Source organism: Salmo trutta, chromosome 4 (assembly GCF_901001165.1).
Source record: "Salmo trutta chromosome 4, fSalTru1.1, whole genome shotgun sequence".
Classification (NCBI taxonomy): domain Eukaryota; kingdom Metazoa; phylum Chordata; class Actinopteri; order Salmoniformes; family Salmonidae; genus Salmo; species Salmo trutta.
Window position 1 is genome coordinate 11813177 of NC_042960.1, and position 54550 is coordinate 11867726.

At 43.9% G+C, this 54550-nt stretch overlaps 4 protein-coding genes and 1 long non-coding RNA gene across 6 annotated transcripts in view; 1 reads left to right on the forward strand and 4 right to left on the reverse strand.

The window, feature by feature from the left end:
* Window positions 1–5629, reverse strand: part of LOC115191281 (zinc finger protein 184-like) — a 6297-nt gene extending 668 nt beyond the window's left edge. The window contains exons 1-4 of one of the 2 annotated variants that reach the window (XM_029749164.1): window positions 5001–5629; window positions 4439–4569; window positions 3108–4245; window positions 1–1312 (exon numbers count right to left, since the gene is read on the reverse strand). The exon at window positions 1–1312 is cut by the window's left edge and continues 668 nt beyond it. In XM_029749164.1, coding sequence (XP_029605024.1) covers window positions 1272–1312; window positions 3108–4245; window positions 4439–4569; window positions 5001–5268 — 1578 coding nt within the window. In that variant the 5' untranslated portion in view covers window positions 5269–5629 and the 3' untranslated portion in view covers window positions 1–1271. Of the gene's footprint in view, window positions 1313–2528; window positions 4246–4438; window positions 4570–5000 lie in introns of those variants that run through there. The other variant, XM_029749160.1, reaches the window with a different exon arrangement.
* Window positions 5215–8666, forward strand: LOC115191393 (uncharacterized). The gene is made up of 3 exons (XR_003877651.1): window positions 5215–5351; window positions 6931–7061; window positions 7719–8666. It is a non-coding gene; the product is annotated as an uncharacterized LOC115191393 (long non-coding RNA).
* A 5474-nt stretch (window positions 8667–14140) lies between these two features.
* Window positions 14141–16554, reverse strand: LOC115191376 (zinc finger protein 544-like). Its single transcript, XM_029749254.1, has 2 exons — window positions 16529–16554; window positions 14141–16338 (listed from the first exon to the last, which is right to left on the reverse strand). Exon 2 carries the CDS (start codon window positions 15967–15969, stop codon window positions 15265–15267), a length of 705 nt encoding a protein of 234 aa, XP_029605114.1. The 5' UTR covers window positions 15970–16338; window positions 16529–16554; the 3' UTR covers window positions 14141–15264.
* Window positions 16555–19767: 3213 nt separating this feature from the next.
* Window positions 19768–30305, reverse strand: LOC115191589 (zinc finger and BTB domain-containing protein 18-like). Its single transcript, XM_029749376.1, has 4 exons — window positions 29852–30305; window positions 27851–27966; window positions 26005–27021; window positions 19768–19806 (listed from the first exon to the last, which is right to left on the reverse strand). Exons 1-4 carry the CDS (start codon window positions 30108–30110, stop codon window positions 19768–19770), a joined length of 1431 nt encoding a protein of 476 aa, XP_029605236.1. The 5' UTR covers window positions 30111–30305.
* A 12640-nt stretch (window positions 30306–42945) lies between these two features.
* LOC115191345 (oocyte zinc finger protein XlCOF8.4-like) lies at window positions 42946–49582 on the reverse strand. Its single transcript, XM_029749223.1, has 2 exons — window positions 49066–49582; window positions 42946–44349 (listed from the first exon to the last, which is right to left on the reverse strand). Exons 1-2 carry the CDS (start codon window positions 49166–49168, stop codon window positions 43418–43420), a joined length of 1035 nt encoding a protein of 344 aa, XP_029605083.1. The 5' UTR covers window positions 49169–49582; the 3' UTR covers window positions 42946–43417.
* Window positions 49583–54550: the final 4968 nt, after the last annotated feature.

Consider the following 54550-nt stretch of genomic DNA (forward strand, 5'->3'; position numbering starts at 1 on the left):
AAGAAACTACATTTTCAACCATAGCCAGGATTATATATTGTGCCTATGCTAGTGTCTGACCCCAAATCGCTGTCCCTACCTGCACTAGCGTTGATGTACTAGAACGTTTAAAAATCGAAGTAAATTGGTAAATAAGGTGTCCAGTAGAGGTCGGTGTATGACAGAAACATTGTATTGAAGAAATTCCGTGGGATCAAGAATTTTGCAAATCATGGTTCGAAAAAGCACACTAGCTCAGTGTTTGAAACGAACAACTTTACAAAAGATGGTGGTTACATGGCATGGTTTAGGATGTTAAATAAAAAACCTGAGCAGCCTATGCTTCTCTAAACAAAGAATGTAAAAGTTAGAAATACAATGTAGCCAGTGTTTCAAAAAAGACCCCACACATTTATACAGGAATGTAATCCCGTGTTGTAAGAACACGACTGATTTGCGCTGCTCTACAGGCTGAGCCACCTGTCAGGTGAGAAAAGCAGAAGAATATCTAGAATAAGCCTATGTACTGTCCAGCAGAGGTCGCTGTTTTGGAAGCTACTGACTTGGATCAAACGAAGCTTTTTACCTCATTTATCACGAGGTAACTGCTCGTCAACTTTGCCTTGGGTTTTAATTCAACCTTTTCCACTCACTTTTACATATTCACAACAAACTTTGGATACATAATTTGATAATTATCAATAAAAACTACTATAGTTGTTTCATTTACAATCACTGTTCTGAGAAAGAAAAAGTCTCAAAATTCAATACTGTGTTATGGTTTCAGGATAGATTAATCCGCCATTTGGCTGTACGCCCTGAACTATCGTTCACCTGCTAAAACTGAATTATCTACACAAAATTCTAAGATTCTTGAAAGCTCCCAGCAGAGCTGGAATGAGATCAGCACTCTCATGCCTTCTTCAGAGCAACTGGAAACTCAAAAATCTCCGACTTAAGTGCGTTCAAAATAACTGGGAACTCTGGGGGAAAGTATGAGCTCCGACTGGAAATCCAAGTCGAGAACTTGGGCCTCTTTCTACAGCTCCGACCTGAAGATCACTGACGTCCTGATTAGACTGTGTTTTTTCCCCCCCTTCTCTGAGTTCCCAGTGGTCTTGAAAGCACCATCAGTTCCGATTTCCGACACTTGTCAGATAGTACTGCTCACGTGGTATTGCTACTTTGACGCAAGCATTGAAACGTTGTCGAATCAGTAGTGCTTTGAAAACTGCATCGGAGCTTCTGTATTAATCATCTCGTCACTACCTTCAGGGATCCCCAGACCCTCCTCACACCCCTTTTCCTTCACCAGCAGCAACTCTAGACCCTCCTGGAAGAGACAGGTGACACAAATTACACAGACATACACTACCCTAAGGTACATACACGGATAATAAACACACTTTCAACATGGAGTATTAACCCATCCTCACTACATTTGAGTCCTATACTGTAGTTACAGAATGACTTCATTGTTGTTAAACCCATCATGGTGGACAAAAAAATGTTGTGGGTAAAAATAACTTATAAATCAAGTCATCAGACAAACCTGACTAAAATATTTTGACATGTACAGTAGGTGTTTTAGTGTGTGGGTATGTGTAGGTATATTTAGTAAGTGTACATTATATCGGTTATAAAGCACTGTCGTGTGTAGGCAGAATAGGGCGAGATCCGAAGTGATATATACTAAAGAGTCTCAATGAAAGTCTTAGAATTAAAAGTCCCATTTTGTGTTTATTAAACATAAACAAGTGTTAAATACACCATATGAAAACCACACATACACACGCATCTCTGTGTGTTTAGCAGACATCTCAGCTTGGATGTCGGCCCACCACCTCAAGCTCAACAAGACATAACTGCTCTTTCTCCCGGGGAAGGTCTGCCCACTCCAAGACTTCTCCATCATGGTTGACATCTCCACTGTGTCCCCCTACCAGAGTGCAAAGACCCTTGGCGTGACCTTGGACAACACCCTGTCATTCTCTGCAAACATCAAAGCAGTGACTTTCCTGCAGGCTCTACAACAGTAGAGTACGACCCTTCCTCACACAAGAAGTGGCGCAGGTCCTAATCCAGGCTCTTGTCATCTCCAGTCTAGACTACTGCAACTCTCTATTGGATGGGCTCCCTGCTTGTGCCATCAAACCCCTGCAACTTATCCAGATTGCCCCCGCCCGCCTGGTGTTCAACCTTCCCAAAGTGTTCAACTGCTCCTTGGCACACTCTACTGGCTTCCAGTCGAAGCTCACATCCACTACAAGACCATGGTGCTTGCCTACAGAGCAGCAAGGGGAACTGCCCCTCCCTACCTTCAGGCTATGGTCAAACCCTACACCCCAACTCAAGCATTCTGTTCTGCCTCCTCTGGTCTCTTGGCCATCCCACCAGTGGGGATCAGCCCCCACTCAGCCCAGTCAAAGCACTTCTCTGTCCTGGTGGAACCAGCTTCCCACTGATGTTAAGACAGAAGAGCCCCCCCCCCCTCCCACTTGCTAAGTCTGTTATATGTCACATTTTGAAAAAGTACACTGAATGCACGATTGCGTTGACTCCCACCATTCGTTCATTTTGAAACAGCGCATCAATTTATTGGATTATCAGCTGTTATCAAACACGAGTCGGAAAAGATTAGTGAATTCTACTAGATCAAATGCCAAAATGAATATGCAGTTTAAGTATGAAGTACACTAGTATGGGTATTCGGACACGGCCACTGCCTGCATGCAATATTCTACACAGGAATATTCAACACTGAAATCTGTTACATTCTGATTTAGAATAACAAGAGTATCTTTGTCTTCAATGCAAGGTTTGATCTAAACATCAGAAGCTATCGAGTGGAATGGTTACTTTCTATGTTATATAGTGAAATGTTTTTTCTGCTGGTGTATCCTGAGGTAGCTCCTATGAGAACCTCTTCCCGCAGTGCTTACAGGCAAACGGCCTTTCTCCCATGTTAAGCTTCAGGCGCATCTTCAGCTGGTTCTGGTGGGGAAAAGTATTTCCAAACTAGTGGCAGCTATATATTTTCTTCCCTGTGTGGACCCTCTGGTGCCTCTTCAGGCTGGACGAGTGGGAGAAGCTCATGTGACACTGGGGACAGCTGAAGGGTTTCTCACCTGAGTGGACCCTCTGGTGGCTCTTCAGGTTCCAAGCCTGGGAGAAGCACATGTGACACTGGGTACAGCTGAAGGGTTTCACCCCTATGTGGACCCTCTGGTGGATCTTCAGGTTGCCAGACTGTGTGAAGCGCATGTGACACTGGGTACAGCTGAAGGGTTTCTCCCCTGTGTGGACCCTCTGGTGTCTCTTCAGAGTGCCAGCCTGGGTGAAGCGCATGTGACACTGGGTACAGTTGAATAATTTCTCCCCTGTATGGACCCTCTGGTGGATCTCCACCTTCTGAGGGCAGCTGAAGCCTTTGTTACAGAACATGCAGAGGAACCGTTTCTCTTTACTGTTGCCTGATGTTGCTTCCTCTCCCCGAGTCTTGGACCTTACATCCTTTGAATTCAATACCTGATCAAAAAGGACGCAGCCGTGTGAATTGGAAGGTGCCATCGATGTGGACTCTGGGTCTGAATCCCTGAACGCGTGTAAAGGGGAGTGGGTTGCGATATTTGGATTTGGCTCTAAGCTTTCCCTGTAGTCTAAGAAGTCACTAGTGTTGCCCTGCGGCTGGCCTCCTAAGTGAGTATCGTCGGCATTCCATGTCAGAGGGTCACCCTCCTCCTTCACAGTCACCTCATCTACAACCAGACCCTCCCCTTTCTTATCTAAGGACCCTTCAGAGTATACACTACTGCTGTACTGGTTCCAGTCCCCTCTCATTGGATTAATCTGTGTATCTAAGCCCACAGGCATGTCACCAGGTATCATCTCTGTCTCTGTAGTGTATGAATAGGACGGATCATTGCTATTCTGTAATGTGTCACTTGAGTCCTGATGGGACAGAACCTTCCTCGGGCTCCCATAAAGTAAATACTCAGAGTGGCGACCAGGAGAACAGCCCAGTCGCTCCAGCACTGTTAAAGTCGTAGTGTCCGTCTCTGACTTGAGGACAGCATTCAGCGTTCCACTGACGTCCGTGATGCTGTGTCGGGTCCTGGGCAGCGCTGGTGTGGTGGTGGGGTCCTCCATGGCTACAGGGGGTGCCACCCCAGACGCTGCTCCAGTCTGGATGTCTCTGCTGTGCCGTGGGTCCTCCTCTCCTTCAGACCTCTCCAGCTTGACCCCAGGACCTGCAGCCTCTGCAGACTGACACAAGAGGGGAGGTTATTAGTGGTACATGAGTTGAATTGGATAACAATGTCATAGGGAAGTCTCACAAGCTCCCCTATGGCAGATACATCAGGATGTACATGTAAGCAAGTGAATAGCTGAGGGGAGCCTTTCTGAAATAAACAGGCCACATTTGATCTACTGTAATTTGTTACACTATGACACTAACCTCTTTCACGATAACATGCTGGGTTGAGGTTCCACTCCCCTCATCTATAGCTATGGGTTGGTCATCTCTCCACGCGTTGTGTTCCGCTGGCTTCACAAAGCTCCTGTGGCCTTCAGTGAGATGTCCTTCACCTAAAAGAGTGATTGGGGGAAAAGGGATGGTGAAATTAGGTACTGTCAATGCGCAACTCTATATTCTACACAATTGACGCCGTCTACATTTGGCAAGGAGGATCTAAGGTAACACTTCTTATTGACATACTATTTATTGGTGGATTGATTATGTTCCTTGTGTCACATTAGTTTAGTTGAGCATGACAATAGGAAATTCAGCAAATCAAGAATCTGCTTAGAATATGGTATTGTGTCTTTGTGCAAGAAGAATTTGTTCTTAATTGACCTGCCTGGTAAAATACATAAAAATGTACAAGATAGTTAAGTAATCAGGTGAAGTATTGCATACTATCCAAACACTGACCAAGACCCAATTATGGGTAACATGTGCAGAGGGGAACGGGGCGACATGCATCACAGCCTCGGCCTTCTGCAAAATCAAAATGTACCTCTTGCCATTCCTCTGTATCGGTCGAGGATCTTGACACTACTGGGACGACTAGCTAGGGCGCGCTCTCGTATTGTCCTCTCTGCGCGCTCCCGTGCCACTTTCAGTTCTGTCCGCAATGCCCTGTTTTCTTTCTGGCTTTGAGTTATTTCCAAACAAAACACTGCATAGTCGTCGTCTACGAGTTTACAGATCTCTGCCACGGCTGCATTCGCTAGCACCTCCATGATGGAGGCTATTTGAGTGTGAAAAACCATACGTTTAGCCATTGTTAGCAGCTACTAGCTAGCTTTACTTAAATAACATCTATCAACCAAATCCAGTCTCCAACGCGAATTAAATACTACCTGGGGTAAGTATGTGATTCTTTGCAGATAAATTAGTCATATGTTGAGTTCCAGGGTGTTAATAAACGTCTAAATAACAACATTAAAAACACTAACGTACAAAATTGTTCTTGATTTAATGTTCACTTCCGTTAACACTGAAGAAAAAGGATCTAATTGGTCGGCGTCATAGCTCAAATGGTGTGGTTAAATGAAAAAAAGGTATGCGCGCTGTTCTTTGAAATACGGTACTTACTGATCAGTATCTATCTTTCAAGCTTAGAGCCGACTTGTTTAGAAAGAATAGTGTGTTAGCAAGAATACAGTAGAAAATATTACAATGACTTCATTCCATCTAGATCACCTCAGTAAGGTAAATATTCAACTGTCCTTGTTCTAGCCTAGGTTTACTGTCTCTCTAAAAACAGGTATTTACACAAGCCTGTTTCAAATGATAAGTTAATGAGGGGTATATGGTTAATTACCCTCTTAGCCCTAGTGTTTGATGGGTACCTTTTGTGGTGAATGCCCATCCTGACCCTGTCTGTATTCGTGGGGTAACCATGAGGTTGCTAAGGAAGGCTAGACCCAGGTCCAGGCCCTTCTACCAACCCAGTCCCCAGGCATTAAACAAGACCCTGAAGGAGAAGACAGACTTGCTGATAGGCTACCACCAGGGGTCTCCCACCACTATGTGAAGGCTGAAGCCCAGGGTGACCTGCTCTGTTCATCACAGATACTGTGGTGATTGTATCACAGAGAGAAACCCTCCTATCTCTATCAGCCCCAGGCCCTGCTTCATCCCTGCACTGAGACTGTGAAGAGGAGGGTCTGGGCTGCAGACTGGATCCCTGACTGGAGTCTCTGTCTCTATGATGACCACCAGGACTGAAGTTATTCGGTCCACCTGTCCACTGGTTGTGTTCTGTGTGGTGGTGGAGTCTCTGTCCCTCGTGGTTCGTTCCCGGTTTCTACTCTGGAAGAAACAGCGACGGCTCCTGATCCAGGGTCCTGATCTGGGGCCATGGTTTGTGACAAGCTGCTTCAGAGGTCCAGTCTCTCCTACCAGCAACACTGGATATCAGCAGGTCCTCATGGACTGCAGACAGTAAACACAAATTGTACAGAAGAACATATAAAGCTTTATATAATAAACTCTTTGCTGTACAAACAGAAACATGATATTATTAAATGTTAACCACAGTCAAGCCCATCTCTAACACTGTGATTCAGGTACCTAACAATATGGAGCCATTGGAGTCAATTATTTAAAAAATGTCCTTATGTGAATTAAGTATAATGTTTTGTTTTGACTGAGATAAGGGAAACTCCGTCCCTGCAATGATACAAAAATAACCAAGTCAGTCAGCACAGAGTGTGGGAAATGTAGGGGCCATCAGTCTACACAGCCAGCTATGTTTGTGGAAAACATTTCATCACAGGTAATGTATTATATGGAGCAATACACCTTTAATGGTAGTCCATAACTCCCTTGTGTTTAACAGCCAATCAGTATCACTCTTGAGGTTTAAGGTCAAGGGGATATGTAAATGAGCGGTCTTGCAGTTTGAAGTGTGCACAGTGTTAATCATTACCATGCTTCAGTCTATGTAATTGCAGATGACATGATAATTGCAGCAGCCACCAAAGAAGAGCATGACTGCATTCTACAGCAAGTGATGGGTATAGCTATCCGTCTGAATGTGAAGTTCAATGCTGACAAGATACAATACATGGTGAGGGAAGTACATGGGACACATCAGCGCAGACAGGGTTAAAGCAGGCAACTCCAAGGTGACAGCAGTCACACAGATGCCCCCACCAGAAGACAGAGTTTTCTGGGTATGACATGTTTCCTAACCCAGTATAACCAAGATGAAGCCACGCTCACTGCACCACTCAGAATGCTCCTCAGGAAGGACATGGCACGGCAGTGGCACCCAGAACAACAAGCAGCACTGGAGAGTGTTAATCGTTACTATTCTTCAGATATAAAGCTAAAAGTAATAGTACCTCAGTCCCCATTGTCACGTTAATTTTACAGTGCCACCTAGAGCACGAGTGGTAAGACGTTTAACTTTAGTATAGTCCATTTGTTACTCCACTCACTACTTGTATCTGTTTGTTTTGCGTTGTTGGTCTTTGCTAGTTTAATGGTCCAGTCGGTAGGTAGCTAGGATTCACTCACTCACAGGGCTGGTATCACCGTCATGAAAAGGGGCATGAGGGAATTCCTACAATATTTCTAAGTAGTGAGAACGCTCTGGAGCAGACAATGTTGAAAAGTAATTTTTAGACATGTACATTTCTTAAATGTAGTTTTGCAATTCACATAAACAAGCGAACAAGATTTGCATTTGTACCTGGGTAACCACAGGTTGTTTTCCCTACAGGCGGGCATTCTATCTAATACTGACTGGAACTACACACTATACATGGGCCGAATGGCCTCTCTCCTGTTTGGATCTTCAGGTGCACCTTCAGCTGGTGCTGGTGGGAGAACTTCTTCTCACACTGGGAGCAGCTGCAGGATTTCTCCCCTATGTAAGAAATCCTATGGCGCCTCTTTAGGTTGAACGAGTAGGAGAAACTGGCCGGGAACAGGTGGCAGCCGAACACTTACTTGTCTATTAATGTTCTGTGGGGACCCCAGGAAGAGTAACTGCTGATTTTGCAACAGCTAATGGGGATCCTAATAAAATACCAAATACCACAGCTGGTTGTTGAAGTTGTTCAAAGAGAAAGCCTTATGTTGCAGAAACTTGGTTCAGGATCTCTGGAGGTATTTCAACATTCCCTGGCCTTTCAATCAAATGTAAAATGTTATGTTATATAACAATCCTAAATTGTAGCCTATACATTGACAATGTACATGTTTTCATTTATAAATCTACATCATGCATGTTTTTGTTTACATTTACAAAGCTCATATCTCCCTCTGATTGTATGATTATCTTTTGTGTTAATGATTTAAAGTAAATATTTCTCATGACATTTCACAAATGTCCCATTTCGAATCAATGATCAAACACTGGATGAATTGGATAAATAGCTAGGTTTAGCCTAAAACATTGGAAACAATATATAAATGTTTAATGACCAGTCTTTTATCAACATTTGGTTGTTCTTGTATTTCCACAAGTGCATTTCTTAGAAAAACAACAATGATTGGGTTTAGATCTTCTGTTAAATTGGTGTTTCCATTATTTTGTGAAAGTGGCTACTGTACGCAAGTTCAATGGTAGAAATGAAGGCTATGCTTCTTGCTGGACATATGGTTGATGTGGTCAGTTGGTTTTGAGATCTGATTTGGCCTATTAAATTACTGAACACATTGGTCAATTGCATTTGATTGGTGAGTGAAAAGTACAGTTTCCACCAATGGTTCTCACACATACTGTATAGACAGTATGTAGGCCTAATAGTACACAACAATAATACATCACTAATAGTTACTTTCCAGGTAATGACCCGCAGCTAATCAGTGGCTTCCTCCTCATTAATCAAGCACACATGCATACGTGTGACTCAAATCATTAGTATTGTAACATTAGTAAGGCTAAGTTATTCATTATTTATATCCGTCTACTTCAGTGGTCACCAACCAGTCGATCTCCAAGGCTTTAATAGTCGATCGCCAAACATTTCTGTAAAAAAAACTACAACGATAGCCTTGTGTTCCTATTTTTTTTTTTATTAGTCTCAGGCTGTTGGTGGTAGGTGAAGACAATTCAGCTGCCCTGCGCACGGGTAGGCAAATTGTTGCCATTTCATGTGACTGAAGGTACAAACGCTGCCTTCCCGGTGGGCCTGGAGAGGAAATCAAGTGCACAATTTTTTATTTATTTTTTATTTCACCTTTATTTTTAACCAGGTAGGCTAGTTGAGAAGAAGTTCTCATTCACAACTGCAACCTGGCCAAGATAAAGCAAAGCAGTGCAACACAAACAACACAGAGTAACACATGGAATAAACAAACATACGGTCAATAATACAATAGAAAAAGTCTATATACATACAGTGTGTGCAAATGAGGTAGGATAAGGGAGGTAAGGCAATAAATAGGCCATAGTGGCGAAATAATTACAATAAAGCAATTAAACACTGGAGTGATAGATGTGCAGAAGATGAGTGTGCAAGTAGAGATACTGGGGTGCAAAGGAGCAAAATAAATAACAGTATGGGGATGAGGTAGTTGGATGGGCTATTTACAGATGGGCTATGTACAGGTGCAGTGATCTGTGAGCTGCTCTGACAGCTGGTGCTTAAAGTTAGTGAGGGAGACATGAGTCTCCAGCTTCAGTGATTTTTGCAGTTCGTTCCAGTCATTGGCAGCAGAGAACTGGAAGGAAAGGCGGCCAAAGAAGGAATTGGCTTTGGACAGTGCTATGCCTCCGCTTGTCAATCAGATTGATCAGATGACCAAGTCTGCAGTATCGTAGGAGGCATAAAAGAAAGCTACGGCAAAATTGATGCTGTGAGATTTCAAAATGTTTAAAACCATGACTAGAGAGAGACTGTCAACGAATACAGCAAAGACCTGCTGTTTTTATGAGTGAGTCACATGCTAATGGCAAAGCCCTGTCTATGGTCATCTCGTCACGCAGACAGCTTTGGCTCTTACAGTGAGGGAAAAAGTATTTGATCCCCTGCTGATTTTGTACATTTGCCCACTGACAAAGAAATGATCAGTCTATAATTTTAATGGTAGGTTTATTTGAACAGTGAGAGACAGAATAACAACAAAAAAATCCAGAAAAACGCATGTCACAAATGTTATAAAATGATTTGCATTTTAATCAGGGAAATAAGTATTTGACCCTTCTGCAAAACATGACTTAGTACTTGGTGGCAAAACCCTTGTTGGCAATCACAGAGGTCAGACATTTATTGTAGTTGGCCACCAGGTTTGCACACATCTCAGGAGGGATTTTGTCCCACTCCTCTTTGCAGATCTTCTCCAAGTCATTAAGGTTTCGAGGCTGACGTTTGGCAACTCAAACCTTCAGCTCCCTCCACAGATTTTCTATGGGATTAAGGTCTGGAGACTGGCTAGGCCACTCCACGACCTTAATGTGCTTCTTCTTGAGCCACTCCTTTGTTGCCTTGGCCGTGTGTTTTGGGTCCTTGTCATGCTGGAATACCCATCCACGACCCATTTTCAATGCCCTGGCTGAGAGAAGGAGGTTCTCACCCAAGATTTGACAGTACATTGCCCCGTCCATCGTCCCTTTGATGCGATGAAGTTGTCCTGTCCCCTTAGCAGAAAAACACCCCCAAAGCATAATGTTTCCACCTCCATGTTTGACGGTGGGGATGGTGTTCTTGGGGTCATAGGCAGCATTCCTCCTCCTCCAAACATGGCGAGTTGAGTTGATGCCAAAGAGCTCCATTTTGGTCTCATCTGACCACAACACTTTCACCCAGTTGTCTTCTGAATCATTCAGATGTTCATTGGCAAACTTCAGACGGGCATGTATATGTGCTTTCTTGAGCAGGGGGACCTTGCAGGCGCTGCAGGATTTCAGTCCTTCACGGTGTAGTGTGTTACCAATTGTTTTCTTGGTGACTATGGTCCCAGCTGCCTTAAGATCATTGACAAGATACTCCCGTGTAGTTCTGGGCTGATTCCTCACCGTTCTCATGATAATTGCAACTCCACGAGGGGAGATCTTGCATGGAGCCCCAGGCCGAGGGAGATTGACAGTTCTTTTGTGTTTCTTCCATTTGCGAATAATCGCACCAACTGTTGTCACCTTCTCACCAAGCTGCTTGGCGATGGTCTTGTAGCCCATTCCAGCCTTGTGTAGGTCTACAATCTTGTCCCTGACATCCTTGGAGAGCTCTTTGCTCTTGGCCATGGTGGAGAGTTTGGAATCTGATTGATTGATTGCGTCTGTGGACAGGTGTCTTTTATACAGGTAACAAACTGAGATTAGGAGCACTCCCTTTAAGAGTGTGCTCCTAATCTCAGCTCATTACCCGTATAAAAGACACCTGGAAGCCAGAAATCTTTCTGATTGAGAGGGGGCCAAATACTTATTTCCCTCGTTAAAATGCAAATCAATTTATAACATTTTTGACATGTGTTTTTCTGGATTTTTTTGTTGTTATTCTGTCTCTCACTGTTCAAATAAACCTACCATTAAAATTATAGACTGATCATTTTTTTTGTCAGTGGGCAAACGTACACAATCAGAAGGGGATCAAATACTTTTTTCCCTCACTGTACAGACAAAGATGTCGGCCTCCGTGAAGAAACCCTTTATGGAGCTGGGGGTTTTTTTGGGGGGGGGGGGGGGGGGGTCCTGGTGTGGACACCATTTTGGACCAAATGGCGAAGCTGCGGAAAGACAAAGAGACCCTGCAGTCTTTCATGGGTCCCCCCTGCCCCGCGTTACCCTACCCAGAGACCATTGCAGTCTAGACCTCAGATCTCCCCTGCCTTGTAAGGCCGCTAGGGCCCTCCCCCAAACCAGCCACACCCTGATCAGCCACGTCAACAGGCTCTGGGTCAGCAGTGGCGCCACCACCAGCACAGGCAGCGGCATAACAAGCACCATCCCTCTGCTCCGAAGAAGGACGTCCCCCTTGGCCCCAGCATCAGCCGCTTCTCCCATGCCCATCGGGCAAAGTGGGAGCTTGTGGAGTCCCCCTTGGTGCTGGATATAGTACTAGAGGGGTACAAACTGCAGTTCCGTTGCCGGCCACCACCTTTCAGAGAAGTTTGGTCAACTACAATAGCCAACCCCCTGAAAAGAGAAGCTCTCCAACTGTAGATTGCATTCTTTACCAGCAGGGAGGCAATCAGATAAATCAAAGCATCAGAACACCACAGTGGGTTCTATGGAGTATATTTCCTAATCCCCAGGAGGGATGCCGGCTTTCACTCCATCCTGGACTTGATGCCTCTCAACTGGTGCTTGAAAACCCTGCCCTTCAAGATGTTATCAGCCCAGGCCAGTGGTTACCACTGTCAACCTAAAAGATGCCTACTTCCACGTACCGATCCACCCGGCTCTCAGGACGTTCCTGCACTTTGCATTCAACGGCATAACGTACAAGTACCAAGTGTTACCTTTCGGCTTCTCCCTGGCACCAAGAACATTCACAAAATGCATGGATGCCACTCTAGCACCGCTAACATCACAAGGGATGATCATTCTAAATTACGTAGACGATTGGCTAATCTGTGCTCAGTCACAAAAACAGGCAGCAGCAGTCACAACATCTCTCCTGAAGCACATCTCAGAGCTAGTCCTCAGGTTGAACACGCAAAAAAAGCCACCTGGTCCCCATACAAACTGTGACCATCGTGGGCATGAGGATCGACTCGTCTCTAATGAGGGCTCACCTCACTGAAGTGTGAGTCCAGAAAATAGAAGATCAGCTCAATCCTTTTGTCCAAGACCAGAAGGTGACTGTTCGTCAGTGTCAGAGACTGATGGATCTCCTCTCCGCAACCTCTCTTTTTACCCCACTGGGCCTTCTACACTTGAGAACCCTGCAGAGGTGGTGCAATGCTCAAGGTTTACGTCCCAACAGAGGTCTGCGCTCTCATGCTGCGTTCACATGCTCGTTGGAATTAGGAAACTCGGAAAATGACACGGCACGCGTATAACTACAACCAGTTGGCAAGTCAGAAATGTCAGAGTTTCCTAGTTCTGACTAGCACCTCAACGCGGCACCAATTCCGACGCCTGTCATATGGTAGTGTGACGTCCGAAGCTTCGAATGTCATCATCATGTGGTATTGCCACTTTGATACAAGCATCGATACGTTGTGTCGAATCAGTAGTGCTTTGAAAACTGCATCGGAGTGTCAGAGCTCAGTATCAATCATTCCATCACTACCCTCAGGGTTCCCCAGACCCTCCTCACACCCCTCTTCCTTCACCAGCAGCACCTCTGGACCCTCCTCCTCCTGGAAGAGACAGGTGATACAGATTACACAGACATACACTACCCTAAGGTACGTACGTACATACACACACACGCGCGCACACATAATAAACACACTTTCAACATGGAGCATTATTAACCCATCCTCACTACATTTGAGTCCTATACTGTAGTTACCGAATTACTTCATTGTTGTTAAACCCATCATGGTGGACATAAATATGTTGTGTGTAAAAATAAGTCAAAAGTCATCATCACACAAACCTGACTAAACTATTTTGACGTGTACGGTAGGTGTTTGTTGGTATGTGTAGGTATACAGTGCATTCGGAAAGTATTCAGACCCCTTGACTTTTTCCATATTTTGTTATGTTACAGCCTTATTCTGAAATGTATTAAATACTTTTTTCCCTCATCAGTCTACACACAATACACCGTAATGGCCAAGCAAAAACAGGTTTAGAAATGTTTGCAAATGTATTAAAAATAAAAAACTGAAATACCTTAATTACATAAGTATTCAGACCCTTTGCAATGAGACTTGAAATTGAGCTCAGGCGCATCCTGCCAAAAGTGCTTCAACAAACTACTGAGTAAAGTGTCTGAATACTTATGTAAATGTGTTATTTCCTGTTTTTAATTTTTTATACTTTTGCAAAAATTTCTAAAAACCTGTTTTTGCTTTGTCATCATGGGGTTTTGTGTGTAGATTGAGGGGGGAAAAAAACAATTTCATCCATTTTAGAATAAGGCTGTAACGTAACAAAATATGAAAAAAGTCAGAGGTCTGAATACTTTCCAAATGCACTGTATTTCGTGTGTACAGTATATAGGTATAAAGCGCTGTCATGTGTATGCAGAATAGGATGAGATCAGAAGTGATGTATACTAAAGAGTCTCAATGAAAGTCTTAGAATGAAAAGTCCCATTTTATGTTTATTAAACATAAACGAGAGTTAAATATACCATATATGTAAACCACACATACACACGCATCTGTGTGTGTCTGGCAGAAATCTCAACTTGGATATTGGCTCAACAAGATGTTGCTGCTCTTCCTGCCGTGGAAAGCCTGCCCGCTCCAAGACCTCTCCATCACGGTTGACATCTCCACTGTGTCCCCCTCCCAGAGTGCAAAGAACCTTGGGGTGACCCTGGACAACACCGTGTCATTTTCAGCAAAAATCAAAGCAGTGACTCACTCCAGCCGTAGAGTACGACCCTTCCTCAGACAGGAAGCTGCGCAGATCCTAATCCAGGCGCTTGTCATCTCCATTCTAGACCAAAATCTGCATGAACTTGACAAACTGCATTATTTTTCTAATTGAAAAGTGTCTTGGGAAAAAAATGAAGTAGTTGAATGGAAGTAATGAAACAGGCATTTGTGAACATCATATAGCCAACACAGTACAAACATGATATGTAACAGACTTTTTAGGCTTATATCACAGATGGGCCGTGTCCGAATACCCATAGTAGCGTACTAAATAGTATGCCAAAAAATACAATTCTATAATATATGAAATGTTGAAAATAGTACACCAAATGCATCATCTATTGTGTGATTACGTAGACTCCCGCCATTCGTTCTTTTTGGTACAGAGCATTAATTTATCTGATGATCAGCTGTTGTCAAACACGTGAGTGGGAAAAGGTGAGTGAATTCTACTAGATCCAATGCCGAAATTAGTATGCAGTTTAAGTATGTCGTACGCTAGTATGGGTATTCGGACAAGGCCACTGTCTCAATACAATATTCTACACAGGAATATTCAACACTGAAATCTGTTACTCTTGTTATTCCAAATGAAAATGTATCTTTGTCTTTAATGCAAGGTTTGATCTAAATGACAGAAGCTATCAAGGGGAATGGTTACTTTCTATGTTATAGAGTCAAATGTTTTTTCTGCTTATGTATCCTGAGGTAGCTCCTCTGAGAAACCTCTTCCCGCAGTGCGTACAGGCAAACGACCTTTCTCACGTGTGAAACTTCAAGTGCATCATCAGCTGGTTCTGGTGGGAGAACGTCTTCCCACACTAGGGGCAGCTGAATTGTTTCTTCCCTGTGTGGATCCTCTGGTGCCTCTTCAGGCTGGATGAGTGGGAGAAGCGCATGTGACACTGGGTACAGCTGTAAGGTTTCTCCCCTGTGTGGACCCTCTGGTGGATCTTCAGGTTCCAAGCCAGGGAGAAGCGCATGTGACACTGGGTACAGCTGAAGGGTTTCACCCCTATGTGGACCCTCTGGTGGATCTCCACCTTCTGAGGGCAGTTGAAGCCTTTGTTACAGAACATGCAGAAGAACCGTTTCTCCTTATTACCGCTTGATGTTGCTCCCCCTCCCTGGGCTCTAGCCCTGTCGTTTGAGTTTAATACCTGATCGAATAGGGCACGGTTGTGTGAATCGGAAGGTGCCATCGACGTGGACGCTGGGTCGCGATCCTTGAGCGTGTGTAAAGGGGAGTGGGTTGCGATATTTGGATTTGGCTCTAAGCTTTCCCTGTAGTCTAAGAAGTCACTCTTGTTTTCCTGAGAGTGTCCTTCTCCTAAGTGAGTCTCGTCTGCATTCCATGTCAGAAGAGCATCACCCTCCACTTTCACAGTCACCTCATCTATGACCAGACCCTCCCCTTTCTTATCTAGGCACCCTTCAGAATATACACTACTACTGTACCGGTTCCAGTCCCCTCTCATTGGATTAGTCTGTGTATCTAAGCCCACAGGCATGTCACCAGGTATCATCTCTGTGTCTGTAGCGTATGAACAGGACGGATCATTGCCAGTCTCTAACGCATCACCTGAGTCCTGATGGAATAGAACCGTCCTCGGGCTCCCGTACACTAAATACTCTGAGCGGGGAGCAGGAGGACAGCTCAGTCGCTCCAGCACCGTTAAAGACTCAGTGTCTGTCTCTGACTTGAGGACGGTGTTCAGCGTTCCACTGACCTCCGTGATGCTGCATTGGGCCCTGGGCAGTGCTGGGGTGAGGGTGGGGTCCTCCGTGGCTACAGCAGGCACTCCAGTCTGGATGTCTTTGCTGTGCGGTGGGTCCTCCTTTCCTTCATACCTTTCCAGCTTGAACCCAGGACCTGCAGCCTCTGCATCTGCAGACTGACACAAGAAGAGAGGAGATTATTACCGGTACATGAGTAGAATTGGATAACAATGTCATAGGGAAGTCTCACAAGCTCACCTGCGGCAGATAAATCAGAATGTACATGTAAGCAAATGAATAGCTGAGGGTAGCCTTTGAAATAAATGGCCACATTTGATTTATTGTAATTTTTTATGTTACACTAACCGCTTTCACGATAACATGCTGGGTTGAGGTTCCACTCCCCTCATCTATAGCTATTGGTTGGTCATCTCTCCACACGTTGTGTCCTACTGGCTTCACAAAGCTCCTGTGGCCTCCAGTGAGATGTCCTTCACCTAAGACAGTGATTGGGGGAAAAGAGGTAGTTAAATTGGGTACTGTCCATGCTTAATGCTATATTCTACACTATTGACAATATCTACAATTGGCAAGGAGGATCTAAGGTAACACTTATCATAACATCTTGATATACTATTTATTGATGGATTGATTATGTTCCATGCATCAGATTATTTAAATTTAGTATGACAATAGGAAATTCAGTGAATCAAGAATCTGATTAGAATATAGTATTGTGTTTTTGTGCAAGAAGAATTTGATCTTAATTGACCTGCCCGGTAAAATAAAATAATTATGCAAGATGGGGAAGTATTGCATACTATCCAAAAACTGACCAAGAACCAATTCTGGGTAACACATCTGAACACAAGCACAGAGGGGAACGGGGCGACAGGCCCCACAGCCTCGGCCTTCTGCAAAATCAAAATGTACCTCTTGCCATGCCTCTGTATCGGTCGAGGATTTTGACACTACTGGGACGACTAGCTAGGGCGCGCTCTCGAGTTGTCCTCTCTGCGCGCTCCCGTGCCACCTTCAGTTCAAGTAGCTGTAGTTTCCTCTGCAATGCCCTGTTTTCTTTCTGGCTTTGAGTTATTTCCAAACGAAACACTGCATAGTCGTCGTCGACGAGTTTACAGATCTCTGCCACGGCTGCATTCGCTAGCACCTCCATAATGGAGGCTATTTGAGTGTGAAAAACCATACATTTAGCCATTGTTAGCAGCTAACTAGCATTACTATCTACCAACCAAGTTCTGTCTCTAACGCGAATTAAATACTACCTGGGTGTAAGTATGTGAGGCTATGCAGTTAAATTAGTCATATTCTGAGTTCCAGGGTGTTAATAAACGTCTAAATAACAACAATAGAAACACTAAGGTACGAAATTGTTCTTAGTCAATGTTCACTTCCGTTTACACTGAAGAGAACGGATCTAATTGGTTGGCGTCATGGCTCAAAATGGCGTCTTTAAATCAAAGGTATGCGCGCTGTTTGAATTACGTTACTGCTTATTACATGACACATCAAATCTCATATTCATGATCAGTATCTTTCAAGCTGAGAGCAGACCTGTTTAGAAAGAACAGTGTGTTAACAAGAATAGAGTAGAAAATAATATAATTACTTTATTCCATCTACATCACCTCAGTAAGGTAAATATTAACACCCAACATCAGCGGTATTTATAAAGCCACTGAACAAGCTGATTGGCACGTGTGTTTTTCTGTTGCTCATTAGAAAAACACAATTTCAGTCTTAGAGGTGTGTTTCCTCACCGATTCCGCATTTGGTTAATAATTAGCCCCCATGAAACACTGTAGACGCAGGATCCTATTTCACGTCCTCAAAATCCCCAATATGAATCTAACTAACATAAAAAAAATCTTTAATTCATTTTGACGTTCATGCCGAGGGTGTTTTAGTTGCACAATTTTACATCTAACTAAGGAGCTGATGGGCAGGACTGTCTATGCTATTGGATAGAGCGCAGCCACTGCAGATGTTCACCCCATGTTAGTGAGCAAATGGACATTGTCAAATCAAAACCCAACCTTCATTCAGAAAGTATTCACACCCCTTGACTTTTTACACATTATGATGTGTTACAAAGTGGGATTAAAATGGATTTAATTATCATTATTTGTCAACGATCTACACAAAATACTCGGTCAAAGTGGAATAAAAATGCTAGTGTTTTATTATAAATGGAAAATAAACAATAATATATCTTGATTAGATAAGTATTCAACCCCCTGAGTCAATACATTGTAGAATCACCTTTGGCAGCGTTTACAGCTGTGAGTTTTTGGGTAAGTCTCTAAGAACTTTGCACACCTGGATTGTACAATATTTGCTCATTATTGTTTTTTAAATTCTTCAAGCTCTGTCAAGTTGGTTGTTGATCATTGCTATATAGCCATTGTCAAGTATTTTCAAGCTGATTTAAATCAAAACTGTAACTTGGCCACTCAGGAATATTTCATGTCGTCTTGGTAAGCAACTCCAGTGTGTTTAGGCATTTGTCCTGCAGAAAGGTGAATTAGAACAGTTGAAAATTCCTTATATGAGAACAGTTGCCAATTCCTTATATAATTGTGTTTTATGCTTATTGCACATTTATAAAACAGACTAGACAGGTACTATAACGGTCTCCCGCTAAAATATTGTTAGCGGTACCCCAATGCCGCGCGCCACAAACTCAACATTCATTTCCCAGAATCAATGTTCATTGATACTCTCGTTTTAGTAGTGTCTGCTCTGTGCGCAATTAGTGTAGTTGAGACATAAAAAGGGTGTCGTATTGAAAAGTTAACTTCTCCTCTATTACAGTAAAATAATGTCTCAATGTGTTTTGGTGTTCATATGACCGATTCTGGTCGACCAAACAAATGCAAATAGGGAGTTGAAATCGCTTGTCAGAGAGAAAGATGTGATCTCTCAACTTTGTTAAGTGAAAGGCAGGGAAGAAGTTTGGTGTGCGTGTAAACCAAAGAGGAACAGGCGAAGCGAGAGATTTCACTCTTGCTAAAATCTGTCCAAAATAAGGCCAATGTGTTTCTATGGGCTTATTTTGGGGTTTATCGACTGCCTAGCGGCCTTTGGGACGACTCCCATTATTAGGACGGAGACGTGCATCTCGTCATTATATACAAATCTCTGGTGTAGGCTAAATGGGACGGTGCACACAGCACAGAGGAGCGAAGGCGACGAGACCAAACATACAACATGAGAACAAGCGTACATAAATGCTCATAAAAACTTCGAATTAAGTCGATATATTGCTCAGCTCTAAACAGGAGCCTTAACAGCTTCTACCCGCAAACCATAAGACTGCTAAACAAGTCTGTTAAATAGCTAATCGAATGGCTAACGTTACCCGCTGCTGCTACTGTTTATTAATTAGGCTCTTGCCTAATCAATTTAACCCTACCTATATGTACATAGGCACATTGACACGGTACGCCCTGTATATAGCTATGTTATTTTTAATCGTTATTGTTATTCACTGTGTAGTATACCTCGTGTCACTATTTCAATGTTTCATTACATTTTTTAAAATCTTTACCACTACATTGTTGAACAAGGACCCGTAAGTAAGCATTTCACCCCTCTTCCTTCACCAGCAGCACCACCTCTTCCTCCTGGAAGAGTGATACAGATTGCACAGAGATACACTCTCTCAGGCATGTACAGTCGTTGCCGAAAGGTTTGAGAATGACACAAATATTACTTTTCACAAAGTCTGCTGCCTCAGTTTGAATGATGGCAATTTGCATATACTCCAAAGTCCCTCTTTGCCATGCAAATGAACTGAATCCCCCAAAAACATTTCTACTGCATTTCAGCCCTGCCACAAAAGGACCAGCTGACATCATGTCAGTGATTCTCTCGTTAACACAGGTGTGAGTGTTGACGAGGACAAGGCTGGAGATCACTCTGTCATGCTGATTGAGTTTGAATAACAGACTGGAAGCTTCAAAAGGAGGGTGGTGCTTGGAATCATTGTTCTTCCTCTGTCAACCATGGTTACCTGCAAGGAAACATGTGCCATCATCATTGCTTTGCACAAAAAGGGCTTCACAGGCAAGGATATTCCTGCCAGTAAGATTGCACCTAAATCAACCATTTATCGGATCATCAAGAACTTCAAGGAGAGCAGTTCAATTGTTGTGAAGAAGGCTTCAGGGCGCCAAAGAATGTCCAGCAAGCGCCAGGACCATCTCCTAAAGTTGATTCAGCTGCGGGATCGGGGCACCACCAGTACAGCGCTTGCTCAGGAATAGCAGCAGGCAGGTGTGAGTGCATCTGCACGCACAGTGAGGCAAAGACTTTTGGAGGATGGCCTGGTGTCAAGAATGGCAGCAAAGAAGCCACTTCTCTCCAGGAAAAACATCAGGGACAGACTGATATTCTGCAAAAGGTAAAGGGATTGGACTACTGAGGACTGGGGTAAAGTCATTTTCTCTGATGAATCCCCTTTCTGATTGTTTGGGGCATCCGGAAAAAAGCTTGTCCGGAGAAGACAAGGTGAGCGCTACCATCAGTCCTGTGTCATGCCAACAGTAAAGCATCCTGAGACCATTCATGTGTGGGGTTGCTTCTCAGCCAAGGGAGTGGGCTCACTCACAATTTTGCCTAAGAACACAGCCATGAATAAAGAATGGTATCTTCCGAGAGTAACTTCTCCCAACCATCCAGGGACAGTTTGGTGACGAACAATGCCTTTTCCAGCATGATGGAGCACCTTGCCATAAGGCAAAAGTGATAACTAAGTGGCTCGTGAACAAAACATCGATATTTTGGGTCCATGGCCAGGAAACTCCCCAGACCTTAATCCCATTGAGAACTTGTGGTCAATCCTCAAGAGGTAGGTGGACAAACAAAAACCCACAAATTCTGACAAACTCCAAGCATTGATCATGCAAGAATGGGCTGCCATCAGTCAGGATGTGGCCCAGAAGTTAATTGACAGCATGCCAGGGCGGATTGCAGAGGTCTTGAAAAAGAAGGGTCAACACTGCAAATATTGACTCTTTGCATCAACTTCATGTAATTGTCAATAAAAGCCTTTGACAGTTATGAAATGCTTGTAATTATACTTCAGTATTCCATAGTAACATCTGACAGAAATATCTAAAGACACTGAAGCATCAAACTTTGTGGAAATTAATATTTGTGTCATTCTCAAAACTTTTGGCCACGAGTGTACACATGCATAACACAGATAACAAACACATTTTAAACATGGAGTGTATACCATTTGTGTGGGTATGTGTAAGTATATTCAGTAGGCCAGGGATGGGCAATTGGCAACTCTGATCTTGTAGATTATTTAGGGTAAGGAAAGTTTTTATGAAATCACAAAAAAACTGGTTTGGAGGGCCTTTACACACAAAATATTAATGAATCAAAAATGCAGTGGTTGGATTCATCCTGAAAGTTGCCATATTCAAGTTAAATCAATGAGATATTGGAAGGTGAGAAAATTGTACAATAGGGGTTTGTTACGGATACAGGTATCCTGAGTGTGTATTTCTTTTCTCTCCTTCTCCCCTCACAGGTGACAATCATCATTCCCCAATCAGTCATCAATCAGAAAACACCTGCTCCTTTTCCATTACCCTATCACATCCCTTTCCCTTGGTTTAAAACCCCCAGGTCAGTTGTTATCTCTGGAGCTCGATCTCTCTGTGTTTCAATCTCGCTGTCATTCAATCTCTCTCTCTCTCTCTCTCTCTCTGTCTGGTCTGTCTGTCTGTCTGTCTGTCTGTCTGTCTGTCTGTCTGTCTGTCTGTCTGTCTGTCTGTCTGTCTGTCTGTCTGTCTGTCTGTCTGTCTGTCTGTCTGTCTGTCTGTCTGTCTGTCTGTCTGTCTGTCTGTGTTTTGTCTGTGTTTTGCACTTACATGTCACATTTGTCCGGTACCTGTGAGTATTGTTTTGTTAAAGTGTTGACTGTTTGTTTTATGGTGGGAAAAGGGGGTAACAAGACAAGTCGCCCATGGGCCTACATTACACGTAGGCAAACTGTGTCTAAATACACTAGTTAGAACTGGGCGGACCACCCACTGTATTTTTGGTTAGTTAGCTGGCGGTTGTTGAAGCAGGTAGACTAACTTAGGGGTGTTTTTGGATTTGTTTCTTTCCTTGGGTCCAGCTCAGCCACTTTTCCCACACCCCATTACTGTGTGTTTAAACAGTAAACCATTAGTGTTTGACGGTAAATTTAAGTTGTCTGTGGTTATTAGTTCTCACTGTTTCTTTTCACTATTATGATTTGCATGAGTTATGTTACGGGTCTCGTTTCCATCCTCCCTAGACTGCAGGGCCAAAGGGATTCGTAACAGGGTTCAACAATATTCCTATAAATACGTTATCCCTCACTAATCATGGAATTGTAGCCTAATGACTGGTCCAGTAATCATGAACCGTGCACCAGGCTCCAGGTTTAAACTGCTACGTGTGGTCTGAGTTCCATAAAGATTCAAATAGGCTACATGTCCCAAATTATTGCACAATGTTAGCCTAATATGATCCACTATTGCTAGTGACTCTCTGGAACAACTTACAAGGATGTGACAGAGGAAAGAAATGTAAATAGAATGGCAATGGAACAATGTGAAATGTAGACTACAAATTGAAAGAAACTAACACTAAAGTGACAGTTATAAATTAATGTGGGTATTACTGACAGAGGCTCCCGATAATATTTAACATGCTATAAACTGTTAAAATTAGAAAAGCCCGGGCATATAATTAAAACATTCTATAGAGCTTAAATCAACTTGGTAGGTTCGGCGCTACAGAAGCTTATAGCTTGGGTCTCATTTTCATCCCCCCAAACTATGAGGACATAGGCCTTCAATTAACATTTTGAATAAGGACACAGGTATTTTGAGGTAGGCTGTGTTTTCATGAACCCTAGGCACTCGTGAAAAATAATTGATTGGAGAGCCTTACCACATGAAAAGTGCTTTAATTACCTTAATCAGCCAACATTTTTTTTTACATTATCAACAGTTACTAATGATCCTCAGCAATATGCACACGGCCGTGACGGTGTTTACTGAGGAAGCAAATGAAGGTAAACGAAACGATGTAATGACTATGTAGGCTATACCAATTGAAGGGAACTAACAGTAAATTGGCAGTTGAATATATGTGGTTATTAGGCCTACTGACGGTCGATACTGATAGTGGCTAATATTTAACATGATAGAAATAGGAAACAGAAGGTCAAGGAGGCAGACATTAGAGAGTGCCCATCTCTGAAAGTTAAAAAGCTGGACAATTTAAATTCTGCATAATGGAACATTTCATAAACTTTTCTGCGGTAAAGTTGATATGTAGAAATGTTTCAGTACCGCCATATGACTGGTTTCACATTTGTCTCCAGCGATTATTAGGTCAAATAGATCTAGATGCTATTATCATACTTAAGGGAATTACACCCATTTACACAAGCTTAACTCGGGTCAGAATTCCCCCTATTATGCATTAGCTAGATTGATAAATATAATATGCTGCTAGTTAGCTGTGTAATTGATTAATCTGACAGTTAATGTAGTTAGGTAACAGTTCATGTAATGTCTTAAACATTTTCAGTATACCCAATGATGTCTATAGCCCTATACAATCACTGCACATGGCAGATGTGCACATCCTGCGCACCGTTCGGTATAAGCTATATCTCAAAGCCATAGCCTACCAGACACTTTGGTTAAAAAACAGTGCTTCAGCGGTCCATATGGAGAGTTGAGAAATAAATGTAATAACTACAGAAAGCTGAGACCATCCTCTCTCCAACAGTCACAACAGTAGGCCTATTTGCTTTCAAAACAGTCATTTTCCTGCAATTTGAAATGTTGCAATCACAATGCATTTTACTCTCCTCTCCCACTCACTCACTCGGAGCCCAGAGAGAGTGTGGTTTGGAGGATGGATGAGACGTTTCGGATAATAAACTTAGCAAAAAAAGAAACATCCTCTCATTGTCAACTGCGTTTATTTTCAGCAAACTTAACATGTGTAAATATTTGTATGAACATTACAAGATTCAACAACTGAGACATAAACTGAACAAGTTCCACAGACATGTGACTAACAGAAATTGAATAATGTGTCCCTGAACAAAGGGGGGAGGGTCAAAATCAAAAGTAACAGTCAGTATCTGGTGTGGCCACCAGCTGCATTAATTACTGCAGTGCTCCTCCTCTTCATGGACTGCACCAGATTTGCCCGTTCTTGCTGTGAGATGTTACCCCACTCTTCCACCAAGGCACCTGCAAGTTTCCGGACATTTCAGGGGGGAATGGCCCTAGCCCTCACCCTCCGATCCAACAAGTCCCAGATGTGCTCAATGGGATTGAGATCCGGGCTCTTCGCTGGCCATGACAGAACACTGACATTCCTGTCTTGCAGGAAATCACGCACAGAACGAGCAGTATGGCTGGTGGCATTGTCATGCTGGAGGGTCATGTCAGGATGAGCCTGCAGGAAGGGTACCACATGAGGGAGGAGGATGTCTTCCCTGTAACGCACAGCGTTGAGATTTCCTGCAATGACAACAAGCTCAGTCCGATGATGCTGTGACACACTGCCCCAGACCATGATGGACCCTCCACCTCCAAGTCGATCACCCTCCAGAGTACAGGCCTCGGTGTAACGCTCATTCCTTCGACGATAAACGCGAATCCGACCATCACTCCTGGTGAAACAAAACCGTGATTCGTCAGTGAAGAGCACTTTTTGCTAGTCCTGTCTGGTCCAACGACTGTGGGTTTGTGCCCATAGGCTAAGTTGTTGCTGGTGATGTCTGGTGAGGACCTGCCTTACAACAGGCCTACAAGCCATCAGTCCAGCCTCTCTCGGCCTATTGCAGACAGTCTGAGCACTAATGGAGGGATTGTGCGTTCCTGGTGTAACTCGGGCAGTTGTTGTTGCCATCCTGTACCTGTCCTGCAGGTGTGATGTTCGGATGTACGGATCCTGTGCAGGTGTTGTTACATGTGGTCTGCCACTTCGAGGATGATCAACTGTCCGTCCAGTCTCCGTGTAGCGCTGTCTTAGGTGTCTCGCAGTACGGACATTGCAATTTATTGCCCTGGCCACATCTGCAGTCCTCATGCCTCCTTGCAGCATGCCTAAAGCACGTTCACGCAGATGAGCAGGGACCCTGGGCATCTTTCTTTTGGTGTTTTTCATAGTCAGTAGAAAGGCCTCTTTAGTGTCTTAAGTTTTCATAACTGTGACCTTAATTGCCTACCGTCTGTAAGCTGTTAGTGTCTTAATGACCGTTCCATAGGTGCATGTTCATTAATTGTTTATGGTTCATTGAACAAGCATGGGAAATAGTGTTTAAACCCTTTACAATGAAGATCTGTGAAGTTATTTGGATTTTTACGAATTATCTTTGAAAGACAGGGTCCTGAAAAATGGACGTTTCTTTTTTTGCTGAGTTTAGCAGTGAGTTTATTTAAATACAAAAATGTGGAACTTGAAATTGAATGCCATGGTCAATACACCTGCATTTTCAGAATGCAACACTTTATCATTTTAACTAGAGCGCTGAGTATCAGGCTATTAGTGAATTGATGCTGTTAGCAAGTTTGGCAGGCTTCTAACGCCCATCAGCGCCATTCATTTAGAGCGCAGTTTTGGAGTAGCCTAGTTACCGTGAGTCACGTAGAATTAAACTGAGGTCATGACTCGTTACTGCTAGTCTGAGGGTAATACTGGGCCCTCTCTCCCGTGTGGACCTTCAGGTGCATCTTCAGCTGGTGCTGGTGGGAGAACCTCTTCTCACACTGGGGACAGCTGTAGGGTTTCTCCCCTGTGTGGACCCTCTGGTGCCTCTTCAGGTTGCAAGTCTGGGCAAAGCGCATGTGACACTGGCTACAGCTGTAGGGTTTCTCCCCTGTGTGGACCCTCTGGTGGATCTTCAGGTTCCAAGCCTGGGAGAAGCGCATTTGACACTGGCTACAGCTGAAGGGTTTCACCCCTATGTGGACCCTCTGGTGGATCTCCACCTTCTGGGGGCAGTTGAAGCCTTTGTTACAGAACATGCAGAAGAACCGTTTCTCTTTACTACCGCCAGATGTGGCTCCCACTTCCCGAGCCTGGACTCTAGTCTTGTCGTTTGAGTTCAATACCTGATCAAAAAGGATACGGCCGTGAGAATCGGAAGGTGCCATCGACGTGGACACTGGGTCGCGATCCCTGAGCGTGTGTAAAGGGGAGTGGGCTGCGATATTTGGATTTGGCTCTAAGCTTTCCCTGTAGTCTAAGAAGTCACTAGTGTTGCCCTGCGACTGTCCTCCTAAGTGAGTCTCGTCTTCATTCCATGTCAGAGGAGCGTCGCCCTCCTTTGTCACAGTCACCTCATCTACGACCAGACCCTCCCCTTTCTTATCTAGGAACCCTTCAGAGTATACACTACTGTTGTACTGGTTCCAGTCCCCTCTTATTGGATTAGCCTGTGCATCTAATACCACAGGCATGTCACCAGGTATCATCTCTGTGTCTGTAGCGTATGAACAGGACGGATCATTGCCAGTCTGTAACGCATCACCTGAGTCCCGATGGGACAGAACTGTCCTCTGGCTCGGGTTACCGTAAATTAAATACTCAGAGCGGGGAGTAGGAGGACAGCCTAGTCTCCCCAGCCTCATTAAAGTCTCTGTCTCAGACTTGAGGATGGCGTTCGGCGTTCTACTGATGTCCCTGGGCTGCGCTGGGGTGGTGGTGGGGTCCCTCGTGACTACATCTCCAGTCTGGATGTCGCTGCTGTGTCGTGAATCCTCCTCTCCTTCAGACCTCTCCTGCTTGACTCCAGGACCTGCAGCCTCTATATCTGCAGACTGACACAAGAGGAAAGAGGTTATTATCGGTACATGAGCTGAATTAGATAAAAATGTCATAGGTAAGTCTCACAAGCTCTCCTATGGGCAGGGACATGCAGAGACCCCCCAAAATTCCTCAGTAGCGAAAATAAATAACGAGCATAGGCCTATTTATTTCTGCAACAACTCACTCACTCATCATCACAAATTGTAAGCAAGCTAGTTACAGTGACTCCTGAAGACATGATTGGCATTGGGAAAAGAAGTTGGGCTATAGGCTGATCATTGGTGTTGATGATTGATGTAAATCTTTCTTTTACTGATTGTGGTTTACCTCTGTATTTTTGCCTCTCTCTGCTGCTTGTATCAGCCAACCAGACCAAATATTGACGATGATGTAGGCTAAATCATGTGTTATCAAGTGTTAATAAAATGTTATGCTGCTGTGGCAGCACTGTTGCTATTTAGTAGCAATCTCCGTACAGGGCAGACTGGGAAATAGGCATAACCGGGCGTGCGCAAGCTCCGTACAGGGCAGATCAACAGGAGCAACCAACAGGGTGGGGGGTGGCAAGCTTGACAACAACTTGCGATCAGTGCGTACTGAACAACAATGACAAAAAAGTATACAAACAAAAAAAGTTTTGGAGGAAATTATACCACCACCCAAAAGGAGACTTTGGAGACTGGAAGGGCTCTGCACAGGTGGAGCCCTATCTGTGTACGTGCCTGCTTATGGCAGATATATGAGGATGTACATGTAAGCAAGTGAATAGCTGAGGGGAGCCATTCTGAAATAAACGGCCACATTTGATTTACATTTTCAATTCAACACTATTACACAAACCTCTATCACAATAATGTGCTGGGTTGAGGTTCCACTCCCCTCATCAACAGTGATTGGTAGGTCATCTCTCACTGGCTTCACAAAACTCCTGTGGCCTCCAGTGAGATGTCCTTCACCTGAGAGTGTGATTGGGGCAAAGGAAGTGGTTTGGTTAGCTACTTTCAATCCTCAACACTATATAGCTGATGTACAGGGGCGGAAATCCCGGGGGGGACACGACCCCCCCCATCCTGGGAAAAATATGATTTGTCCCCCCCAATATATCACTGAAACATAACTATGTAATTTAAATAATATTAATAATACGCAATGAAAGCAATTGTGCTGATTATAGACACTTAATAGCGTGTTTTTAAGTTTCAAAAGATTGTGACCCCCCCACCCTTTGCCTCACAATGGTTTGATCCACTGCCAGTTCCTTAGTTGGCAAGGTAACAGAGGGGTCGTGTCTACTGTCTGAAAGGCACTCAATGAACGGAACTGACGTGAGGTTAATCCAGTCAATCGCGCACACACACTAGCTGAATATGCAGAGCTAGCGCGCAAATATTAACAATTAAGCTAGCTATTCCATTTATGTGGCCTCGTCAAAGATGGAATCTTTGCTATCGTCAATTTATTCCAAGATCAGCATGCAGATGATGTAAGTTAGTGCTTCAAAGTCCCTGTGATAAGGTTAGAGATAAACTGGAGTCCAAACTGTACAGAACTACACTCTATTCTACCATTGTCTTAAATATATTTAGGGTCTCGTTGCTAAATTGCTAAATTGTCGCAAGGGAACTTTTATTTATTTATTTTATTTCACCCTTTATTTAACCCGGGTAGCAAAGATTATAGCAAACACCACTGAAACGGAATTGGTGCTCACTAGCTTTGCAAATTCAGCTATTGTTGGAAGCCAGCCAATATGAAACAAACTATTAAAATTACAAAAGGTTGCAGCATATGTTGTGTAAATGGTGAACTCATACAGCTGTCAACTCTTGTCATTTTAATCCGTTTCACATTTGCTAGCTACCTTTTAGATCGAAGCCCAAATAGAATGATAAAAGATAAGATGATAGAAGCCCATCTCCTACTGTAAATAACCTACACACTGTGTGTGTGTGTAGCCAGCCAGCCAGGTAGAAAAATGGCAGAAAAATAAAAGACGGACATCAGAGTATTTTTCAGTACACCAAAACGCAAAGTAAGAACCCTAATAGCCTAATATCTCAAAGACTAGTTGATAAAATGTTCATAAGAAAGAAATGAAATTCTAATGGAAATGTTTCACAATGATGTCATTAGGCAGAGCAGGCAACAGATGGCACACAGACAGCAGAGTTGGGGACAGATATGCAGGGACAGACTGGCAGAGACAGGGAGTCTCAGGTAAGTTTGTTGAGTCTTTGTTTGGCAACATTATGAAAGGTTCTCAATTTTTTTTTACTTGTAAAATAGGAACATAATTGGAAAATGCCATGGATACCCCCACTCTCAACTTAAACTGGTGACTGAACTAAGATTTGTTAAAGGCAATGATATTGCTGTTGTGATTAGTTGTGTAGTTTTGGGTACCGGTAGTTAGGCGTACGGCAAACACCTTATTTCTTTGGTTCCTCAATATACATTTACCATATTACAATGTAGGCTATGTGTTACAGCACTACTATTGGTGTCCCCCTCAGGAATTGCTCTTGAGAAAATTTCATGTAATTGTCCACTCCAAAGTTGATATCAGATTTTCGCCCCTGCTGATGTAATGTAACACTTCTCATAAGTTCTTGATATAGGCCTACTCTTTATTGATAAATGTTATTGTGTTCCATGCACCATATTGTTTTCATTGAGTAAATAATAGGAAAAACAGTCAATGAAGAACCTGGTTAGATAAGTAATCAGGGGACTGGGGGAATTATTGCATACTTTCCAAAAACCAATTCTGGGTAACACGTCTGAACACATGTGCATAAGGGAACCGGGTGCCCCTCAGCATCGGCCTGTTGCAAAATGTACCTCTTGCCATTCCTCTGTATCGGTTGACAAGCTTGACACTACTGGGACGACTGGCGAGGACACGCTCCCGTGCTACCTTCAGTTCCTGTAGCTGTAATTTCCTCCGCAATGCCCTATTTTCTTTCTGGCTTTGAGTTATTTCCAAACGAAACACTGCATAGTCGTCGTCTACGAGTTTACAGATCTCTGCCACGGCTGCATTCGCTAGCACCTCCATGATGGAGGCTATTTGAGTGTGGAAAACCATACAGTTAGCCATAGCTAACCTTAGCAGCTAGCTAGCGTCACCTATATACTATCTATCAACCAAGTCCTGTCTCCAACGCAAATTAAAGACTACATGGGGTAAGTATGTGATGCTGAGCAGTTAAATGTATCATATTTTGAATTCCATGGTGTTAATAAACGTCTAAAGAACAACGCTAACTTGGAAATAGTTATTGGTCATGGTTTACTTCCGTTTACACTGAAGAGAAAGGACGTTATTGGTAGGCGTCATAGCTCAAAGGGTGTGGCTAAATGAAAAGGATGTGCGTGCTGTTTGAATTACGGTACTATTTTTTTTACATGACACATCAAATCTCCTATTCATCATCAGTATATTTCAAGCTCAGAACAGACTTGAAAAAATGGCTAGCTGGAACTCGTCTGAGCGGTCCGCTATGAATGCCCTCACCTGATAGTACTAAAGTTGTATTGATTTAATTTTATGAATGAAGAAAATTAAGAAAAAAATATAGGCAGGTGCATCACAACTCCCATTGAAGATCTATTACTGTATGTAGGCTATATGTATTTCTACCTTACCTTGCTTCCCCATCTTTAGTCCACTCAGCAGATCAATGCTCTCTGGTCCATCCTCTACTGTCTCCTCTTTGACCAGCAACAGATCAGGTTTCCCATCCTCCATGTCTACTGACTGTAAGAGGTACAGAGTGAGAGGATGTTGGATCAAGAAATATGATATGAGCACCCTGCTATGGAGCATCTTCTGATTGGGCAATGAGGGATTGCTATGAGTACTATGCAGACATGTTAGTTGATTTGATACTTTGCAAACATGTTAGTTGATTTGATACTTTGCAAACATGTTAGTTGATTTGATTACTTGTCACTCTTTAATGGTTTGATAATTCAAAGGCATGCACAGACTTAAGACACATTTAATCAAGACCTGGGCTTATCCACAAAGAATCTCAGAGAAGAAGTGCTGATCGATGATCAGGTTTCCATCTGTCTGCATAGTCTTATTTATTTATTATTATCTAATAGGCACTCCTGCTCAGAGTTGTTTCTCTAATGCCTCTTATTTATGAAGCATGTGACAAATTACATTTGATTTGATTTTGAGTTCACAGTGGGCTCACCTCAGTGAGACTGTGTGTAGTCCTGTGCTGCTCAGCTGGTTCCTCTGTGGGTTCAGGAGGAGGTGTAGTCTGGTGGTCCTCCATGACCATGGTCCCCTCAGGATTCCCCAGACCCTCTTCACACCCCTCCTCCTTCACCAGCAGCACCTCTGGACCCTCCTCCTCCTGGAAGAGAGAGGTGATACAGATTACATAGAACACTACTCCCTCAGGTACGTACACACAGATAATAAACACACTTTCAACATGGAGTGTTTACCCATCCCCACTACATTTGAGTACTATACTGTTACAGAGTGACTTCATTCTTGTTAAACCCATCATGGTGGACATAAATAGGATGTTGTGGGTAAATATGAATCAGCTGTGATAAGTCAAAAGTCATCAGACAAACCTGACTATTTATGTGTACAGTAGGTGTTTGTTAATGTGTGGATATGTGTAGGTATATTTAGTAAGTATATAATGGTTATAAAGCGCTGTTTGGTGTATGCAGAATAGGGTGAGATCAGATAATGTATACTAAAGAGTCTCAATTAAAGTCTTAGAATGAAAAGTCCCATTTTGTGTTTATTAAACATAATCAAGTGTTAAATACACCGCATGAAAACCCCACACGTCTCAACAAAAAATCTGCATGAACTTGTTAAACTGCATTAATAGGCATGAATTCTGAAAATATATATAGGCATTTGTGAACATCATATAGCCTACACAGTACAAACACAATATTTAACATACTTTTTAGGTTTATATACAAATTCTAAATGCAACATTCTACCCAAGAATATTCAACACTAAAATCTGTTATTCCAAATGCATATGTGAATCTGTATAGCATTCTGTGACATCTGTTGATGTAAAAAGGGCTTTATAAATATATTTGATTGATTGATTGATTTTGCTGACAACAATGAAAATTCATATTTTTCTTTAAAGGGGAATTGCTAAATGTATGTAGATCAAAACATTTAATGTTTTATTTTTTTGTGAAATGCTTACTTACAGGCCCTTCCCAACATTGCAGAGAATCATAAGTAACAAGATAGTCTAAACTAAGTGTTTTGATAACATTCAAATGTAGTATCAGGTCCATGTAGAATAAACAACCCTTTACATAAATCAAATAACATTTTATTTGTCACATGACGAATACAACATGTGTAGACTTTACTGTGAAATGCTTACTTATGAGCCCGTTCCCAACAATGCAGAATAAAAATATAGAACATTTTGAAAAAAGGGAATGATAACAAAATAAAAAACAACAACAACGAGACTATATACAAGGAGTCCCGGTACTGAGTCAATGTGCAGGGATATGAGGTAGTTGAGGTAATATGTACATGTAGGTAGGGGTAAAAGTGATTAGGCTAGATGGATAGATAATAAACAGAGTAGCAGCAGCAGCATATGTGAAGAGTGTGAAAGTGTGTTTTGTGTGTTGGAGTGTCAGTGTAGTATGTGCCAGTGTAGTGTGTCAGAGTCCAGTGAGTGTACATAGAGCTGGTGCAAGAGAGTCAGTGACTCAGTGCAAATAAAAAGGTGTCAATGCAAATAGTCAGGGTATGATAAGATAAACAAAGTGCTCGATCCTCGTATATAATCCAATGAACAGAAATAGGACAGCACTCCGGTAAATAAACTTAACGCCACATAGGGGAGGAGATGGGACTAAATTACTTCTCCAAAGAGAGACATATTGGATAGTCCACTTGGGCACTCTTGCCCCAGCAAGACTTAATGAAGAATTATTTTTTGTTGTATGTTTTTGTAGTAGTTTATAAATAGGCCAAACATTTAGGTAATGACATCATTACTGCGGCAATACAAATTGTCAGGGTAGCCATTTGACTAACTGTTCAGCAGGGCTTTCCTCTGACGTTTCCTCTGAGGTCCTGGATGGCTGGGAGCTCGACCCCGGTGATGTACTATGCCGTATGCACTACCCTCTGTAGCACCTTATGGTTGGATGCCAAGCAGTTGCTTGGGCGGTATGTAAATCAGAGTGGCTCAATGGTGTCTGGGATGATGATGGGAGCCATGACCAGCCTTTTAAAGCATTAGGATGTGATCTTCATGGTTATAATTAGGAATGGATGTGAATAGCGTGTTTTGGGCCATCTCTGCCCAGGGGATGAACGCCGCCCACTCCCCCGGTCGGTCCTGGCAATAAGACCGCAGAAACCTACCCAGATCCTGATTTACTCTCTCCACCTGCCCGTTACTCTCGGGGTGAAAACCTAAGGTAAAGCTGACCGAGACCCCCAGATGTTCCACGAACGCCCTCCAGACCCTTGACGTGAACTGGGGACCTCGATCAGACACGATATCCTCAGGCACCCCGTAGTGCCGGAAGACATGTGTAAACAGGGCCTCCGCAGTCTGTAGGGCTGTAGGGAGACCGGGCAAAGGAAGGAGACGGCAGGACTTAGAGAACCGATCCACAACGACCAGGATCGTGGTGTTACCCTGTGAGGGAGGAAGATCCGTGAGAAAATCCACCGATAGGTGCGACCACGGCCGTTGTGGAACGGGTAAGGGCTGTAACTTCCGTCTGGGCAGGTGCCTAGGGGCCTTGCACTGGGCGCACACCGAGCAGGAGGAAACATAAACCCTCACGTCCTTGGCCAAGGTGGACCTCCAGTACTTCCCACTAAGACAGCGCACCGTCCGACTGATGCCAGGATGACCAGAGGAGGGTGACATGTGAGCCCAATAGATCAAACGGTCGCGGACAGCAGACGGAACGTACAGACGCCCAGATGGACACTGGGGGGAAGTGGGCTCTGTACGTAACACCCGCTCGATGTCCGCATCCAGCTCACACACCACCGGTGCCACCAGGCAAGAGGCCGGAAGTATGGGAGTGTGATCCATGGACCGCTCCTCTGTGTCATACATCCGGGACAGTGCGTCTGCCTTAGCGTTCTGGGAACCTGGTCTGTAGGACAGGGTGAAAACAAAATGGGTAAAGAACATGGCCCACCTTGCCTGGCGAGGGTTCAGTCTCCTCGCCGCCCGGATGTACTCCAGATTGAGGTGGTCAGTCCAGAGGGTGTTTAGCCCCCTCAAGCCAATGTCTCCATGCCTTCAGAGCCTTGACAACAGCCAACAGCTCCCGGTCCCCCACATCATAGTTTCGCTCCACCAGGCTGAGCTTCTTCGAAAAGAAAGCACAGGGGCAGAGCTTTGGTGGCGTACCTGAGCGCTGAGAGAGCACGGCTCCTATCTCAGCCTCAGACGCGTCCACCTCCACTATGAACGCCAAAGAGGGATCCGAATGAGCCAGCACGGGAGCCGAGGTAAACAGAGCCTTCAGGTGACCAAAAGCCCTGTCCGCCTCAGCCGGCCACTGCAGTAGCACCGGTCCCCCCTTCAGCCGTGAGGTAATGGGAGCCGCTACCTGACCAAAACCCTGGATAAACCTCTGGTAGTAGTTGGCAAACCCTAGAAACCGCTGCACTTCCTTTACCGTGGTGGGAGTCGGCCAATTACGCACGGCTGAAATGCGGTCACTCACTAAATAATTAACATGTAATTGGGGAATTGAAACCAGGTGTGTAAAACAAAGACAAAACAAATGGAAAATGAAAAGTGGATCGGCGATGGCTAGAAGGCCAGTGACGTCGAACGCCGAACGCCGCCCGAACAAGGAGAGGGACCGACTTTGGCAGAAGTCGTGACAATAGCAGTTGAACTGTTGTGGTTTTACAAGGCAACAATATGCACAACTTGTGAACAGTTGTTAAAGCGTTATAAATATGCTATGTAAATAGGATATATACACAAATGAATAACCATAGCATTAGACTATTATAACAACTATACACAGGGCTATAAACATAGCATAATAACATTAACCTAAATAATAAACACCAAAGAGAGAAACCAAAACAAATATTTCTGGCACTCTCTCCAGCCTGGTGAAGCTGTCATCTGAATCTGCCGGGTTAAAGATCTGATCTGCCTGGCGCCACAGAGCCGTGAATTACAGTGCACAACAGCAACAGTAAGTGGCTACATTGAGAAGCGCCACGGTAGTATGCTTATATGACACTCTACCAGTACAAGCAATAACAGTACACTTGTGCATAAGCCCCTGTGCAACCAATGCAGTAGCAGGCACTTACACTGATCAAAAACATAAAAGCAACATGTAAAGTGTTGGTTCCATGTTTCATGAGCTGAAATAAGATCCCAGAAATCTTCCATATGCACAAAAAGTTAATTTCTCTCAAATGTTGTGCACACATTTGTTTACATCCCTGTTAGTGAGCGTTTCTCCTTTGCCAAGATAATCCATCCACCTGACAGGTGTGGCATATAAAGAAGCTTAAACAGCATGATCATTACACAGGTGTACCTTGTACTGGGGACAACAAAAGGCCACTCTAAAATCTGCATTTATTTTCACACAACACAATGCCACAGATGTCTCAAGTTTTGAGGGAGCATGCAATTGGCATGCTGACTGCAGGAATGTCCACCAGAGCTGTTGCCAGAGAATTTAATGTTAATTTCTCTACTATAAGACACCTCCAACGTCGATTTAGAGAATTTGGCAGTACGTCCAATCGGCCTCACAACCGCAGACCTCGTGTAACCACGCCAGCCCGGGACCTCCACATCCGACTTCTTCACCTGCGGGATCGTCTGGGACTAAAAACACGGACAACTGATGAAACTGTGGGTTTACACAACCAAATAATTTTTTCAGAAACTGTCTCTGGGAAGCTCATCTGTGTGCTCTTCGTCCTCACCAGGTTCTTGACCTGACAGCAGTTCGGCGTCGTAACAGACTTCAGTGGGTAAATGGTCACTGGCACGCTGGAGAAGTGTGCTCTTCACGGATTAACCCCGGTTTCAACTGTACCGGGCAGATGACAGACCGCATGTATGGCGTCGTGTGGGCGAGCGGATTGCTGATGTCAACGTTATGGACAGACTGCCCCGTGTTGGCAGTGGAGTTATGGTATGGGCAGGCAGTAACTACAGACAACGAACACAATTGCATTTTATCTATGGCAATTTGAATGCACAGAGATACCGTGATGAGATCCTGAGGCCCATTGTCTTGCCATTCATCCGCAGCCATCACCTCAAGGATCTGTACACAATTCCTGGAAGCTGAAAATGTCCCAATTCTTCCATGGCCTGTATACTTACCAGACGTCACCCATTGAGCATGTTTGGGCTGCTGTGGACTGATGTGATCCAGTTCCCATCAATATCCAGCAACTTCGCACAGCCATTGAAGAGGTGTGGGACAGCATTCCACAGGCCACAATCAACAGCCTAATCAGCTCTATGTGAAGGAGATGTCACGCTGCATGAGGCAAATGGTGGTCAAACAGGATACTGACTAATTTCCTGATCCACGCACCTACCGTTTTTTGTAAGTTATCTGTCATGTGAAATCCATAGATTAGGGCCTAATGAATGTATTTAAATTGACTGATTTCCTTATATGAACTGTAACTCAGTAAAATCTTTGAAATTGTTGCATGTTGCATTTATATTTTTGTTCAGTGTGTCTATAGACAATATGCATCGCAGTATTGGCAACACACGTACACTACAGACTAGTTTGGTAGTATAGTAGAAAATATGTCTGCAAGCTTATCAAAATAACAAAGTAATTAGTGGTAATTACTCATTATTACACAGCATGTCAAACCCCCAAATAAGAACCCAGGCAACTTACATTTCGATGCACGCACAACATTCAGGTATTTGTGTTAATGTCCACAATAAAAAGTCCTAAAAAAAATGTGTCTTTTCTCCCTTTGGACAACGATAACACTCTTTTGGATACTGGAACATCTTCAATGTGAACTAGGTCAGTATCAGGCAATACGAAGGACCATGAAAAAACGGTTAGCTGGAGCTCATCTAAGCGGTCGGCTGTGAATGTCCTCACCCGCTAGTACTTAATGCTGATTAAGTTCTGACTCACTACAGGCTGTCTGGCAAGAACAAGGCAGATGTTTTATTGGCTCTTAGTCACCACCACACAAGCACAGACTAAAAGTGATCGTCTTGTTTACAATTAGGAATGGACATTCACAGCTCCATTACTGCAGTAATTAAATAATAAGGTTTGATTGTTTTGAAGAAATCTTAAAGTCTCTCCTTTTGATTACAATTTCACCACAAGGGGTATGTGGTTAATTACCGTCTTACCCTAAGACACTTCACAACTATAATATGTCAGCTAAGGAATGGTTCCCAGATATCCCCTGTGTACATCTCAAGCCACACTGCTACGATGTCTTCCCATTGTGGACACATATCTGATAAGGCTAGTCAGGAAGGGGAAGCTTTCGTAACATAGTTTGCACTTGAAGGGCCTCTCCTTGGTGTGAACGGTCTGGTGGCTTTTTACATAGTTCGCCACAGTGAAGCGTTTCCCACACGTGGGGCAGGCGTATAGCTAATTGCCGTCTGTCCTAATACTCGGCCTCCCATGTTGTAACCCAATGACACCAGAGGTAGAAGCAGGAGCCACCACCCTCAGGTGGTTAGTCTTTGACCTCCCTCCTTGACCTCTAGCCATTGTTTGGGTGTTGTTGGGATTGTGTGCTGCGTTATAGGCTTGGTTCCTCTTGTGGTGAACGCCCATCCAAACCCTGTCTGTATTCATGGGTAACCATGAGGTAGCTGAGGAAGGCTAAACCAAGGTCCGGGTCCAGGCCTTCTATGAAGCCATTCACCAGGCATTAGAAGACAGACTTCCTGATAGACTAGTCTCCCAACACTCTCCGTGAAGGCTGAAGCCCAGGGTGACCTGCTCTGTTCATCATGGATACTGTGGTGTGTGTATATCATAGGAACATACAGTGCCTTGCAAAAGTATTCATCCCCCTTAGCGTTTTTACTATTTTGTTGCATTTTATTTGGATTTCATGTAATGGACATACACAAAATAGTCCAAATTGGTGAAGTGAAATGGGAAAAATAACTTGTTTCAACAAATTTGAAAAAATAAATAAAATGGAATAGTGGTGGGTACATATGTATTCACCCTCTTTGCTATGAAGTCCCTAAATAAGATCTGGTGCAACCAATTACCTTCAGAAGTCACTTAATTAGTTAAATAAAGTCCACATGTGTGCAATCTAAGTGTCACATGATCTGTCACATGATCTCAGTAAATATACACCTGTTTTGAAAGGCCCCAGAATCTGCAACACCACTAAGCAAGGGGCACCACCAAGTATGCGGCACAATGAAGACCAAGGAGCTCTCCAAACAGGTCAGGGACAAAGTTGTGGAGAAGTGCAGATCAGAGTTGGGTTATAAAAAAAATATCTGAAACTTTGAACATCCCACGAAGCACCATTAAGTCCATTATTAAAATATTTAAAGAATATGGCACCACAACAAACCTGCCAAGAGAGGGCCGCCCACCAAAATTCACAGACCAGGCAAGAAGGGCATTAATCAGAGGCAACAAAGAGACCAAAGATAACCCTGAAGGAGCTGCAAAGCTCCACAGCGGAGATTGGAGTATCTGTCCATAGGACCACTTTAAGCCATACACTCCACAAAGCTGGGCTTTACGGAAGAGTGGACAGAAAAAAGCCATTGCTTAAAGAAGAAAATAAGCAAAACACGTTTGTTGTTCACCAAAAGGCATGTGGGAGACTCCCCAAACATATGGAAGAAGGTACTCTGGTCAGATGAGACTAAAATTGAGCTTTTTGGCCATCAAGGAAAATGCTATGTTTGGCGCAAACCCAACACCTCTCATCACCCCGAGAACACCATCCCCACAGTGAAGCATGGTGGTGGCAGCATCATGCTGTGGGGATGTTGTTCATCGGCAGGGACGGGGAAACTGGTCAGAATTGAAGGAATGATGGATGGCACTAAATACATGGAAATTCTTGAAGAAAACCTGTTTCAGTCTTCCAGAGATTTGAGACTGGGACGGAGGTTCACCTTCCAGCAGGACAATGACCCTAAGCATACTGCTAAAGTAATACTCGAGTGGTTTAAGGGAAAACAGTTAAATGTCTTGGAATGGCCTAGTCAAAGCCCAGACCTCCATCCAATTGAGAATCTGTAGTATGACTTAAAGATTGCTGTACACCAGCGGAACTCACCCAACTTGGAGCTGAAGCAGTTTTGCCTTGAAGAATGGGATAAAATCCCAGTGGCTAGATGTGCCAAGCTTATAGAGACATACCCCAAGTGACTTGCAGCTGTAATTGCTGCAAAAGGTGGCTCTATAAAGTATTGACTTTGGGGGGGTAAATAGTTATGCACGCTGAAGTTCTGTTTTTTTGTCTTATTTGTTTCACAATAAAAAAATATATATTTTGCATCTTCAAAGTGGTAGGCATGTTGTGTAAATCAAATGATACAAACCCCCCAAAAACTATTTTAATTCCAGGTTGTAAGGCAACAACATAGGAAAAATGCCAAGGGGGGTGAATACTTTCGCAAGCCACTGTATATAGGCTAAACACCAGTCATGTTTGACAAATATAATGTAGGATCATTATTAATATCTAAAAGCTCAATTCTCATTTTGACTTGTTTTAAGGACATTACATCAAAGTTGGATCAGCCTGTAGTGTGGTTTTCGACTTTAATTTTGAGTGTGACTCCAAATCCAGACCTCCATGGGTTGATAAATTGGATTTCCATTGATTATTTTTGTGTGATTTTGTTGTCAGCACATTCAACTATGTAAAGAAAAAAGTATTTAATAAGATTATTTCTTTCATTCAGATCTAGGATGTGTTGTTTAAGTGTTCCCTTTATTTTTTTGAGCAGTGTACATTAGTTTCTTTAGGAATGTAGTGAAGTAAAAGTAGTCAAAAATATAAATAGTAAAGTACAGATACCCCCCAAAACTACTTAAGTAGTACTTTAAAGTATTTTTACTTAAGTACTTTACACCACTGTTTATTAGTCTACAGATGAAATAAATTATGATGAACTTCACAGAGTGGGGAATGTGCAAGGTGATGAGCTTGATGCTCCTTTCCAATAAGTATTGAGGGTCTTATTCTGGTGAGCAATTCTGGTGTCTGTAACCATTTAGAGATAGCCTGTTTAAAACAAAGTTTATTCGAATTTTTCATAATCTTTTAGGTCTTATCAATAGCCTAGTGAATTTAAACGTTCTTATTAACAACATTTGGCATGTTCATGGCTCAGACATAATGATTGCATTTCAGTGCGAATGCTATGTTTAACATTATAAACTGGGTGGTTCGTGTCCTGAATGCTGATTGGCTGACAGCCGTGGTATATCAGACCGTATACCACGTGTATGACAAAACACATTTTTACTGCTCTAATTCCATTGGTAAACAGTTTATAATAGCAATAAGGCACCTCGGAGGTTTGTGATATATGGCCAATATACCACGGCTAAGGGCTGTGTCCAGGCACTCTGTGTTGCGTCGTGCATTAGAACAGCCCTTGAAGCCATGCAATTACTCCGAAAATTGTAGACTGCAAACATGTTAAACATATTTTGCAAATATGGAATAGGCCTACATTGAATTATTTTGTTTCTGTAGGCTAATTAGCAAACTAGGCTATAACAGACTAACATTCGAATTGGAGTTGATGAGAATGCAATACATAAAAGACCATAAATACACAACTTGAAGCAACCACATATTTAGCCATGGAGCACGTTCTGATTGGCCAGTGAGGGGTCAAGGGTCGTCACTACTTACCACAGACCCAAAGTCATAAACCCTTCCTATTTCTACAATTTGTCTTCTTAAAATCAGATTTTAAACCTAACTCTAACCTTAACCACACTGCTAACCTTTTGCCTAACCTTAAAGCTGCAATATGTAACTTTTTTGTGCTACCTCCTCAAATTCACATACAAATGTGAGTTATAGATATGTCATTCACATTGAAAGCAAGTCTAAGAAGCTGTAAATCTGTTCTATGTGCTCTGTTTCTATGGTTCCCATTCTTCAGTTGTGTGTCTTGCTTTTGGTTTCATACAACAGCTCCCAACAGCTGAAAATACAATATTTTGGGTTTATTAAAATATATTTCACAGCGGTTTGGATGGTACAATGATTCTCTACACTGCTTGTTTTGGCACATTAACTGAAATTAGGCAAACTATTAGAATTTTTGCCACCAGGAAATGGTGGAGCGATTTCTGCATATTGCACCTTTAAATTAAGACCAAAAAGCAAATTTATGCTAAAATTTACCATTATGTTTGTTAAAATAGAGCCCTAAATCTCCTATGATCAGTATCTTTCAAGCTAAGAGCATACTTGTTTATAAAGAACAGTGTGTTAGCAAGAATAGAGTAGAAAATATTATAATGACTTTATTCCATCTACATCACCTCAGTAAGGTAAATATTTAACTGTCTTGTTCTAGCCCATGTTGACTTTCTCTCTAAAAACAGGTATTTGTTTATGCCTGTTTCAAATAAGTTAACGACGGGTTAATAAGGGGTATGTGGTTAATTACCCTCTTACCCAAGACACTTCACATGATAACTATAATATGTCACCAAAGAATGGTTCCCAGATATCCCCTGTGTACATCTCAAGCCACACTAAGATTTATCCCCGTTGTGGACACTCCTATGTCTGATAAGACGACTCCGGAAGAAGCCCTTGTAACATAGTTTGCACTTGAAGGACCTCTCCTTGGTGTGAACGGTCTGGTGCTTATTCACAGTTCGCCTCAGTAAAGTGCTTCCCAAACGTGGGGTAGGCGTACGGCTTGTCGGCGTCCGTCCTAATGCTCAACCTCCCACGTTGTGACCTAATGACACTAGAGGAGGGAGAAGCAGGAGCCACCACCCTCAGGTAGCTGGTCTTTGAGCTCCCTCCTCTAGACATTGTTTTGGGTGTTGTTAGAATTTTGTGCTGTGATGTAGGCTAGGTAACTTTCGTGTTGAACGCCCATCCTGACCCTGTCTGTATTGGTGGGGTAACACTGAGGTAGCTAGACCCATGCCCAGGCTTTCTAAGAACCCAATCACCAGGCATTAGATGAGACCCTGAAGGAGAAGACAGACTTGCTGATAGGCTACCACCAGGGGTGTCTCCCACCGCTCTCTGTGAATGCTGAAGCCCAGGGTGACCTGCTCTGTTCATCAATGATACTGTGGTGTTTGTATCATAGGAACAGGAGGGTTTATCTCTATCAGCCCCAGGCCCTGCTTAATCCCTGCTCTGAGACTGTGAAGAGAAGGGTCTGGGCTGCAGACTGGATCCCTGACTGGAGCCTCTGTCTCTCTGATGACCACCAGGACTGAGGTTGTTCAGTCCACCTGTCCACTGGTTGTGTTCTGTGTGGTGGTGGAGTCTCTGTCCCTCGTGGTTCGTTCCTGGTTTCTACTCTGGAAGAAACAGCGACGGCTCCTGATCTGGGGCCATGGTTTGTGACAAGCTGCTTCAGAGGTCCAGTCTCTGCTACCAGCAACACTGGATATCAGCAGGTCCCCATGGACTGCAGAAAAGTAAACACAAATTGAACAGAAGATAATTTAAAGATTTATATAAGAAACTTTACTGTAACACAAACATAATATTATAAAATGTTAACCACAGTCAAGCCCATCTCTAACACTGATTCAAGTACCTAACAATATGGAGCCAATGTAGTTTATAAAAAAATGTCCATATGTGAATTAAGTATCATGTTTTGTTTTGACTGAGATAAGGGAAACTCAGGGCCTGCAATGACACAAAAATAACCAAGTAAGTCAGCACAGTCAATTTTGTATTATTTAATTTCAATCAAATAGTCCTACACTCATGTGAAATACAGTACTTTTATTGCACAAAATGATACGTGACAAGTAGAATAACTTCTCACTATGGTAACACTTGACCTTTTCTGTAAATCTGGTACCCTCACTTTGATAAAATTACATTTTAGAATACTTTGGAAAAGGATCAAACATTACACTGCACACAAACAGGACAAGGTTGCCACTTTACATCAGTGAAGCATTTTTACAGACACCATCACACCAACCATCAACATACTCTGTCTCATCATACTCATTCTTTCCTCAGTTCACCTCATCCAGTTCCCTACTACATCCAAATCCAACAGAATGAACTACAAACTATCTAGTACTAAATCATCAAATCAATCATTATATTGGCCACATACACGTTTAGCAGATGTTATTGCGGGTGTAGCAAAATGGTTGTATTACATTACATGTCACTATACTCTATACATGGGTCGTGTGCATTTTCTGAAGGTGTATCCTGACGTATCTCCTCTCTGAGTACCTCTTCCCGCAGTGCGTACAGGCGAACGGCCTTTCTCCCGTGTGGACCTTCAGGTGCACTTTCATATTGTGCTGGTGGGAGAACCTCTTCTCACACTGTGGACAGCTGTAGGATTTCTCCCCTGTGTGGACCCTCTGGTGCCTCTTCAGGGGGGTCGATCGGGAGAAACGGGCCCGGCACAGGTGGCAGCCGAACGGTTTCTCCCCCGTGTGTATCCTCTGGTGGATCTCCACCTGTTTGGGGAAACTGAAAGCTTTCCCACAAAACGAACACGGGAAGCGCTTCTCTTTACTGATTCCGTCTCTACTACTGTCATTTGTCAATGGGCTTGTGTAGCCATTTAGTGTTGAAGCATTGTCTGAGGTCTGGTTTAACATTAGGAGGGTGTGAGGAGGATGAAGGCAAGGCAGTGTCTGTGTTGTGGCAGGGTCCATGTTCCAGTTGATAGATCCTATAGAAGGCAGGCTGAAGGCAGCACCTGTTAGGGGGTTAACCTGAGGAGTCATCAGTCTCTCTGAATCACAACTATAGGAGCAGGATAGAGCATCGCTAGCCAAGTCTGTGGCTGTTCTAATACAGACACCTCCCCGTCCCCGCAGACCAAATCTACGCCTCGCCCTGGTCTCAGCCAGTCTGTTGTCATGGAGACTAAGTTCAGTTGTGGTTTTGTGTTTGGCTGTCTGTTTCTGGTTGTCGTTAACAGTGTTGATCCCAGGCCCAGAGTTGAGGACACTGTCCCATCCACAGACATCTACTATGTCACCTCTGGTCCTGGCCTGCTCAGTGACGTTCTCCCCTGGGCCCTTAACTGCATCGGTCTGGGAATCCAAAATGGCCGTCCAGTCTCTTCTGTTAGCCTCCAGCCAACCACCTGCAGGAAGAGGTAAAAAAAACGATTTTACAAATATGGCAGAGAAAACAAAGTTGTGACTATAACTACTGTTCCCTGTAGGAGTGAAACTGGATTGATTCCTTCCATTTAATACCGCTCTTCATCGAGCACAGGAACTGGTGGTGCGGGGCCAAACAGGTGTTGTACCTAATTTCTCTCCTTCGGGGAACAGTATTATAGTCATAACATTACGTTCCCTTTCAGTCAGTCCACTTCAGTATAACATACTATGGGGAAATATAATCACGCCCCAAGCAGAACCATACGGATACTAAATTAAACATCTCATGGCAGACCACCCAGACCTGGGTATTGCGCACACAGCGCGCTGCCTGGTTACTTCCCTTCCCAGCCGTAAGCACACTGTGGGCTACACTGGGAGCTGTGACATCCAAGCAATAAAATATCACGTGCGTGGTGATGCCCAACTCGCCACAGCACAAATATCTCCTCTAGTCAACCTTTTAAACAACGCCCAAGACGCTGCCAGACCCCTTGTGAAGTGGGAGCTGCCACAGCTAGGTAACCCTTGTCGCTATATGCCAGGGAGATAGCCTCCACAACCCAGTGGGAGAGAGACTGCTTAGAGAGCGCCTTGCCGCGAGCTGGATTAGCAACACATACAAAAAGCTGGTCACATAACCGGATATCCCAGGTCAGTTCAAAGTATGTGCGTAAAGCACACACCGGACATGTAACCTCTTTTGCTCTTCAGAAGCAAAACGAGGAGGCAAAAAGGGAAATAGCTCTAAAGCTAAAGGACATGACTTTCGGGGCGAAGGCCACATTGTCACCTTAGTCTCCCAGGGTGAACTGAGTCCAGGAAGAGTGTACGGATAACGTGTGCAAGTACAACAAGTTTAACTAAGGCCAAAGCCATGAGCAGAGACCTTCTGTAGGCGAGGATCTTCAGATCCACTGACTCCAGAGGCTCAGAGGGCAGCACATAGTGCCTCTAAAACCAGAGCCAAGTCCCATGTGGGAGCAATAGGTTTAGAGACCGGTCTGAGACGTTGTACACCTTTCAGGAACCGCACAATCAGGGGGTGGGCCCCTGGTGAGGCTCCGTCAATTCCCAAATGATACGCTGAGATAGCGGCCATGTACACTTAAATGTTGAGAATGCCCGCCCCTGCTCGAAAAGCTCATGCAGGAACATAAGGATGTCCCTCCAAGAGCACTGATAAGGAACAAGTCCTTTATCTTGGCCCCATAGCTCAAACGCTTACCACTTACACGCATACAGCCCTGTCGTGGAGGGCGCCTTTGCAGACTGAATGGTAGCAATAACATTTGACGGTAAACCTCTAGCCATCAGATTGGCCCTCTCAGGGGCCAGGCCCATTGGAACTGAATATCCGGCCTCACGTGCCAAACCTGCCTGTGCGCCTGAGACAATAATTCCCTGCGCAACGGGAGTTGCCACAGGTCCCCACCTAAAAGGTGAATGATGTCTGCAAAACCAAGGCTGCCTGGGCCAACAGGGAGCCACAAGAATCAGTGGTAAGTCCTCCCGGCGCACCCTCTCCAACGTGTGCTGAACCAGAACCACTGGTGGAAATGCGTAAAGGAGGGTGAGGCCTCTGGTGCACCAGAGCGATCGCTTCCAACTGGGCACTCTGGTCCCTCAATGAGAAGTAAGTAAGTAAGTTACAGGTAATTGATATGCCGGGCTCTATGACACCGTCATCAACCCCTGGGGGGGAGAAGTATTTTGTGACCACCTTGTGGGACAACACCTGGCCCATGAGAACCCCTTGCGACAGTAGCTGGGGATCCCTCCACTGGGCCAGTGCCCGAAGGCATGTCGGGGACACCGGAATTGACCGGTTTAGGTGACGAGATGCATCAAAGCGCGTTACTCGGACCCAGCACTGGAACAGCTGCATCAATAATAATCCAGAGGGAATGACCACCATCATAGAAGCCATCATCCCCAGTAGGCAGATGAAACTTGCGAAAATGTACTGTGCACCCAAACCAAAATTGGGCCAGACAGAGCTGGAACCCGAACACCCTCTCCGGGGATAGAAAAGCACAATTTAAGGATGAGTCTAACTAGCCTCGATGTGGGTAACACTGCTTGTTCCTTTGACTGCTATCAGCCATCGTCCAGATAGGCCAACACACTCAGCCCCTGATGGGTACCAGAGCTGCCTCCACCACCTGTGAAAAGACGAGGCGAGAAGGACAAGCCGAACGGGAGTACCAAAAACTTGTAGGCTATAGCCTCGAAATGGTACCTCGGGAACTTTGTGACGTACAGACAGTAACAGCCTGGAGCAGGAAGGATATTTCCTCCCTTAATACTGGCACTGAGGCCTGGAGAACAGTTGACGTGATGACGCCGCAAAACGCGGGGGTGATTCGTACAAAGAATTGTAGCCTGTAGTCACTGTTCGCATGACCCAGGGTGACAGTGCACATGTGCGCCATTGGTTGGAGTTGGCAGCGAGTCTCCTGTAAAGTGCCATCTGAGGGGGCATGACGCCCCCAGTAGTGGCCTGGGAAAAATGTTTCCACCACTCTCAACAAACTTGTGTCTGACTGTGGAGGAACATGTTTTATTGAACTCACATGTGGAATACACAACACTCTTGAAACTCAAAAACAATGGGGTTGAAGCAATGTGTTTAGGTGGAAACATTTGCCTGAGGTATCCTTCCCCCGCGCCTTGGCAGGACCATGTCACCCCTGGCAGGCAGACTGACGTTGCATCTGGCAATCAAGCCAGTCTGACCTTGTGCTGGGCCGGGCCCCCAGGACAGCCCGCTTAGCAGGCCCAGCATCCCCAAAGGACTTCAGAGGGAGAAAAGCGCACTGCTCCTCTTCCTTCTGGCCTTGAACCAGGCGTGCATGGCCTTCAGGGCCGAACCGGACAACCCCGGAGGACATTTGTCTGTCCCTCTCTATCTGAAAACGTCAAAGACAACAGTGTGCCACCACAGCAGCGCCCCTGCTCTTTCCGAGTACCAGAACAGTGCACCGGGACGTGCACAGAATGAAGTCAGCCGTAACAAATCTCATCCAGGAGCTCTGCATGGGGCTCTCCTGCGGCCAAAGAAGTGCCCAGTCCGGCAGCAACTCTGTCTGGTAGATCTGCAGTACAGCTACAAACGACAGAGATCAGCCACCCCCTCTGCACGATACATCTTATCCAGCTGAGCAGCTGAAAAACAACAGTGCTTGTTAGGGAGTGTAGGATCTGTATTAGCCACACCCTTGTTATCCAACAGGCTAGGTAGCCAGGTAGCTTGCTATAAACTGGAGGCGTGTGCACCAGCCCCGTCCAATCCATCCCCTCCAGATCCATGAAGGGGGCATACCATGCAGCATCAGCTTAGCTGAATGCGGGTTGGACCAGGTTGTCGTAAATTCTTCGAAATCCATAAACGGGGATAGGTGGTACTTGACTGTGGCAACCACAGGGGGCAGGTACTTCCCACCGAACCTTGATGACTTCTGCCACGGGTGTGAACATGGCCACTTCAACTCCAAATGTATAGCCACCCTGCAGCACAATTCTATGAACAATGTGTTGGATACCAGGGTTTCCCCCGCTACACACGTAGCGTTAGGGGGTGGCTGTCCCGGAACTAAGTCCTCTTCCGAGAATCTCCTGGAGCATCCAGAACACCAAGTAATCATCCGAACCTGTGCCCTGTATGTCATCATGGGAGACAAACCAGCCAGCTCACTACTTCCTAGCTGGGAGGCTAGTTCCACCAAAGCCCCAAGTCTCTCTCTGCTTCCTGCACCTCAGTCCCAGGCGAGGTACCGGCATCCGGGAAAGGAAAGTTGCCATCGGTAACTCCAAGCTTCCTCAAGAGTGCGACACGTCTTACCAAGGAGTTTGCACCCAGTATGTGGCAATGCGCACATGGACTGGTTCGAGCGAGGGCCACCTGAGCATGCTCCAAGCAGAGACAAAATACACATAAATCGTGAGTATCTTTCAGAGAAATAGTATAACTGCATGACTGGGGGAATGTACACATCGTCGTCTCGGTCGCTTTCTTAACCGCTTTACTCATTTTCTTCTAGCAAATTGAAGCATAACTAATTGTTTGTGATTAGGAAACTTATGAGAACAAATACAAACTAAAGCACACAACGTCCAGAGGGTGAGCACGCTCTACCACTATGGGACAGTTTATTTGGCGCAACGTAAGTCTTGTTTTCCAATTGTTTGTTTTAGTAGTGTGAATCATTCCTGTTCACACCGAGGTGAAGAGCAGAATAATTGAAGGAAGGAATCTGTGCCTCATGCTTATCACCTGTGGAAGGCAGGGCTTCCAGCGAGACACTGTCAGGCGTGATTGTAGATCTTCAACCGAAGACGCGAGAATGCGACTCCCCATAGTATGTTGAACCGAAGTTGATGAAGGGAAACTCATACATTTTTTGAGTCAATTACCTGGTCAAGTTCATACATTATAATATGTGTTTTTCTATATAAGCATAAGTTATATTGGTTTCATTGTATAAATGAAGAATAATAACCAGGTGCATCACTTTTCTATTATTGTATGTAGGCTATATGTATTACTATTCACATTGAAGATCTATTACTATATGTAGGCTATATGTATTACTATTCACATTGAAGATCTATTATTGTATGTAGGCTATATGTATTACTATTCACATTGAAGATCTATTACTGTATGTAGGTTATATGTATTTCTCCCTTACCTTGCTCCCCCATCTTTAGTCCACTCAGCAGATCAATGCTCACAGGTCCATCTTCTATTGTCTCCTCTTTGACCAGCAGCAGATCAGGTTTCCCATCCTCCATGTCTACTGCCTGTAAGAGATACAGAGTGAGAGGATGTTGGATCAAGAAATCTGATATGAGCCCCCTGCTATGAGCATCTTCTCATTGGGCAATGAAGGATTGCTATGAGTACTATGCAAAATTGTTAGTTGATTTAATTACATGACACTCATTAAAATGGTTTGATAATTCAAAGGCATAGTCCCAGACTTAAGACAAAATAAATCAAGATCTGGGGCGTCTATCAATTCATATTATGCTGTATCGTTTATTTCGTTGTGTCGCAAATCGCACTCTTTACGGCAATATTTTTTATCAATTGGACGTCGCTTTGCCATGCGGAAGGAAATTTGCTTTATTTATAAATCAGATTTATTTATATAGCCCTTCGTACATCAGCTGATATCTCAAAGTGCTGTACAGAAACCCAGCCTAAAACCCCAAACAGCAAGCAATGCATGTGAAAGAAGCACGGTGGCTAGGAAAAACTGCCTAGGAAAAACTCCCTAGAAAGGCCAAAAATCTAGGAAGAAACCTAGAGAGGAACCAGGCTATGAGGGGTGGCCAGTCCTCTTCTGGCTGTGCCGGGTGGATATTATAACAGAACATGGTCAAGATGTTAAAATGTTCATAAATGACCAGCATGGTCAAATAATAATAATCATAGTAGTTGTCGAGGGTGCAACAAGCACGTCCGGTGAACAGGTCAGGGTTCCATAGCCGCAGGCAGAACAGTTGAAACTGGAGCAGCAGCACGGCCAGGTGGACTGGGGACAGCAAGGAGTCATCATGCCAGGTAGTCCTGAGGCATGGTCCTAGGGCTCAGGTCCTTCGAGAGAAAGAAAGAAAGAGAGAAAGAGAGAATTAGAGAGAGCATATTTAAATTCACACAGGACACCGGATAAGACAAGAGAAATACTCCAGATGTAACAAACTGACCCTAGCCCCCGACACATAAACTACTGCAGCATAAATACTGGAGGCTGAGACAGGAGGGATCAGAAGACACTGTGGCCCCATCTGATGATACCCCCGGACAGGGCCAAACAGGCAGGATATAACCCCACCCACTTTGCCAAAGCACAGCCCCCACACCACTAGAGGGATGTCTCCAACCACCAACTTACCGTCCTAAGACAAGGCCGAGTATAGCCCACAAAGATCTCTGCCAAGGCACAACCCAAGGGGGGGGGGGGCGCCAACCCAGACAGGAAGACCACGTCAGTGACTCAACCCACTCAAGTGACGCACCCCTCCCATGGACGGCATGGAAGAACACCAGTAAGCCAGTGACTCAGCCCCTGTAATAGGGTTAGAGGCAGAGAATCCCAGTGGATAGAGGGGAACCGGCAAGGCAGAGACAGCAAGGGCGGTTCGTTGCTCCAGCCTTTCCGTTCACCTTCACACTCCTGGGCCAGACTATACTTAATCATAGGACCTACTGAAGAGATAAGTCTTCAGTAAAGACTTAAAGGTTGAGACTGAGTCTGCGTCTCTCACATGGGTAGGCAGACCATTCCATAAAAATGGAGCTCTATAGGAGAAAGCCCAACCTTCAGCCGTTTGCTTGGAAATTCTAGGGACAATTAGGAGGCCTGCGTCTTGTGACCGTAGCGTACGTGTAGGTATGTACGGCAGGACCAAATCGGAAAGATAGGTAGGAGCAAGCCCATGTAATGCTTTGTAGGATAGCAGTAAAACCTTGAAATCAGCCCTTGCCTTAACAGGAAGCCAGTGTAGGGAGGCTAGCACTGGAGTAATATGATCAAAATAGCAGCCGTATTTAGCACTAACTGAAGTTTGTTTAGTGCTTTATCCGGGTAGCCGGAAAGTAGAGCATTGCAGTAGTCCAGCCTAGAAGTAACAAAAGCATGGATTAATTTTTCTGCATCATTTTTGGACAGAAAGTTTCTGATTTTTGCAATGTTACGTAGATGGAAAAAAGCTATCCTTGAAACAGTCTTGATATGTTCTTCAAAAGAGAGATCAGGGTCCAGAGTAACGCCGAGGTCCTTCACAGTTTTATTTGAGACGACTGTACAACCATCCAGATTCATTGTCAGATTCAACAGAAGATCTCTTTGTTTCTTGGGACCTAGAACAAGCATCTCTGTTTTGTCCGAGTTTAAAAGTAGAAAGTTTGCAGCCATCCACTTCTTTATGTCTGAAACACAGGCTTCTAGCGAGGGCAGTTTTGGGGCTTCACCATGTTTCAGCTGTGTGTCGTCCGCATAGCAGTGAAATTTAACATTATGTTTTCGAATGACATCCCCAAGAGGTAAAATATATAGTGAAAACAATAGTGGTCCTAAAACGGAACCTTGAGGAACACCAAAATGTACAATTGATTTGTCAGAGGACAAACCATTCACAGAGACAAACTGATATCTTTCCGACAGATAAGATCTAAACCAGGCCAGAACTTGTCCATGTAGACCAATTTGGGTCTCCAATCTCTCCAAAAGAATGTGGTGGTCGATGGTATCAAAAGCAGCACTAAGATCTAGGAGCACGAGGACAGATGCAGAGCCTCGGTCTGACGTCATTAAAAGGTCATTTACCACCTTCACAAGTGCAGTCTCAGTGCTATGATGGGGTCTAAAACCAGACTGAAGCGTTTCGTATACATTGTTTGTCTTCAGGAAGGCAGTGAGTTGCTGCGCAACAGCTTTTTCTAAAATCTTTGAGAGGAATGGAAGATTCGATATAGGCCGATAGTTTTTTATAATTTCTGGGTCAAGATTCGGCTTTTTCAAGAGAGGCTTTATTACTGCCACTTTTAGTGAGCTTGGTACACATCCGGTGGATAGAGAGCCGTTTATTATGTTCAACATAGGAGGGCCAAGCACAGGAAGCAGCTCTTTCAGTAGTTTAGTTGGAATAGGGTCCAGTATGCAGCTTGAGGGTTTAGAGGCCATGATTCTTTTCATCATTGTGTCAAGAGATATAGTACTAAAACACTTTAGTATCTCCCTTGATCCTAGGTCCTGGCAGAGTTGTGCAGACTCAGGACAATGGAGCTTTGGAGGAATACGCAGATTTAAAGAGGAGTCCGTAATTTGCTTTCTAATGATCATGATCTTTTCCTCAAAGAAGTTCATAAATGTATTACTGCTGAAGTGAAAGCCATCCTCCATTTGCGAATGCTGCTTTTTAGTTAGCTTTGCGACAGTATCAAAAATAAATTTTGGATTGTTCTTATTTTCCTCAATTAAGTTAACACATTCAACATGGAGTGTTTACCCATCCCCACTACATTTGAGTCCTGTACTGTAGTTACAGAGTGACTTCATAGTTGTTAAACCCATCATGGTGGACATGTATATGATGTGGGTAAATATAAGTCAGCTATGATAAGTAAAAATTCATCAGACAAACCTGACTAAACTATTTTGAAGTGTACAGTAGGTGTTTCAGACTCCTTGCAAATGTATTAAAAATAAAAAAATAAAATCACATTTACATAAGTATTCAGACCGTTTACTCAGTACTTTGTTGAAGCACCTTTGGCAGTGATTGCAGCCTCAAGTGTTTTTGGGTATGACACTACAAACTTGGCACACCTGTATTTGGGGAGTTTCTACCATTCTTTTCAGCAGATCCTCTCAAGCTCTGTCAGGTTGGATGGGGAGCGTTGCTGCACCGCTATTTTCAGGTCTCTCCAGAGATGTTTGATTGGGTTCAAGTCCGGGCCCTGGCTGGGCCAATCAAGAACATTCAGAGACTTGTGCTGAAGCCACTCCTGCGTTGTCTTGGCTGTGTGCTTAGGGTCGTTGTCCTGTTGGAAGGTGAACCTTCGCTCCAGTCTGAGGTCCTGAGCACTCTGGAGCAGGTTTTCATCAAGGATCTTTCTGTACTTTGCTCCATTCATCTTTCCCTCAATCCTGACTAGACAACCAGTCCATGCCGCTGAAAAACATCCCCACAGCATGATGCTGCCACCACCATACTTCACCGTAGGGATGGTGACAGGTTTCTTCCAGATGTGACACTTGGCATTCAGGCCAAAGAGTTTAAATCTTGGTTTAATCTGACCAGAGAATCTGGTTTCTCATGATCTGAGAGTCCTTTAGGTGCCTTTTGGCAAACTCCAAGCGGGCTGTCATGTGCCTTTTACTGAGGAGTGGCTTCTGTCTGTCCACTCTACCATAAAGGCCTGAATGGTGGAGGGCTACAGAGATGGTTGTCCTTCTGGAAAGTTCTCTCGTCTCCACAGAGGAACTCTGGAACTCAGTCAGAGTGACCATCGGGTTCTTGTTCACGTCCCTGACCAAGACCCTTCTCCCCTTATTGCTCAGTTTGGTCGGACGGCCATCCCTAGGAAAAGTCTTGGTGGTTCCCAACTTCTTCCATTTAAGAATGATGGAGGCCACTGTGGGGACCTGCAATGCTGCAGACATTTTTTGCCTCATCACAATCCTGTCTCGGAGCTCTACGGACAATTCATTTGACCTCATGGCTTGATTTTACTCTGACATGCAAGGTCATCTGTGGGATCTTATATAGACAGGTGTGTGCCTTTCCAAATCTTGTCCAATCAATTGAAATTACAACAGGTGGACTCCAATCAAGTTGTAGAAACATCAAGGATGATCAAATGGAAACAGGATGCAACTGAGCTCAATTTCAAGTCTCATAGCAAAAGGGTCTGAATACTTATGTAAATGAGGTATTCATATTTTTCTATTTTTAATAAGTTGGCAAAAATTTCTAAAAACCTGTGTTCGCTTTGTCATCACGGGCTATTGTGTGTTGATTGATGAGGATTTTTATTTAATCAATTTTAGAATAAAGCTGTAAATAACAAAATGTGGAAAAAAGTCAAGGGGTCTGAATACTTTCCGAATGCACTGTATATTGTGAACACCTCCACAGGACCCTGAACACTTCTACCCCCAAGCAATAAGACTGATATTACCACGTACCCCTGCACATTGACTCGGTACTTGTACCCCATGTATATAGCAAAGTTATCGCTACTCATTGTGAATTTATTCCTCATGTTATTATCTTTTATTTGTACATTTTTCTCTCTGCATGGGAAGGGCCCGTAAGTAAGCATTTCACTGTTAGTCACAAAGCACATTTTATGTGACATAACATTTGATTTGTAGGTATATTTAGTAGGCCTTAAATGTAATGGTTAAAAAGCGCTGTTGGGTGTATGCAGAATAGGGTGAGATCAGATGTAATGTATAGTAAAAGAGCAGTAGTGTAAAGTACTTAAGTAAAAATACTTGAAAGTACTGCTTAAGTAGTTTTTTGGGTTATCTGTACTATTTATATTTTTGACTACTTTTACTCCACTACATTCCTAAAGAAAATAAATGTACTTTTTACTCCATACATTTTCTCTTGACACCCAAAAGAACTCGTTACATTTTGAATGCTTAGCAGGACAGG

Bases quoted from the DNA above. Each gene is read 5' to 3' on its own strand.
- LOC115191589 (XM_029749376.1), bottom strand. From the start codon at position 30,110: ATGGCTAACTGTATGGTTTTCCACACTCAAATAGCCTCCATCATGGAG. The intron at 27,022-27,850 runs GTTTGTGTAATA...CTCTTGTGTCAG, and splicing joins AGCACATTATTGTGATAGAG to TCTGCAGATATAGAGGCTGC. The intron at 19,807-26,004 runs GTCCACACAGGG...TCACTCTTCCAG, and splicing joins ACCTGAAGAGGCACCAGAGG to GAGGAAGAGGTGGTGCTGCT.
- LOC115191345 (XM_029749223.1), bottom strand. From the start codon at position 49,168: ATGGAGGATGGGAAACCTGATCTGCTGCTGGTCAAAGAGGAGACAATA. The intron at 44,350-49,065 runs GTAAGGGAGAAA...CTCTTCCTGCAG, and splicing joins ACTAAAGATGGGGGAGCAAG to GTGGTTGGCTGGAGGCTAAC.
- LOC115191376 (XM_029749254.1), bottom strand. From the start codon at position 15,969: ATGATACCTGGTGACATGCCTGTGGGCTTAGATACACAGACTAATCCA.